Source organism: Sander lucioperca, chromosome 6 (assembly GCF_008315115.2).
Source record: "Sander lucioperca isolate FBNREF2018 chromosome 6, SLUC_FBN_1.2, whole genome shotgun sequence".
Classification (NCBI taxonomy): Eukaryota; Metazoa; Chordata; class Actinopteri; order Perciformes; family Percidae; genus Sander; species Sander lucioperca.
Window position 1 is genome coordinate 37489727 of NC_050178.1, and position 70000 is coordinate 37559726.

Consider the following 70000-nt stretch of genomic DNA (forward strand, 5'->3'; position numbering starts at 1 on the left):
TTGGAAACGACGACGCACGTCTGCGTTCACCTCCTGCATTGTGTCATTATACAGTTCTATCTGACCAATCACACGCACATGCCCAGTGTGTGTAAATGGTCATGTGATATGTGTTATCAGACGTGTTAATATGGACTGAGATTAGTTCTGCTACTGGAGCTAAAACTCGTGCGTGGACGGAGATCTTCTTGTCTCAAAATGCCACTTAAAAGCTGTGTGGATGTAGAATGAGTCCACTTTTCTAGTTCACACCGTTAGTGTTGTTTTCCAAACGTACAACTCCCATAATGCAAGGCAACTTGCAGACGTCATCAAAAGTCTGTTTACATCCATTATTTGGATTGACCCCATAGCAGCAGAACATTACAAACTGTACATTTAAGACAAATATTTTCTGCATTACAAGTTTTCTGAAATGTTAGCAATAAGGAAATACTCGTTATTTGAGCTAAGGGGAGCGTGACAAGATTTTTTTCAAAATTAGGCCCTATGTTCCCACATTTACTTTTTCATAAATTGGTATCAGATTCTATCCTCCTAACCCTATCCCTAAAAAATGTTATTGGAGGATAGGGCTTAAATTGAAGGGAAATGTAGGAACACAAGACCTAATTTTGAAAACGTCCTAGAAATGTGGGAACATAGGGCCGTATTTCAAGAAAAATTCTTAGAAATGTGGGAACATAGGGCTGTGGGACCATTGGGCTAACCTCTACCTAAGAATCATATTATCAGAAGTATCTGGACTTTGAATAGACATTGCTGTGAATTGGGCCGATTCAAAAGAAAACAACATACTGATTTAGATGATCTGAAAGGTTTTGTGCATAAGGAACTAAATTTATGACTTTCTCAAAAAGAATGTTTTTTTATTACAAGTTTTCTGAAATCTTATGTTTAAAGATGCAAACAAGGCATTATACAATGCTAACTTTTGATGATTTTAGGAGAAATCTACAGAAACAAACAGACAAAGTGTAGTAACATCAATGTTTTCTTTCCATTAGTCTGAAAAAAGACATCTGATGGAAGATTAATGAATTGTAAAATGATCTTTTTGCTGCAATGTCTCGCCTTAAAAGTGACGAAGAAAAACTGATTAATCTTCTCATTTCTCACTAAAACATCATTAACTGACTGTGTTCTGTGTCTGGTTATATAACACGTTATCAACAGTCATATTGTCACAACACAAAGGTATTTACATATCTCAGCTGTCATCGTTCCCTGGAAAACAACATCAGCAACAACATGCAAAAGATGGTCATGTGTCTTTTAAAAGTCATGACTGTGTTCTGTCTCTGGTTTTTAACATGTTATCAACATAATTTCCTGGAAAACATCAGCAACAACATACAAAAGATGAGAGCCATGGTCATTTTGAGTCCTTTAAGAGTCATTTTAAGTCTTTTATGGTCATGTTGTGTCTCTTTGCATATGTCGGGTATATACATTTTTGCAATGATGTTGTTTTACAGGAAAAGAGGCTTAAGGTATATGCAAATTGTAAACCCTGGATGAATGCTGAAATTAAAAGTTTAATTAACGACAAAAGGAAATCCTTTGCTAAGGGAGACAAGGATGCACTGAAATAGATCCATAAAGAACTTAAAGGGAAATAAATGAAGATAAATATCGGTATGAATGAGAAATATTTTATAAAAATTATTTAAAGAGATTGATATGAAGAAAGTCTGGGAAGGAATGCGGTTAATGAGTGGATATGCAGAGAAAGGGTAGGTAAACAGATCCCAGTTAAATGGCACAAGGGAATATGCTAATAACCTAAATCATTTCTATAATAGATTTGATAAAATAGACTTCTCTGATGGAAGACAAAGACTTAAGGAAATGATTGGGAGCACAGAGGATGATGAAGTTATGGCTTGTTCTGACCCAGAACGCAGAGATTACACACACAGACAGAGGGAGTGGTTTGTAAAGGTTTTAATGAACAAAAAATAATACTCAGTTGAAGAGTGAGGCTAGTGTCTGAGCGGGGCGACTCTAGGCTGTCCGAGTTCCAAAACGAGCTGAGGGAGGAGGATCCAAGTTGGCTGAGACTCGAGACGGACAGGCAGAGATGAGTCCGGGTAGTTTCCACAGGTGGAGAATAGGGCTGGGTGGTGAGACTGGAGGTTGAAGGCACAGCGGCGGTAGCAGCAGGTCAGTGCGGACACTACACAAAAACACATGGTAAGTAAAGCTACAGAGAATCAAGACAAAAACTAGAGAGCAAAAGTAACAAGGACACAACTGGAGATAGCGAGAAACTCAGAGCCAAGTTACCACTAGGGTGTAGATAACGAACTGGCGCCGAAGGGGTGATCAGCCTGGGTTTAAGTATTGCAGGATGATTCTTGTAGATGAGCTGCAGCTGTGGAGAAGACAGCTGTGCAGGTTGAATCAGCCACGCCCCTTGACCTACTTCTCCTGGGCACGCCTCCAGCCCTCCAGGTGGAAAAACACCGACACACATACATAGAGACACACAGACAAACAAGGAACAAAAACACCCAGAACAGAGCCACCCATAACAGATGAATATTAAAATGCGGATATGGCCGCATTTTTCTGTCCGATCCCGGCCCGCGTCCGACAGAGCAGTAACCGAACCCGACCCGAGCCCAACAGGAATTAAGATATTTACGTCCGAGCCCGACCCGAGCCCGACACAGTTAAAATCAAATTTTTTTCTCATACTAATGACACATGTACGTTTGTTTGTGTGGAAAGCTTTTATTAAGCAGCTGGAGGAAGGCATTCAGAAATGTCAACAGATTATGTTGGGGAAACTGCAGCTGACGTGGATAAACGTTACTAAACATACCGATATAAAACCTGAAAGGATTAACTTGTCCGTGAACAGATTTTAGTCGGCAATGGTGTTAAAGAATGAGCACTACAACTCCCATAATGCAATGCAACTTGCCGACGTCATCAAAAGTCTGTGTTTACATCCATTGTCTGGATTGACCTCTAACGGCAGAAAATTACAAACTGTATGTTTAAGACAAATATTTTCTGTATTACAAGTTTTCTGAAATGTTAGCAATAAGGATGTATTCCTAATTTTAACTAAGGGGAGGGTACCTATGTTCCCACATTTCCAAGATGTTTTTCCAAAATTAGGCCGTATGTTCCCACATTTCTTTTTTCATAAATTAGTATCAGATATTATCCCCCTAACCCTAAAAAATGTTGTCGGAGGATAGGGCTTAAATTGAAGGGAAATGTAGGAACACAAGACCTAATTTTGAAAATGTCCTATAAATGTGGGAACATAGGGCCTAATTTAAAAAAAAAATATTAGAAATGTGGGACCATTGGGCTGACCTCTAGCTAAGAATCATATTATCAGAAGTATCTGGACTTTGAAGAGACATTGCTGTGAATTGGGCTGATTCCAAAGAAAACAACATACTGATTTAGATGATTTGAAAGGTTTTGTACATAAGGAACTAAATTTATGACTTTCTCAAAAAGAATGTTTTTGTATTACAAGTTTTCTGATGTCTCTCCTTAAAAGTGACGAAGAAAAACTAATTAATCTTCTCATTTCACACTAAAACATCATTAACTGACTGTGTACTGTCTCTGGTTATATAACACGTTATCAACAGTCATATTCACGTTTTTTTGCATATCTCAGCTGTCATCATTCCCTGGAAAATAACATCAGCAACAACATGCAAAAGATGAGAGCCATGGTCATATTGAGTCTTTTAATGTCATTTTGTGTCTCTTTACATATGTCTTGTATATGTGTACACATATGTTGAGTACTGCTGTGAGGTCTTTACCTTCAGCCAGGTGTTTCAGTGATTTAATGTAATGTTTAATATAAATGGACACTGGTTGAGGTGTTTCCTGAGTTTAGATGAGGATATTTATTAATGAACTGTAACTTGTCTTCGGTTACACAACTCTATCCTGCTGGGAGACGTTATCAATAATCACGTTGTCACAACACACTAAAGTCTTTTGCATACGCCAAAATAAATACTTGTTAGTTCAGTCAGAAGGGAAGTGAAGTAGAAGTTTGCATTTGTATTTGCATTCCTGTTCTCCTTGTTTTTGTATCACTGTATTTACAGAAAACACAAGACTTTCACCCAGGAAACAGGTGTTCATGTCCTGAAGAAGTTGAGGAGAAATGACCCCCCTTTTACATGTCTGTGCCCAGGGGTCCATTGACTGATAATCCATCCATGGCACTCATCCAAAGATCGCTGCGCCTCACTTCATAACCATCGCCACGCCCTCTACCACGCCTCTCCTCCCACTGTGGTGCACGGCGAGACACTAAAGAAGAGGTGTAGATTATCATCCATGTCATCATACTGACTGGAGACTGCAGAGGACAGAACATCTGACAACTCTTTCAGCTCGGCTCACAGCTTTCAAAAGGTACACTTTAAAACATTACTCATTTTCTTATAAAGAGAGATTATTAAACAAGAATAAAAGAACTGTAAACAGACATAGAAATGAAAATGGAGATTGTAACAAGCAGACAACTTTGGACGGCAGCTGAACAGAATATTTTATTTGGGTGTTTTACTGAGAGAATTATAAATAAGTAAGAGTAAAAAAAAATAAAAGCAGTTTAAGAAAACAGCTAAAAATATAGAAGATGCCAAAAAGAATTTTTAATTAAATAAAATTGGGTAAAGGAAAAACATAATGACACAGAGATGCACAATTAATAAGAGCATCAATAAATAAGAAAGAAGCACTTTTTAGACATTTAAGAACTGATTTTCTTTTACAAATTATTCTTTTTATTTGTCGTGACAATTTGTTTGTTAATGACACGTTCAGGCTGTTCTTATTAACTATTCGTACATTCAGCTCTGAAAAGTTAAGCACTGTAGTTTGTGTGTATTCCATGTATTCATACTACGTTATACATGTACATAATATTCAGTGTTTTGCCCTTATTCCGAAAAAGACAATGTTCCAATTAAGCTGTTTACATGGCGAACGAAAGACAATATTCCACTAATATTCCCGTTTACCTGCAGCTGTGCAAAGTCAGCATTGCGTTGTTTCTGCATATCAAAAATACTGTTCAAAACTAGCTGTGTTTCTCCTTCTGTTCTTTTGGCCGTGCATCTCTACTGCAGCCTGAATAATACCTGAATATCACATAACATCATACATATATCTATGAAGAGTAAATCTCTTCATAAAATCTGTAATTGTTATTATATATTTAACCCTCCTGTTGTATTCGGTCAAATTTGACCCATTTTCAAAGTTTATATATCAAAATATGTTTATTTCAACAAAACTTCCCCAAAATAATGGATGGTTCCATACACCGCTTAACTAAAATTGTTGCACCATTGTCACATGACCCAATTCATGTTTCCATGACAACTATCCAAAATTCTGATACCATGGAACCAGCACTGGAATAGTTTTGTTTTGTTTTAAATGCAGACGAAGACTATAGAAAATGTGTATTTTATTCAGATATACAATTTGTTAATGAAAACAAGTGAAATTAATAATGAATGGGATGTTTTTTATTTAGCAGAATTACATCATGTTGTTTCTGTCATATCCAATAGTTCCGATATTTCTAAACAGATTTTTAATGCTGTATTCTGATAAAAAATACATGTGTGTGAATGTGTGTGTGTACGTGTGTGGGCGTGTGTGTGTGTTTGTGTGTGTGTGTGTGTGTGTGTGTGTGTGTGTGTGTGTGTGTGTGTGTGTGTGTGTGTGTGTGTGTGTGTGTGTGTGTGTGTGTGTGTGTGTGTGTGTGTGTGGCAATTTTTTTTTTCTTACTTTACAGTAAGTCTCCTCCCTGTTCTGACTCATCCAAATACTTTGGGTCATACCACTCATCTGTTCTCATCAATCTTCACTCATCAAAACTCACAAACTCATCAATTTTTTTCATTTTAATTTTATTTTTATAAACGGTAGTCATCTTGTTGTCTAAATTTAGCTGTCGTCGTTGCAGGACAGTCACCTTTTGTTGGCTAAATGTAACTGCAAAGACCACTAAACGGCAGTCGCTGTAATTTCGTAGTATATCATACAAACCTGTTTATGTGAATAAGTTGTCTCATGAACAGTTCCTAAGATATCCAACGATAACACGGTGAGGTTTGAGGTGACGGTCTGGACAGTTTAGGGTTAGCAGACAAAAGGTAACCGTCCTGTAGCGACAACAGTTAATGAAACAACTACAAAGACACGCAAAACAACCTTTAAAAAGACACAAAACTATCACACAAATGATGCAAAACAACTATAAAACTACAAATCTGCTCAAACAAAGGTCCCTGGAACATTTTCATGCTAGAATGTTGATTTATTCAAAGATTTTGAGATTCCAAATGTCCCTTTCTATAACCTGATCTCCTTATCTATAGGTTTCACTCTGAAAATGGACGTTAACTACGTTAACACTACACAGGACAACAACATCTTTACCAGCAAAACTTCACAGTACAACTTCACAACCAACAGCATTCCAGTTCTATGTCAATGTCAAACAGAGCACATTGGACCTACTTCACAGTACAACTTCACAAACAACAGCATTCCAAATCTATGTCAATGTCTAGTAGAGGCCATTGGACCTCTAGGGGACATTGGACCTCTAGGGGACATTGGACCTCTAGGGGACATTGGACCTGTAGCCAACACCCCAAGCTCTGATATCAGCACTGAATCTGTATTCATCACAAATGTGGTGATGTACATCATCATTTGCATCGGCCTTCCTTTGACCCTCATCGCCATCTACTCTCTCTACTCTCAGGTATGAACATTAGGAATGAGATTTATTGATTTACTGTATGTGTCTGTAAAGGATCTTCATCTGGGTTGGGCGCAAAGTTTCCAAGGTTTGTGTCCTCCTCTTGTCCAGGGGGTCACTTTAACGTACATTTTGTAACACCATCCAAAATCTTTTCCAACCCCAACTGTCCCGTTCTTGTCCTGTGTCACTTACTGTAAACGTCCATGATCTTTCCCTAACCCTAACTAAGTGGTTTTACTCTGCATGTTGAAAGATTAAACTTTATGGGGGCTGACCAAGTGTCAGTATTTGAGAAGTTGTGCATATGAGAATGTGTTTCTGACAGCACAAAAGAGTTTGATGAAAAATATGAAATTCAAAAAAGGCTTGCTGAGCAGAGAGTTCAGATTTACTCTGATTTACTTTCCTGCAGGTACGAAATGATCACGTTGCTCCCATCTACGTCATCAACCTTCTGATTTCTGACCTTATCCAGTTCTGCTGTATGATCTGGGATGCGGTACAACCTAACAGCCTGATAATATCCAATATCTACAATAGTATTTACAAGTACAGTCTGATGACCAGTGTTGGCTTCATGGTGTGCATCGCCCTGCAAAGGTATCTGTCTCGTATCATAGTGTAGCACTTACTACGAGTAGTAGATAAATTAGGACCAGGCTCTAGGTTTGGAGGAGCAGATTGTAGTTAAATAATAATAATACCCCAGACCAAAAAGTAAGTTTGAATGCCGGCTTGTTTATATAAAAGAGTAGAAAGAATTTAGAAGCAGGTAGAAATAGTAAATGGTACCAAATAACACAGTTTACATACACAATTCACATAACATAGACACAATCTTTGCATCTAAATGCGATCTATTCAAGTTTTAACCTTTTGTTGGAGTGAAAAGAAATGAAATACTATTTTTCTTATTTTCAGTTTGACTCAACCTATTTGGTTTCTAGAATAACTTTAAACAAGTTCAATTAAAGTATCTCTTTGATTTGCTATTTAGTTTCTATTATCTTGAGTTAACTCAGTTTTAAGTTCTATTTTTAATCTCAGTTAGTCATAAGTTCTAATTCCAATTTAGGTAGGGCTAAATTTGTTATTTTCCTATTAACATGCTACGCCAGTGAGCTTCTGAAGCTAAGCTTTTGCAATATCCCAGATAGCAAACAATATCCGCACGGCTTCTTTTTGCCGCTGGCCCTAAGCTGTCGGCTATAGGTGCGAGGTTTGCTGCTGAATACGTCACTCCCATTTCTTGCGAGATGCGAGGGCCATTTTCTCTAGCGGTTGCCTCCGTCTAATGCAGTGGTTTCCAACCTTTTTTCCTTGGCGTCCCCCCTACTTATGTCTAAGAAAAGCTGAGCCCCCCCTCCGAAACCGAAGTTGAGGTAACTCTCGAGATACAGCCTTACTTTCTTTTTTGATACAGAGGAGTTATCAGCACTTTTACGTTTCTCCGCCATGTTTCATTCATAAAATAGTGATGCCATGGCGGCAGGAAAAATGAGGATGATAGCAGATAGCAGCTAGCAGCTAGCAGCTGACCTGATGACAGCAGGGTCCCAGGTTAAGAGGTCCTGGAGGTTTGGCCTACTAAGTAGCCTGCCTACAATTTTAAAGCGAGAACAAAAATATATAGATTTCATACAGACTTTTGTATACATTATATATTGTAGTGTATTATCATAATTTGGTTAACATTTGCAAATATTTTTTTTTTACCTCAACCTCAAACCAGATAAAGACTTGTGCACCCCCTGTGATCTTTACCGCCCCCCTGAGGGGTCCCCGGACCCCAGGTTGGGAACCACTGGTCTAATGGACCATGATTATAAAATCATAATAGCCTATATGTGAATTATAACTAATAGTTTTTTTGCTCCGAAGCCATTAGGGTTTATAACAGATTCTTGACTCTTGATTCCATAAGGTAAGGTTTAGGAAATGACATTTAAATTACTTTGAAACTCTGAAGCGATTATACAGTAATATATGTAAAATATATCAAATTATTTTATGAAAATTGTTTACATTTCTTTGATCTATGCACAATTGATACACACACTAAAAACTCCTGGGTTATTTCTTCAACCCAGTTTCTGGGTTATTTGTGTTGGGTTAAAATGATGGGTTATTTTTTCAGAGAGTAACCATTTTCTGGGTTATAGGGCTAATATTTTGATCCAATTCCTGGGTTGTTTGGGTTTCTGGGTTATTTTTCAAAGAGTAACCCATGTTCTGGGATATAGGGTTGGCTTTCTCTCTCTCTCTCTCTCTCTCTCTAATGTATTTTTTGTTGGAGGAGTGTATTTTATGGAGTTATAATATTATCATGTCAACATAGTTTATAATATGAACAATCACATTTGTGTGTTGTGTACATTATGATAAAACAGTATCACCATTTGTAGGAGAAATAAAGTGACACACCCTCTAAACATGGATATATTAACTAATAAATAGAAGAAATAAGTTGATATATTACATCCTTGCCCCTATAACATACACATCAGTCTGCCAGAAATTCAGAAGAAGAGGAAGAAGAAACACCTCTTTCCCTCTCTACCCCCGTACAAGAAGAACGCCCCACCCCCGCAGTTATTCAGGAATTTTCTCACAACACTGGTTTGAAATAACCGTCGCTTCGCGCTCAATCCGTTTTGGCCTGTGCTTCTTCGGTGCAACTTCATCGTGTATTCAAGGTAAGCGAGTATTTTCACTGTTGATGTACGTAAACTTTTCTGTGTCCATGTCCACGTTGCTAGTTTAGCACCATTTGCTAAAAAAATGACCATGGCTTAGCTAGTTGCTACGTTGAGACTAGCGTTAGCCGTGATAATTCTGTGGTTGGCATGTAGCCGCGGCTATCGCGAGGCAACACAATAGTTGAGTTATGTTTACCAGCTGCGCCGTGCTTATCATATTATACAGTGCTCTATTGGTTGAAGTAGTGAGAGTTAAAGAAGCGGGTCAAGTCTTCGAATTGTTGCTAAGCTCTATATTGCTATGTTTTCTCCAGGTCATTTTGAATGGACAGCTTTGTCACTGATAAGCTAACTGAGTGGCGGCTGTCTGATAGAGAATTTTAGAGGTGAACATTTTACTCTTACTGCCCTGACATCATCTCTCTATACCTAAACATTTGTCTTTAATAGGGCTTAAATGTGTCGGTGCAAGATTTTGTGAAAGTCACAACTTATTCAACAGTGGGGTATGCATATCTATATAACCCTTATAGTTAAAAGATACTTGTGCCTTCAAATTCAATGTCTCTGATATTTTCAGATTATCTTAACTTCTGGAAATATTTAAATATCTGGAAATTTAAATGTATAGGCTGTACATTTGTGTGTCACTTGTTTGTTTATTTACTGAAAGTGTTTTTTTTACATTTACAGGCCATCCACAAACGTAAAAGAGGCCCTGGCACTATCATTGGTGCAGACATTCCCGGCCCTGAATGATGGATCAGACAGCGGCTATGTGAGTTTAATTATCTTGGTTCCTATGGAAATTGCTGCTGATTTAAAACTTTAAAACTTTTTTTTTTTTTTTTTTAACAAAGATGTGAATGCACTTAAGAAGCAATGGTGTCTAATGAGATGAAGGGGTCATACAAGACATAATATATTGTATGTGCACATGTATAATTTTCTTTAAATTTGCTTTTAACCCTTGTTTCTCTTAATTGTTCCTTATCTGTACCTGATGTGTGTTATCTCTACCGCTAAACTTTGTAAAATATTAAAAATGCCCCTCTTGGATAAGGAAAGTTCTATCTTTTTTTCTTCCAGGAAATATGGTATTTATTTATTTTTTATGTAGATTTCCAGAGACTCCAGAATGAAAACCAAGCTCTGAGGGAGGAGAACCAAGCCCTGAGGGAAAGCAATGCACGAGCAGGTGAGAACATGCACTCTTTCTTAAATTTTACTTTTTTGTGTGTAATATAGTAGGTTCAAAATATCCATATGCCTTTCATTTTGTAGCTTCGGATGACAGCGGCTCACTTCAAGAGCAGGTAAAGCAAATTGGGACAATGTTGAAGATGTTTGCTCGCACTGGGCAAACAGGTACAACTTGCAAACAACACCTGTGGTTGTTGGTTTAATTCCCACTGGGGCCACCTGTACATGTAGTAGACCTAGATATAAATGTCATATCAGTGTTTAGTAGTTGAGGGACCAGGACTGACTACTTTATTCTTTTATTCTGGGAACCCCTGTAGGTGCAGATCAGACCCTACTGCTGCGATGTCTTGGAGAGTTTGGCGATATTGTGCGCAGCATGGACAACAAAATGGACACTATGCTGCAACATTTCAGTGCCAATGTGTCTGTTGGAGAGTTTTCCCTGCCAGGGGATCTGTTACTCCCCCTAGACACCCAGCAAGATTTGGCGTTGCTTGACAACAGTTTGAGGCAGGATAAAGAGCTCCAGGAACGATTTGTAAGTGTGCTGCTTTTGTTTATAAAAGTCAAATTAAGATTGTACACTGCATATTCTACAGTCTGAATCCACAGCCTGTCACATTTTATATTTATGTATGAGAATCTTCAGAGAAATGTAATTTGTAACACTTTTTTGGATTTTCAGCTTCGGTTTTTGGCTATCAAATGTGGGAGGGACCTAAAGACAACAGTGTGGCGAATGCTTCATGGAGTATCTTCTCTAATCACCTTTCCATTAATACAACCTGGACTGCTGGTGTAGGGGATAAAGCATGTTTTAGAGACCTGTTCCTGAAGACCATTGTTCAAAGTAAGTTGGATATTTTTTTAAATAGATGTGTATGGCCTTATGCCATTCAAATGGAATGACAGATCTGTATTTTCTACAGGGGCCATCCGGAAGAACCAGGCAACCCAGGATGCCACTGATGAAGCGGTCCAGGTTAAGGTTACGCGTTACCTGAAAGGAGCATCTGACCGTGAAGGCGTAAAAAGGCGCCACACAGCTGAGAGGGACCCACAGCCGACCCCTTAAACCTAGGCTAACTACTGACACCCCAGCATCACTGACAACTGGAACACTTTCTTTATCCTGCAGTCAGTAACATCAAGAAGCCAGAAGTACCAGACTACACTCACCCAATCCACACTGTTTTTTTTTTTCCCCTGACCCTGCCTTGAGGGCAGCTCCTTGGATGGATATGGGATGGTGAGGTTGTTTGTCCTTTATACAGGCGCAGTAGTCAGGCTTGAAACACTGATTATCATTACTTAGACTGTCCTGCAATTCTTTGCCCACTACGCCACGCAGACCCCAACCACTCCAGACATTCTGATTGGCTGTGTTCTCTACAGCCAGATTTCCTGCTGTTAATGGTATTTGTTCCCACTTGTTGTCATGTGTACATATTTATGGAGCTAAAAGAGTCTCAATAAAGATAAATGCACACACTACATTCACATATGCACACACAGGATTCATAAATACACACACAGGATACACAAATGCGCACAAAATTCACAAATACACACACAAAATTTAAAAAGCACAGAAGATTCACAAATGCATTCAAGATTCAGAAATGCACAGGACAAGATTCAGAAATGTTTTTCTGATGCACACACAAATATATCTTGATTTACAAACTGCTTGTGGTCTGTGAACTTCACTGCATTTGTGTGTGAATTTTCCTTCTAGCGTTCAACTCTCGCACTGACTGCAACAGGAAGAGCTACAGCCATTCTGATTGGCTGATACAACAGCAGTATCTTAAAGTACCAGGATACTTTTTAACATGACAAACTAATAGGATGCATTACTACTAAAACTTGGATATTCATTTTAATCTTAATTAACCTGATTGAATCATGAACTTTATACCTAATATTATGAAATGTGTTTTCATAATATATAAAAACTTTAAACTTTGTTTAGGCTCTTCTAAACAAAGAACATTTTAAAGACCATCACCGCATGGAGATATGTCTTGTTTTTGACTCACTGAAGATCTCTGCTGTTCTGCTTTCAGAACTCTGGGCTGTAAACTTGATGCTCTGATTTCTTGTACAGTATTTTGTGAAATGTAATTTAAATGTTTTCGTTTGATTTGTGAAGCTCTCTGCCTACTTTTCAGTAGCTTATAATTCAACTGAACTTTTTTGTTCTGTGTTGCTACTGAAAATGTGTCATTGTGTTCTCATTAAAGAGTAGTATCACCAGACTGTCAGGTTTAATTTATTGTTCAAATCACTAAAAATGATAGATGGATCTGACATGACGGTGGTCACCGATCACGTTTGTATTTGTCCCTGAGTGTGAAATGTATCAATGATAATGTTGTGACAATAAGCAAAGGTTGAAATTTGTATTCATTGTTCTATAATTCCACCCCAAACTATAGAAAATGGCCTTTTATTCAGAAAAATAAAATTAGAAATAAAATTTTTGCAAAGAACTTTAGAAAAAATGGGCTTTTATCTTGAAGGCGAAGAAAACAAGGGGCATGGTGTGAGCGGCTACAGGCCGCAGCTGGACCTTATAGAGAGCCGAAGTCCCGCCCCTTCCGGTGGACCTCATGGGACCTTAACTCGGAAAAAATATGAACGGTAGTGAACGGGGAGAGGCAAATTATTTTTTGAGCCCATTTGAATTGAGCCATGGATTACAAATATGATGTTCGTCAATTTAAAAGATAACTTTTCAACCGAAGAAAGTCTCAGTTAGCCATAGGTTTGTCATATGACCACTTAGTTTTGTGTGAAACCGCTCAGTGAATCTCTCGTCTCACATATTTTACGTCACCTAGCTTGATGCTCAACTTGCTTGCTAGCTAGCTAGCTAGCTTAGCTCTGTTCCACAACACATGTAGCGTTATCTTACCTGATGTGTTTTATCAAGTGGAGTGTTTTCAGCAGAGAAGCAAAAGAACAAGCGAGATCCTCTGCTCATTAGAGTAACTTTACATCCCCGGTACGATACACACAGACATTGTAGCTTCAGCGAGATGTCATCCATGCGACATTGAAGTGTGAAGTCTTTCTAATTACGTATTTTCACAGTCTTATACTTCAACAGTTTAACAATAAACGGAGACTTTCTTCGGTTGAAAAATAATGTTTTAAATTGACGAACATCATATGTAATCCATGGCTCAATTCAAACGGGATCAAAAAATAATTATTATCTCTTCATTGACTCTCTCGTGACTTCGGCTCTCTATAGACCTCAACAGACCATCTCTTGAAACAAAGTGAATGAATGTGACTCTACATGATAAAGGATCACTCTCTGACAAAGGTTGATCCAAAACGTCTCTGTCCTGCCACCTAGTGTCTGCTCTTATGAATGGACCAATCACAGCGTTCTGTCTGTGATGTTGGGTGACATCAGATCACTTGTGATTGGTCCCTGCAAAACAAAAAACTATAAAATCAATGTTTACTAAGCATACATGAACATGAGAGAGAGAGAGAGAGAGAGAGAGAGAGAGAGAGAGAGAGAGAGACCTTTATCTTGTTGCTAGGATACCACAACAATAATGATATTGAATTTAAAGTTAACAGTGAAAAAGAAGAAGAAACAAAGCTGTGCAGCTGGATTTATAATCTTTTTATTTCACTTCTGTTGTTTTGGAAAAGAAGAAATAATCTCCAAGCTGAAGAAGTTAATATCAGAAACACAGGTGTGTGTGTGTGTGTGTGTGTGTGTGTGTGTGTGTGTGTGTGTGTGTGTGTGTGTGTGTGTGTGTATGTGTGTGTGTGTGTGTGTGTGTGTGTGTGTGTGTGTGTGTGTGTGTATGTGTGTGTGTGTGTGTGTGTGTGTGTGTGTGTGTGTGTGTGGAGATCTTGCATATTTGACATCATATCAGTGCAAACTTGCATGTGTGCATGAACTGTTCGTGAGAGAATATAACAGAATATACTGTATACATGTGTGTGTGTGTGTGTGTGTGTGTGTGTGTGTATATATATATATATATATATATATATATTTATATATATATATATAGCCTAAGCCTATTTGAAAATGAATAATCTTTTTAATCTATTTTAATTGTGATATTTTGTGAGTAAAACCTGAATCTCCAACCTAACCAGTAACATTTCTCCGTCAGGTTAATGTTGTACAGTGTTTTCCATTGAAGTAAAAGTACAAAGTATGTCAATAGTACACAGTTAAGTTGCATATTAAGAAGTTATTTTGGGGTTCAATGGTTCTGGAGAAAGCTACAAGCAGCGATACAGTCGGTCCGTTCCAGACAGACTCGTCGTGAGCTTTAGTTACACACAGTGAGAGGGTTAACGTGTCAGGGAGGGTCAGAGGTTCCTCTTCTCTCGCTGCTCATTGGACAGGAAGAAACAGGAAGTGACTGCTGGTCAGGGAGGACGAGATTCTGAGAGAGACATGAACACAAAATGAAGGTTAATACATGTGTGGTTTTTATATTTAGTTACAAATTACTACTATATATTAAATTATTACTATATCGTATAGTTATTTAAGGAATTACTCATCACAGGTGTTTATTAACTTAACATTTTGCAAAAATCTCAAGTCCCCCCTGCAGTACTCCAAAATACCCCAAGACTGCTCTAGAGAAGTGATACCCAACCAGCAGGGGTGGTAGAAATATTCAGATATTCAACTAAAAAGTCGTAATATTACAGAAAAAAAATCATAATAATTCAGGAAAAAGTTGTGAAAAAAAGTCGTTAAATTTCAGGAAAAAAGTTGTGAAAAAAAGTCATTAAATTTCAGGAAAAAAGTTGTAATATTTCAGTAATTTAAATTACTCGGTGTGATTCCCCTTGGGGATCAATAAAGTATCTATCTATCTCTATCTACATAAAATAGGGCTTCCACCAGTACCCATTGGTAGGCTGCTGGGTATGAACATATAGTACTAATCAGGGCCTGAAATTAACACCCAGCCACACGCAAATGCGGGTGAATTTTGCCATTAAGGTGGGTGAAACTGTCAATCTACCTGCCACGTTGGCGGTAGCCGGTGAGAACTCGGGGCGCTTTCACTTGTATCGCTCGGTGGACTCGGTGCGATTCGGGAGGAAAGTTGCAGCATTGTTGCATTTTTCATTTGGCTCGGTTTGCGTTCACATTGCATTTTGTCAAACGCACCAAACACTGTCAAACACACATCACGCGGCCGAGACGGTTGCTTGTTTATTAGAATAACAATATCTGAAACTCGCCGACACTTCTGGTCTCAGAAATAATGGAGCAGCTCCACATTTATAACGTCTCGGGATTCCTGCTTCTGCTTCAGTGTTTCTAATATTTTTGAAGAAGCTGAACAATGAGCAGCTGACAGACATCGAGTGAAGGAGAGAGAGATGATATCACACAGACTGATGATGTCACACAGAGTGATGATGTCACTCAGACGACCAGCGATGTGTGGTCAGAACAGATTATCAAACTACTTATTTTTTCCTGAAATTTAACGACTTTTCTTCACAACTTTTTTCCTGAAATGTAACGACTTTTTTTTACTACTTTTTTCCTAAAATATTACGACTTTTTCACGACTTTTTCCTGAAATATTACAACTTTTTAGTTGAAGATCTGAATACTTCTACCACCCCTGCTGGTTGGGTATCACTTCTCTAGAGCAGTGTTTCTCAAATGGGGGTCCGTGTCCCCCTAGGGGTACTTTGGAGTACTGCAGGGGGGACTTGAGATTTTAAAAAACAGCTGTGATGCGTAATTCTTTAAATAACTATACGATGTGGTAATAATTTAATATACAGTAGTAATTTTGTGATTGTTACTATTTAAAATGTAGCTTTAAGTTTTTCAGTTACACTGATGGCTGTATTGTGCCTCTTTAAATAACTATTCTTTTTATTTTTCTATCAAAAATGCTTTGCTGTGGTCAGGGGGTACCTAGATGAAAACATATTTCAAAGGGGGTACCTAGACCTCCTACCTAGAAAGTTTCTGTTCCATGTTTTATTGTCGGTAGTTTTCTCACCTACTGTTCAGTCTGTTCTCCCGCTGCTTCTGTTTTCGGGAGGTCGGCCTGCAGGAGAGAAGGAGCAGAGAACATGATAACTCCACCCGCCACGTACTCATTCATATCACACACTGGAAAAATAAAGAACGAAGCCTCTGGGTCTGAAAAGTGTAGCTGAAGCTCCTTAAAGCTGCATTCTGTCTAACTTCCAGCAGGGGGCGACTGCACCCGGGTCTAAAAAGAAGCTCTGCTGCAGAAGATAGCGTTTTAATCTGCTCCTGTTTGGTAACATGTTGTTACAAATTAAAAGCCCTGAAGTGTTTCAGGGGACACTGAACAATGCTTTTATTGTGAAACATTTGCAGGAATGTGTTGTGGAAAACGTGCATGGTTCCTTTAATGCCAACACGTCGTCATACCTAAACAAGACACCGGGTCGATTGTCAATGATTCCCAAAACAACATACATCGTGATATGTTTTATATTACTGACCAATCATAGCAGATTTAGCTTGGTTTCGGCAGGGCGGCTTAAAGAAACGTGCTAAAACGGATTGTAAATTTAAAGCATTTAAACTTGTAAACGATGGAAATGTACATTAAGCTCAGTTGGTATACACAAAATCAACACATTCTCATGAACGGCTTTGTATGATATCGTACGAAAAGTTATGCACACTAAAACTAAAACTAAACTAGGAGGCTGCTGGCTGGTCACGTGACATTGGCTACAGAGCTGTTAAAGGGCTACAGAGCTTCCTGCCGCCGGCTACAGAGCTCCGTGCCGCCGGCTACAGACCTCCGTCACATCTCAGTCGTATCAGCAGCAGTTAGTAGATGTGTTTAGCAGCTACAGAGCTGTGACACTGGCTACGGTGCGCTGCATGGTGCTCTGCACGGTGCTCCATCAGGTCACAGAAGTTGGTGGTTAAGTTACCTGAGAATAGGTGACTGTGAGCCGGATACAGAGCACTGCCAGCTGCCGTTTGTTTCGGCAGAGATTGCAGTTATGTTTAGACAAGAAAAAGTGAGCGTTATGCGTCGACGAAAGTTGAGTTTTAAGCACCGAAACAACTAGTCAAGTTTAGGAAAAAGATGGTGGTTTGGATTAAAACACTCCCAAAGGACACACATTTCCTGGGTGAAAGGCTTTAGTTTTCCCCAGGAAGTGACCTCCGGTCCCTGGCTTGAAAGTCCTGTGTTGTAACACCCACCCATCACCCTGATGTCCTCCCTACACCGCCAGATGCGTTCTTATATAGTCAATGTGGTGCAAACAAAATGTGGAAATCATCCAAATTACAGTGCTTATCTTTTTGTAGCTTTTCGAACGTGTGGTTCATGAGAACAGGCTGACATAATATGAAAGCCAACAGGAGTTAATTTCTTGTTTTATTTCCCGGCCTTTACTCGTTTGTGTTTATTTAAACATAAAAACATCCGCGAAATTGCGTTCGCTAAACCCACCGGACTCCATGTAAATAAACAGTACTTTTATCATCGTAAAATACACTTCATTCAAAGTTGACAGAAACTAAATAAAACTATGAAAAGCCGTTTTGGGTCGCCTTTACACCTTACTAACCCACACAACTCTAGTTTTGGTTGAAATAAACACAGAGTTTATGATTTACATGTGCAAATATGTTGGCTCTATACACGCTAAAAGTATTGCTTTTTTAAATGGAGTCTGGTGGGTTTATGATGAAAGAACAAAGACCTTTGTTCCTAATTCAAAGGGTGTTGTCAACAAAGTGGTGGACTTAAGATAGTTTTTTGCGTAACAAACAATGTTTTATTTTCTGCCAGCGTTAAACCATGCATCCTGCTCCTTCATACTTTGTTAGTTTAATAAATGTGTTAGTAGAAACCTTCGTCACACATTGCTGTTAGCAGCTTTTCAGCCATGTTGTATCTCTGATTAAATATCTCTAAAGTTGTTAAAAATCCCTTCAGTGAGAGTGCAGGAAATGCTTTACTCAAGTAAAGTACAAGTACCTCAAAAGTCTACTAAAGTACAGTACTGGGGGAATTTACTTAATACATTTGTCACCACTGATTGTTGTCGAAATGTACAGTATTTTTAGACTTGATACTTAAAACTTTAAGGTTTTTTTGGCCTTTCCCTTGTTTCTCACAATATTGCGAATTATTTCTATAATATAAAAAAACTCAAAATATTTATTATTATTTATTTATTTTGTTTCTCCAAAAATTAAAAAAAATTCTAAAATATTTAATTTTTTTCTAAAATATTGCAACTTTTTTCTAAATTTTTTAAAAAAATTCTAAAAATATATTTTTTTAAAATCTAAAATATTTCCAATTCTAATTCAACTTTCCTTACTCAAAATATTACAAATTATTTCTAAAAGCCTTTAAAAAAACCCACCAAAAAACATCTCAAAAAGCTAAAAAAAAAAAAAAAAAAACTAAACAAATGTCAAAAAAAGTGACAAAAATGTAAAAAAAAAAAAAAAACTGGAAAAACGTTAACAAAAAGGTGATTGGTGAAGACAGATTGGTTTGGGCCAGCTCTGCACTCACGCAGTCTCAAACATTGAAAAAACATTAAATGATTTCTTGCAGACGATCTGTAACGAAGAAATGCAGATTAATGAAGCCGTTAGTTTAAAATCATTCATCAGGCAGCGAGCATCATAACATGCTGCATGACCAATCAGGCACCTCCTCAGCCACTGGTCCCGCCTCCTCCTGTTCCCGACCAATCACCAGAGAGTTGTGAAGACAGAAAATAAAAGTTATCAACACAACACAGATTACAATATTACGTATTATAATTACTGTATAGGACGATTAATCAATATTTTATCTTGAGGTTTTTGTTCATATTTCCTTTTTTTTTTCATTTACCTGTGAAACATTTTATCATTTGTGAAAAAAACATATTTATTTTTTGCAGAGAAAATAAGACTTTAAATTTTTGTTATACTTTTTAAACTACCTGCAACAACCGTCTCTAAAATAACCAAAAAATGTATGAACTAAAATAATCAGTATTTGCTGTGGCAATAAAATGGATTGATTGATTGACTATTGTTTTTGAGGGGTCATCTCTTACCGTGGTGACAAATCCGCTCGCCAATGCGGCGTTCTCCACCCCCTCCACCGCTGCCTGGGCCACCTCGTTGGCCCCGGCAACTGCAGTGTCGGCAACAACGTTGGCCTGTTCTGTCGACTTGTGGGCAACTGGAAACAGAAAGTCGTAGTATATATGTTGAAAAATTTTAAGAAAAGCCAAAAAAAAGTACATTGAAACAAGTCGTAAAAAGTCATAGTATAGTATGTCTAAAAAGTCATAGTATAGTATGCTGAAAAAGTCATAAAAAGTCAGAGTATAGTATGTCTAAAAAGTCATAAAAGTCATAGTATAGTATGTCGAAAAAGTCATAAAAGTCATAGTATATTATGTCGAAAAAGTCATGTAAAAGTCATAGTATAGTATGTCGAAAAAGTCATGTAAAAGTCATAGTATATTATGTCGAAAAAGTCAGAAAAGTCATAGTATAGTGTTTCGAAAAAACTCATAAAAAGTCATAGTATAGTATGACATAGTATAGTATGACAGAAGGAGAACATATATATATATTTTCTCATATTATATTTGCCATTTAAAAGTCATGAATCTGCCGTTATGTTGATGATGTGCTTCTTTCCCTCTGTAATAATGTCTGATGGGATAAAAGAAGAATGCCAAACTTTCCCTCTGTACGTTTCTGTTGTTGTTGTTTCCTGGTGCTGATGAGAGTTCAGCAGTTAGTTTACCTGTGTTAACGCCGGTCACCACTCCCTCCATCGTCTTGTTTCCTGGAAAAGAAGAAAAAAAAACGTGTTCTTATTAACGCGTTGGTACGATATAGTACGGAAGTTTATGCATACCAATACGTATCATATCCTCCACAACTAGGAGACTTCCGGCTACAGAGCTCCGTCGTACCGGCGGTAGTTGGTGGTTCAGGTACCTGATAAAAGGTGACTGTGAGCTGGGTACAGAGCACCACAAGCTGCCAGTCGCTTCAGCAAACATTACGGTTAAGTTCAGGTGACAAAAAGTAAGCGTATGCCACAAAGACGGTTAAGTTTAGGCACCAAAAAGAAGTAAAAAACCCCACTATGTTTCCTTTTATCTATTATCTTCTATCTATCTATCTATCTATCTATCTATCTATCTATCTATCTATCTATCTATCTATCTATCCATCCATCCATCCATCCATCCATCCATCCAGCCATCCAGCCATCTATCTATCTCTCCATCTCTCCATCTCTATATCTATCAGCTGTTTGTAGCAGTTCAGTTTTAGTCTGACCTGGTTTCCTCTGAGCTCAGCTGCTCTCTGAATTATTTAGTCCCCATTTTAAGATTACAGCAGCCGCCGTTTGTACCTTTACTATCCGTCTCTGATTTGGCCAAATGTGGCACAACAATGCCCTCCCTGTCTGTGGTTTTGTTTGGATCACTGGACTGGAGGAATGTAACTAACTACATTTACTCCAGTACTGTACTTCAGTCCAAATGTTGAGGTACTTGTACTTTGAGTCTTTTCTTTTCACAGTTTCTAAAATGGGAGGATTGTTCTTTACTTTTAATAGTTTGACTACATTTTCCTGATGATACTCACAGACTTTTACTGAAGTAACATTTTCACTGCAGGACTTTAACTGTAACAGAGTATTTTAACAGTGTGGTATTAGTACTTTTACTGAAGTAAAGGATCAGAATACTTCTCCCAGTGGGCGCCGTGCTGGCGGATCAGACTGAACAGACTCCGTTGTCTGAGGGAACACAGTGTGTGATTCACTGTCTGCTGCTCGCACAACAAACACGTTACAACACAGAAACCCAGAGAGGAAACACAGGGGCTGCAGCCGACCCCTGGAGCTTCTCTTCCTCTCCCTCTCTCGCTCTCTCTCTCTCTCTCTCTCTCTCTCTCTCTCCCTCTCCCTCCCTCCCTCCCCCTGGAGCTTCTGTTCCTGGAAGACAGCCGACCGTTTACAGACATCAGGCTGAAGCTTTTATCTCCTCTTAACACTCCTGTTGTTCTCGGGTCAAATATGACCCATTTTCAAAAAGTTTCTATATGAGTAATTTGTGTTTCTTTTTAATCAAATTGTCAAAAACAAATAAAGTGGAACGCTCTTTACAAGTAAAATAAATGATCAGTTCACTACTTTCATTGATTTTGGGTGTTTTGTTCAACTTTAAAGCATTTTATTGAAAAACTTTGATAAAAGAATGTTAAAAAAAAGTGACAAAAAAGTGACAAAAACGTTGGGGAAAAGTGTCAAAAAAGAAGACCAAAACTTCTTGACCCAGAAAAACTAAAAGTTGCATGGTCGGGAAGACAACACAAGGGTTAAAAGGAAAAGGCGTCGCGGCCGGGTTGGTTCAGTTGGTAGAGCGGGCGCACATATGTAGAGGTGTATTCCATGATGCAGAAGGTCCAGGGTTCGAGTCTGACCTGTGATGGTTTCCTGTATGTCTCTCCCCTTTCGTATCTCAGCTGTCCTATCCATTAAAGGCAGAAATGCCCAAAAAATAATCTTAAAAAAAGAAAGAAAAAGGTCTCAAAAACTATTGCTATAAACTAACTAACTAACTATTAATAAAGTATGCAAAAGCGTCAAAATGTATTTAATGTAACATTTCTGAGAAAACTTAAAAAAAAGGTTGAAAACAGCATCAAAAACGTCTGAAAAAATGTCTGTTTCCCGGCCAGCAGCCGACCCCTGAAGTCTCCCAGATTTCATACCTAAAGTAGCTAAAGTAGGTCTGCATCAGATAAAGGCTCCTATCTTGCACCAGGCGAAGCGCAAAGCCCAACACAAGTGTCTTTGCTAGTTTAAGACCGACCCAGTTGTCAGTTTCCCGTCCAGCGCCCACGTCGTTTAAATAACAAATGCATCTGACCCCATCTGTGGCCCATGGGCTGGTCTTACAGGGAGGTGTGTTCAGGTGCATTCTGGGCGTGCTGGTCTTACAGGGAGGTGTGTTCAGGTACATTCTGGGCATGCTGGTCTTACAGGGAGGTGTGTTCAGGTGCATTCTGGGCGTATTGCTATCTTGAGGCAGCAGGAAGTGATGGCAGCATTGACCAACAAAAACCTGGTCTAAAGTCAATAACGCAGCATTTCATTGTTATTTTAACAGAGCATTAGTAAAATGCTCCTAGGCTCGTGCACAGCGCATGCACACTATGCTTGTTACACACACAGGGACGCACAGCAGCACACACACATGCAGAAGATTACAAATAAAAATATTACGGTGCAAATCCTCCATCATAACAGCAATGCTCCAAGGTCCAAACGCACCTGGCTATAAAAGGGAACAGGAGATGATCTCTGATTGGTTGATTGCATGTTACGCCCAAAACACACCTCTGATTAATGAAGACACTAAGTACAACCCTTTAGAACCATGCACCCGGCGCACGGACCCTTTTTTACCGCCGTCAAACTAACAAAAGTGGATTTGGACACGCCCTAAACACACCTGCACCAGGCGCTTCACGCCGTGCACTCAGATCGTTAAAATAGGGCCCTGTATCTCCTTTTATTCTCTAGCTAGCTGCTAACAACTCTTAAAATGTTCTCCAGCTCAGTATCCCCTAAATATGACTCATTAAGAAGAGCTTTCAGAGGGTTTCATGTCCTCAGAACTTTATGTTTCCCTCGGCCAACGTGGTGAAATCCCCACGAGATTCTGATGTTCTACTCCGTGAAACCAGAGACAGTTTTCTTGACTTTAGATGTTGAAATCTCCACAGTGGCTCGACACATTTTTTTACCATTCAAGCTGCATTTGAAACGTCCGTTTCTCTTCGTTCTTTTGCATTCTGAAACTGGAAGATCGCCCTTACCGATCCTTGACAGTGTTAGTTTATATCAAGAGATACGTGAAAACTCAACACAAGGCTGGAAACAGAAGATGAGCAACGGGACCACTTTGAGAGAAAAACCATTGGAAAAAAACGGCAATAGCGCCAAAAAGCGCCAAAAACTTCAGAAAAAACGTAACAAAATGAATAAAATAAACTTCAAACACGTCAAAACCTTTGAGAAAAGCACCAAACAGGTCAGAAAAAGTGTGTCTGTCTGTCAGGCGTTTCCGTTGGCGTGCGGTCGGTTCCAGGAAGGCAGCCGAGCGTTTAACATCTGATGCATATTTGATGAAGCTGCAGCTCTTATCTCCTCTAACGGATGTTTTCATCCTTCCTGCTGCTGTAAGAAGAGCAGTTATAATCAATAAATAATTATATGTTTTAATGTTTTGTCAAATGTTCCCTCTCTCTCCCTCTCCCTCTCTCTCCCTCTCCCTCCATCCCTCCCTCTCTCTCTCTCACCCTCTCTCTCTCTCTCCCTCCCTCTCCCTCCATCCCTCCCTCTCTCTCTCTCTCACCCTCTCTCTCTCTCCCTCCCTCTCTCTCTCTCTCTCCCTCTCCCTCCATCCCTCCCTCTTTCTCTCTCTCTCACCCTCCCTCTCTCTCTTTCTCTCTCTCCCCCCCCCCTCCCTCTCTCTCTCTCTCTCTCTCCCCCCCTCCCTCTCTCCCTCTCTCTCTCTCTCCCTCTCCCTCCATCCCTCCATCCCTCCCTCTCTCTCGCTCTCTCTCTCTCTCTCTCTCCCTCCCTCTCTCCCTCCATCCCTCCCTCTCCCTCTCTCCCTCCCTCTCTCTCTCTCTCTCTCTCTCCCTCCCTCTCTCCCTCCATCCCTCCCTCTCCCTCTCCCTCTCCCTCTCTCCCTCCCTCTCTCTCTCTCTCTCTCCCTCTCCCTCCCTCTCTCCCTCCCTCAAATGTCCACATGCAACTCATTCTCGGTTTCGTACGGTATCGTACCTAACCTTTAGAGAACAGTCTTATCATTGTAGATGTTCAACAATATGAGATGCAGTCCTATCAGTGCAAAACAGGTGAATGAATGAATCTAAAAGAGCCTCTAAAAGTCACTATGAAAACATATAAGAAGAGACAGAAGTTTTATAAAAAAGGAAAGAAAGACACAAAAACAAAAACATACCACACATACATGATGTTCACTGCATGATCTATCCTCAATATGCAAAACATATACTGTATTATTCCCAACAATTGGTATGATATCCTATGACATTACAGCGACTGCTGGCCGGTTATACGCATTTGAGTTTAGCTGAGAAAAAGCGAGCGTCATGCAGCGACGATAGTTAAGTTTAGACACCAAAAGGTCTAGTTAAGATTAGGAAAAAGATTATAGTTTGAGTTACACTCCCTGGAAACAAACTCCTGTTTCCTGGGTGAAAGTCTTGTGTTTTCTCCAGGGGCGGAGCTAGACTCTCAGTACAGAGAGGGCGGAGCTAGACTCTCAGTACAGCAGGGGGCGGAGCTAGACTCTCAGTACAGAGGGGGCGGAGCTAGACTCTCAGTACAGAGGGGGCGGAGCTAGACTCTCAGTACAGAGGGGGCGGAGCTAGACTCTCAGTACAGAGGGGGCGGAGCTAGTCTCTCAGTACAGCAGGGGCAGAGCTAGACTCTCAGTACAGCAGGGGGCGGAGCTAGCCTCTCAGTACAGAGGGGGCGGAGCTAGACTCTCAGTACAGTGGGGGCGGAGCTAGACTCAGTACAGTGGGGGCGGAGCTAGACTCTCAGTACAGCAGGGGGCGTAGCTAGACTCTCAGTACAGGGAGGGCGGAGCTAGACTCTCAGTACAGAGGGGGCGGAGCTAGACTCTCAGTACAGAGAGGGCGGAGCTAGACTCTCAGTACAGTGGGGGCGGAGCTTCATTAAGAGGCCCTCTGCTACCAAGTCATTTTAAAATTTAAACCGTTAAAAAATACCGGTAAAATATCTGATGAATGCACGTTATAATGTGTCACTTGTTGAGCCAAGTAAGTCTATATGTCAAAGAAAACACAAAGAAAAGACACACGTTTGTATTGACGAACAAAGAAGTCAAATAAAAATGTTTCAGCACCACGGACAGAGACAGCTGATGGACAGAGACAGCTGATGGACAGAGACAGCTGATGGACAGAGACAGCTGATGGACAGAGACAGCTGATGGACAGAGACAGCTGATGGACAGAGATTGTGCTGAACAGGCCAAGAGCTCTCAATCAGTGCCACACTATATAACTGACATGGCTCTATTATCTGTATGTTTGATAAGAAGAGCTGGATTATCATAATGTGAGATCATATGTAGTAATTAGCTTCTTTCAGCTAATAATCTGCAATGTGTCACTTGGCGAGGGCCCCATTCTCGTCAAGTGACGCAAGATCAGCAGCGTTTGAGGGGCCCCTAATTGGCACGGGGCCCTGGGGCGGCTGCACCCACACACCCACGCTATCTCCGCTACTGGTTTTCTGAGCGCCATTTGCACAGCCGCTGCAAATTCTTTGCATTGATTTTGTATGTAATCGCAGCGGCGAATCCCGGGGAAAACGGCTCTAAATGAACAGCCCATAATACGACCCAGAGGAGCGTTTTCCGTCCTCCGGTTACGCTCGTGACGCAGAACGAGGCTTGCTCCGTTTGTACTGTGAAGTAAAACATTGCTGCTTGGACTAACGAGCTATGGGAGAGCAGACTCCTGGGTTCATGTCGTTAAAAACCTACTTGGCAATTTAACAAAAATGCTGTTTAGTCAGACATCAGACCTTTCTTCACTCTATTCCCTAAGTTATGATGCAACGGTCAACTTTAACCTAAACCACGTTATGTGTCAGAGAGATTTCAAACCTAAAGTCCCTCCCTCTTTCCCTCCATCTCTCTCTCCTTCCCTCCCTCCCTCTCTCTCTTTCCCCTCTCCCCCTCCCTCCCTTCCTCTCTTCCTCCCTCTCTCTCCCTCTCTCTCCCTCTCTCTCCCTCTCTCCCCTCCCTCCCTCCCTCTCTCCCTTCCTTTCTCCCTCCCTCTCTCCAGTTTGTTCTTGAATCTCATCCATCCTTTACACTGAAAAAACTCAGATTTCTGATAAATTAATGTGCACTTTGTCAAATTTAGATCATTTTCTCTCTTCTTTTCCTTCTCACTCTCTCATTATCTCTCCCTTTATCTTTCCATCCATCCATTCTTCCATCATTCCTGCTCCAAATAGAGAACATGTGGATCTGCAAATTTAATTCATGTCACGATGAATTGCACTTTTCTCTTTCTTTTATTTGAGATTAATGTTTTAAGATTCAGCTACTTGCTCTCCCTCTCTCTCTCTCTCTCTCTCTCTCTCTCTCTCTCTCTGTGTCTCTCTCCCTCTCCCTCTCTCTCTCTCTCTCTCTATCTCCCTCTCTCCCCCTCCCTCTCTCCCTCCCAGATTCAGCTTATTTTTCTCCCTCTCTCCCTTCCTCCTTCTCTACCAGTTTGTTACAGATTTGGTGTGCAATTTGTTTTGAAATTCACGTTTTCTTCTTGCAGTTTTTCTCTCTTTTATCCCTCCCTTCATCTCTCCATCTTACCCTCTTTCCTGTCTTCCCTCTTTTCTGCAAATGAACTTCAGCGTCTTACAATTTAATGCACAATCTCACGCTTTCTTTCATTTTAATTTTAATATTTTAAGATTCAGATTCTTGCCCTCCATCTATCCCAGTTCTACTCCTTTATTCCTCCATCCCTTCTTCTGGACTACTTCTCTGCATTAATCTGTCTCTCTCTCCTTTCTCTCCTTTCCTTTCAAACAGACGTTCCCTTCTTCAAATCTGATGCACTGTCACGATGAATTGCACTTCTTGTCCTCCTATATCTCACCCTTCCTTCATCCATCCCTCTTTCATTCAAGGACCATTCTTTCCATCAAAGACGTGATCATTTCATGTCAAATTGAACTTTTACTTTGCTCGTTTCTCTTTTTATTCTATCCCGTCTTTTACTTTTTCATCCATCAGTCTCACTTCTACACTTAAAAAACATGTACAGTTTGTTCCTTTAATCTCTCCATCCCTCCATCCCTCCCTCCCAGTTTGTTCTTGAATCTCATCCCCCCTTTTTCCCACCAAAAACCCCTTACATTTCTGATAATTTAATGTGTAATTCCATGTCAAATTTAACTCATTTTAGTTCCTTCTTTTCATCATCCCTTCTTCCTTCTTCCCTGCTCAAAATACCCTCTAATCAAACATTTATTGTGCAATTTGGTGTAGAAATGTACTTTCTACTTTGCCAGTTTCTTTGTTTTATCCCTCCATCCCTTCTTCTAGCCGTCTATACTTCTCTGCATCAATCTGTCTCTCTCCTTTCTCTCCTTTCTCTCCTCTCCTTTCAAACAGACTTCTGCATAATGTCACGATGAGTTGCACTTCTTGTCCTCCTCCTATAGCCCTCCCTCCCTTTATCCGTCCCTCTTTCAATTTTCATCAAAATGATCATTTCATGTCAAATTGAACTTTTACTTTGCTCGTTTTTCATTTTATTCTATCCCGTCTTTTACTTTTTCATCCATCAGTCTCACTTTCTACACATAAAAAACATGTACAGTTTGTTCCTTTCATCTCTCCATCCCTCCCTCCGCCCTCTCACCGACGTAGAAGACCCCCTCCTTGGTCTTGGCGGCGGCCTCGCCCACGCCGGCCTTCGTCTTCTCGGCGGCGGCTACCACTCCATCCTTCGCCATGGAGAATCCCTTCTTGAAAGCGTCCATGATGCTTTGCTTCTCTCTCTGTCCTATTCTCTCTTCTTATTCAGTGTTTTTCTCTCTTGTGTCTCCCTCTTTCTTCTGCTCCGTCTGCCTCAGCTGCCTCGTCTCTTCTCGTCTGTGCAGCGATCTGTTCTTCCTGCTAATGGACTGGAGAGAGAGGGAGGGAAGGGGTGGAGAGAGGGCACGTGAGACAGAGAGAGAGAGAGAGAGAGAGAGAGAGAGACAGAGACAGAGACACAGGGAGAGCAAGAGGCTGTGAAAGAAAGAAAGAAAGAAAGAGAGAGGGAGAGAGTGAAGAGGTGGAGGGAGGGCACGTGAGAGAGAGGAAGAGAAAGAGAGGCTGTGAAAGAGAGAAAGAGAGAGGGAGAGAAAAGAAGGGAGGGAGAGAGTGCTATGGAGATAGAAGTAACATGGGACTCTTGTTGTGTAGTGGAGAGAGAGAAAAATAGACTGCTGTTAAGAAGAACAGCGGTGCTTCTAGACCATTTATAATAATAATAATTTAAACTAGAGGGGCCCAGCTGGGGCCACATGTGATTTTAGGGGTACCAAACATATTAGGCACAAGGGTTACATACCACCAACCCTCCATAGGTTTAGTTCAACAAAAGACTTAACGATACACAGAACATCAAACACAAGAAGACTCATTCAGTGTTGACCTACATTTTATGTATGCACATGAAAAATATCCCCTCTTTGGGGATAAAGATGGGGTTAAAAATGTATGAGGGCATAGCAGGGAGTAGTAGGGCATAGCAGGGCGTTGCAGGGCATAGCAGGGCACAGCGGGCGTGGCAGGGTGTAGCTAGTAGGGTGTAGTAGGGCGTGGCAAGGCATAGTAGGGCGTGGCAAGGCATAGTAGGGCGTTGCAGGGCATAGCAGGGCATTGCAGGGCATAGCAGGGCGTAGTAGGTCATAGTAGGGCATGGTAGGGTATAGCAGGGCAAAGCAGGGCGTAGTAGGGCATAGGAGGAAATAGTAGGGCATAGCAGGGCGTAGTACGGCATAGGAGGAAATAGTAGGGCATAGTAGGGCGTAGCTAGCAGGGCATAGCAGGGTGTAGTAGGGCATAGGAGGAAATAGTAGGGCATAGCAGGGTGTAGTAGGGCATAGGAGGAAATAGTAGGGCATAGCAGGGCGTGGGAGGGCATAGCAGGGCACAGAAGGGCGTAGCTATCAGGGCGTAATATGGGCGTGGCAGGGCATAGCAGCGCGTTGCAGCAGGGCGTAGTAGGGCGTAGCAAAGCGTAGTAGGGTGTAGTATGGCACAGCAGGGAGCCGACACACACACACACACACACACACACACACAGACACACACAAACACACACACAGCAGTAACTCGATTAACTCTGAGTTAGAAGAACCAGACACACACAGAATGTGTTTGATGGATAAAGCTTTGAACTACAAATAGTCCATGAAGTAGGCTTTGTATTTCTCTCCTGCTGCCATTTTAAAGACTCTTTAAACACAGTCCATTGGCAGGCTGACTTCCTGTAATCTGTTTGAAGTGCAGCTACAAAGGGCGCATTTAATGTCCAACAAACGGCAGAAGAAACAGATTATGTAATGCATGTTGTACCGTTGATACCAAACACAGAACTATCAGCGTAGACTCCATGTAAATAATCAGGACTTTTAGCGTGTATAGAGCCAGCATATTTCCACCAGACTCCATGTAAATAATCAGGACTTTTAGCGTGTATAGAGCCAGCATATTTCCACCAGACTCCATGTAAATAATCAGGACTTTTAGCGTGTATAGAGCCAGCATATCTCCACCAGACTCCATGTAAATAATCAGTACTTTTAGCGTGTATAGAGCCAGCGTATTTCCACATGTAAATGGGTGAATTAAGGGTTTATTTCAACCAAACCAGATTAGAGATTGTTGCTCCCCTTCAGTTTGCAGAACACAAGGCATTCAACCACCTAGCATGCTAAAATAATCTCAGTACAACATCAGCAAGTTGGCTCTATGATGGCTGCTCAGGGTTTTCTGTTCTGACAGGAACCTGAATATGACTCAGCACAAAACACACACACAAACACACACACACACACACACACACACACACACACACACACCCTTTGCAACCTCACCCATCATTCCCTGATTGGCTACCAGCGGCGTTGGTCTATTTTTAGACCCCATTTCATTTTTTTCCGGGACGGAATGTCCACCTCGAACAGATCAATCCAGACCATCAGCCTACACGCACGCACGCACGCACGCACACACACAGTTATTCATGTTGCATCATTGATCAATGAAAGGAAATATAATCACTCTCTCCTTAAAGCGCACTACTTGCTTTTACACTTTTAGCAATTTTTTTCAGGGGAGGTCTTGAAACTTGAAACAAACTATATAACAGAAAATGAACAGCTGTCGTGTGTAGTACGGCGATAACTTCAGGAAACAACTGTCCAGTCAGAGCAGAGTACATAAACACCTTATTTTAAACACTTTTTGGGATTCTTTTTAAGTGTTTTAATGCTTTCTCTATACTATTTTGGATGCTTGGATGCTTTTTTGGTGCCTTGTTGATGCTCTATAAACACTTATAAATGCTTTTTTGGATATTTTTTGCCGCTTTTTGGATGTTTTTTGTCCCTTTTTGGACGCTTTTTCAGCCGTCCTGTCAGAGTGGAGTACATAAAGTCCCAGTCAGCTAAACACTGAAGTGTCTCCGAAGGAGGTCAACCTGTCAGAGCTGGGTGGAGTTGAGTTGTTGCTGGGTTTGCAGAAACATTTGTGTCACTACTGTCATAAAACAAAATGATTTCAGATACTGCCATGTGAGGAACTAACTAACCCCCAACTCGCATACACACACACAAACACACACACACACACACACACACACACACACACACACACACACACACACACACAACACTGCAGCTATCAATTAGCAGGCAGATGTGAGATTCCTCACACAGGTGATTTGGAACGATATGTAGCACTGAGATTTTCTGAGAGCTGGACAGGATGCTCGAAACCTTTCACATAAGTGACTCCACCGTGTGACTCTTTGTGACGTGTTGAACTTTACTTATATCTCACACATTTTACAGGACTGCACTCACATTTTATGTAAAGGTTGGGTACAGAATTCAACACTTTTTAGGCACCGACCGAATTGGGTTAGGGTTAAATAAATAAATAAATAAATAGCATAATCTTTATTATTAAAATTAAGAGTGTGCTCACATTAACAGATTCTCACTCCCATCTCGTAAAATACGGACGTTTGGTCAGGTGCCTATTGATGCTAAAAGTCTCCTTTAGCGTCCGCTGCACGGTGTGGGAGGATTCCCTGCCTCTCCCCGTTGTACGAGGCGCATTTCACAGGGAGAGCAGCGAAGGAAAAGCGCATTTCCTCCGCTGCACGGTGTGGGACGATCCCCTGCCTCTCCCTGTTGCTGGCAGCCCCTCGCCGGGCGCCGCGACCGGCTCTGGGTCGGCTTGGAAAGAACGGGATTGTTGGGTTCAGGAAAACAAAAACTAGGTTGGGTTCGGAAAGCGGGGATACCATCGGAGTTCACTAAAACGCAGTCTACAAAACCTTGGGAGCGTTACGCACGATCACACGCATGGTCAAAAGGTTGCGGAAAACTGGGCACATTTTTACGCATGGACATTTTTTATAAATCCCGACTTTTGCGAGGAATGTTACGACAGCAAATTTCACCCTGCTTCACGCAACTTTTTCTTGCTTAATAGGTTTTATAAACAAGGCCCCTGGTTTTGATTTAAAACTATTAAAAATGTGTTAAAACTCACATTTAAAGTCCTAGAAAAAATGAATGCCACATAAAGAACTTTTGAATATTCTAAAATAATATCATATCAATTAATAGCTGCTATTTGAAGCTCCAAATATCCTGCAGCTGTGGACGGATTACAGGTTTTGATTCTCTTTTGTGTCTCTTGGTGGCTGTTTTGAGTCTCTGTATGTTGAAAAAAGTCATAATAAAGCAATTGTATAGTATGTCGAAAAAAGTGATAAAAAAGTAATAATTCAGTAAGTCATAGTATAGTATGTCAATCCAATGTGTCCTTATAATTAACAGCCAAATTGTTAATACAAAACTTAAATAAACTCTATGTTAAAAAAACTAACTGCACCTCATAAGATTTGAGCCCACAACCAGAGTAGCCTTCAAACCAGCAGCCTATCACACTGAGCTATGTGCTCTGATACACTTTTGTGTTGTTTCCATATCCATTTGGCTTTTACATTTTCATTGTTAGACCTTAAAACCACAATCCTTTAAAACGGTTGAACCCTAAACCTCCAATCTTCATCAGATCTCCAGCAGCTTATCTTGCTGAGCTGTGTGTAAAGCTTGTAATGAAGTGGTTCAAAGTTGTATTTATGGTTCACATCATAATAATTAAATAAATTAATAATTAAAAACTCTCAAGATAGAAGTGGGGTTTGATCCTTTCACCTCAGATTATGAAACACCAGTTGAGACAGCTCCTCATCTTGGTGAGGTATTCCTGAACGTTCCAATGGTTGTTTTCATTCTATTATTTGTTGTTCACACCGGCATTAAGTCATAACAAAGTCATAGTATAGTATGTCGAAAAAAGTCATGAAAAAGTCATAGTGTAGTATGTCGAAAAAAGTCAAAAACTCATAGTATAGTTTGTCAAAAAAACAGTCATAAAAAGTCATAGTACAGTATGTCAAAAAAGTCAAAAACTCATAGTATAATATGTCGAAAAATAGTCATTTAATTAATACTCTTTATTGTTCCCCAATGGGGAAATTACACTCTGTTGTTATTACACATTCCGCACAGGCCTGAAATACACACACACAAACACACACACACACACACTACATGCCTTGGCAGTGCCCAGGAGGTGAACTGTCACCTCTCCAGCTACCAGTCCACCTATGTATTTCAGTCCGTACAGGGACTTGAACAAGCGACCCTCAGGTTCCCAACCCAACTCCCTACGGGCTGAGCTATTGCCACCCACATACCACTATACTATGAAAGAGTCATAGTATAGTATAGTATAGTATTGTATGTCGAAAAAAGTCATAATAAAGTCATAGTATAGTATGTCGAAAAAAGTCTTAATGAAGTCAAAGTATAGTATGTTGAAAAATAACAAAAAAAGTCATAGCATTGCAGTTCTTCCGGGGTGGGCTGCTGGACTTGTTCGACTCCTGCTGTTTCTACTCTCTGCCGTGAATAGGCTTCATTCCATTTCAGATTGCCGCCACCTGCCAGCCGACTGAGCAAACAGTACATGAGACAAACACATGAAACTGTATTTTATTATTATTGTTATCTTTATTGTTTAAATCCTCTAATACAATATTAGACAAAAACATCAATATTACGAATATTATGTATTTGTATCTTTCCTATCCGCGGAGCGGTAATTACTACGTCACTTCCGGAGTCTTCAGCTGATTTTTTTAAACGTTATTACGGTGCATAAGTTACTGGAACAAAGCTGAGCAACTTGTTGTGCTGGTGACAAAACCACTGATTATATATATGTAAACTGAAGCAATACTGTCGTTAAAAACCCGCTGATCGCTGCCCGATTCTCTGATATGAATGCCCGCATTGCATTGTGGGATATGGGCTTTACATGCGCCCAGCTCGGATCATATTGTGTTCTGTCTTACAGCATACTGTAATATTTCAACGGTAATAAGACCGAAATAATATCATTAAAATAAAGAAATACATATCATGATAACATCTAAATAAATGTTGATAGATGTAGCGTTATAGTTTTAAAAATATCAATGAACAACAAAGCAATCCAGCTTCCCTGGCCGAAATAGATCGAAATAATAACATTAAAAGAAATGCATATAAACCATGATAAGATCTGGTGAATAAATGTTGATTAAAACAGCGGTTATTGGGCTAAAAATACCAATAATAGCAAAGCTGTATACAGCTTCTCTTCTGCAGCCCGACATGCAAAAAGAATCGTGCTGTGATCACGAAAGATGCTTCCCATTAAAATACATTAGTTTAAAAAACTTAGAAAATCTTCAAAATATCCTGATGGTATCAAGATCTAATAGATTTCTTTTCGTGATGCCATCACAAACTGCCGTGAGACTGGGTTGAGTAGTACACAATCGTATGAGTATTGTTTTGATTACAATGTGCGGAATTACTTTACGTTGCCTATTTATGTCTATTTATTTCTATTTCTCACCGTTAATCACCGGCTTCTGTACAGCATCATCTGGGGTCGCCATTGTTGTTTATGTGTGTGTGACGTCAAAAACTGTAACTGGGAGTACAACGACCTGGTACGACTTCACAGGTAGTAAGTTACGGGTTTGACTGCCGTTCCAGGGCACTTTCACGGGAAGAAGGTTGTGAAAACACGAGTTACGGGTTTTTTTTGGAATGCACCCTTAGTCACAACCTTAGTGAGACCACAAAATTCTTGCCAAAAACACAGCAAATTCAGCAGAAACACACAGCAGAAGCAGAAGAAACAGGAGAGCCAACAGTAAAGGCAGAAAAGACAAGAAGCAAGTAACAAAAGCACTTTAACTTTACGGAACAAACAGAGCTACGTCACGTTCTGCGTCACGTGGTAACTTTCAGGAAGTAAAGTAACGTTTGATTTGAACCAAAACTACCATCATAGCATGATAGCATATGCTAGCATGGGTTAGCATTGATGAGCGTTTGGGTTGCCCAGTGTGTGAGAATGGTCACATGATATGTGTTGTCAGACGTGTTAATATGCATGGAGATTAGTTCTGCTACTGGATATAAAACTATCGTGTGCATGGAGATCGTTTTTGTCTCCAAAACCAAAACGTAGCAGTGTAAATGCAGCCTGATTCCACTTTTTTTTTGTTCTCACTGTTAGTGTTGTTTTCCAAACTGCTGATATCTTTGTCTTCTGTAAGGGATTTTTCGTAAAAAGTGGAAAGCCCAAAGGCCAGAGAAAATCTGACTCCATTAATCTCTCTAAATTCTAATCCCCAACGTATTCGTTGATGACCCAAAAGACCAGAAACCTTGAAGAATCACTGAGACGTTTAAATAAGGTTAACACTTCTTTAGTAACAGTATTTTAAAATATACAAATACACATGCAGGCCTATACATGCGGGCCATAACTGTGACTCCTCGTGTCCACCAAGTTATGAGCCATGTTTCACAAAAGTCCAAATCCTTTATTCTCTCTGGGGTGTGTCCTCCTCTTGTGTCATCAGGATGTGGGGGTTGCTCCATCGCCACCCCAGGATGGCAAGGCATCTGTTCATTTTCCAAATGGGTTGACTGAAACCCCTCACCTTCCTTCCTTCTCATCATCTTGTGACCTTTTGACCGAGGCCTAAATACACATTCCTACAGGCTATTTCCTGCCATTAATGTTGAAGCAAACCTCTCACACAGAAACACACAATCATCAAGGAGGCAAGATGGCCGCCAGGGTGCAGCCACAGTGTTTGGCAGGTCCTGTGTGTCTGCCACAAAAGTATATCAAAAACCCTTGGATTTTGCCATGCTTGTCTGGTCTTTTCCTGTCTTTCTACCTCCTCCTGAGTTTAACGTGTACAAGGAAAATGGATAACTCAACTCTCTATCCAGCAAAGAGGAGCCAACATCTTTTGTATGCAAGAATCCTGGATTGTGGATATGCTAGGCCGCCCCCAGGTAAACTTGATCAAACATCAAAGCATCTAGATCATTACTTGGGGTTGTGAATCTTTTGATGATAATACTTCTGGCTGGTGATGTTGAGCAAAACCCTGGACCTGTTTTAAGTCCTGTGCTACAGCTACAGCTGTTCCCTGGGCTAACACCATCTTTGCTAACTGGGCTACAGCAGTTCCCTGGGCTAATACCACCTCTGCTACCTGGGCTACAGCAGCCTCCTGGGCTAACTTTACCTCTGCTACCTGGGCTACAGCATTTCTCTGGGCTAATACCACCACTGCAACCTGGATTACAGCAGCTGCCTGGTCAAATATCATCACAGTTACCTGGGTTACAGCAGCTCCCTGGGTTAATACCATCTCTGCTATCTGGGCTGCAGCAGCTTCCTGGGATAATTCCACCTCTGCTCCCTGGGCTGGCACCGCCACTGCTGCCGGGGCTGCGGTGGCTCCCTGGGCTGCAGCGGCTTCCTGGGATGGTTCCACCTCTGCTACCTGGGCTACAGTGGCTCCCTGGGCTAGCACCACCACTGCTACTGGGGCTACAGCAGCTCCCTGGGCTAACACCACCATTAAAGGACCCTCTTACAACTAAGCCCAGTATATCACCACAACCAATCACACCCATGTGTACACAGAGGAACCCTGTATTTAAAAAACATCGATCATGTAAGTTATTTCAGACTCTTAATCAAGCCAGGACTATATGGGATCCACAGTGTAAAAACAAAGGGTTCCTAGGTGGCCATCTGAACATACGCAGTATGGCCCCTAAGAGGGAACAATTGGAGCATCTTCTCATTAACTCAAATGTAGATTTCATGGGACTTTCAGAAACTTGGCTTAAACCCACTTCTCCACAAGCAGTGGTATCATTACAAGGCTACAATGTCTTTAGAAAGGATAGGCATCAAGGAAAGGGGGGAGGGGTGTTACTGTATATGAATGATTCTTTAAAATGTACACAAATAATTTGGCCTAATGAAATCACAATTGAATGTTTTGGAGTTAAAGTGTCACTCTCAGCAGAAATGTCATTTACTATTTTATGTCTTTATCGACCACCTTCAGCAAAAGTAGATTTTTATGATCAATTTAAGACACTTCTGGGTTGTTGTGACTTTAATAATGAGGTTATTCTAATGGGAGACTTAAATGTAAATTGGGACAACAAAAGTGACAGAAAGAAACTGAAAGAAATTACAGATAATTTTGGATTAATACAAATGATCAGTGATCCCACTAGAATAACAAATCACTCTAAAACTCTAATAGACCTGGTGTTCTCTAACAAAATAGATAGAATGATAAAAACATACAATTTCCTGACTGGCTTGTCTGACCACAATGCCATATTCTTTTATAGAAAGCTGACTAAAAAACGATTGAGAAGTGTTAGTAAAAGCACTAATATAAAACAAACATTTATTCCAAAGAGCCAAGAACAATGTTTAACTGAGGTTTTAAATAGTCTTGATTGGTCTAGCATACTATCTTGTGATGACACTAATACATGTTGTGATCTACTATACTCCTCTATTAAAGGGGTTCTGTCTCAGTTTCAGAAAGTGGGTCATTTAAAGAAACAAGTTTATTCCTTGCCTTGGATCAATAGTGAGTGTAAACAGCTTATGACACTCAGAGACAAATTACTTAAAAAATCATTACAATCTGGATTAATTACTGATCGATTAAATTTTGTATCCGCGAGGAATAAAGTCACACAAACTTTGAAAGTGGCAAAATTGTAAGCTAATTTGGGAAAATATAAACAAACTTCTTGGTAAAAGTAAGCACAATGCTGATAAAGACCTTGAACTCAAATTTGCCAATGAATTGGTATCAGAGCCTCTCAGCCTAGCAACTAAATTGAATGAGTACTTTCAAAGTACCATTGATGAAATTGCACAACTGTTTTCTAATTCGTGTGATTCACAACTAAATAGTGGCAATATAGACCCCCATATAGATGCCTTACCTCAAAATTCAAAGTTTAACATTCAAATAATTACAGAAAATGAAGTAGAAAACATAATCTCAAAATTGAAAAGTTCTAAAGCAAGGGATGTGTTTGGATTTGATACTAATCTTCTGAAGCATTATAAATCCTGTATCTTGGTGCCTGTGACCCATCTTATTAATTTATCAATCGCGCAGGCAGTCGTCCCTTTGAGCTGGAAGGTGGCAAATGTCACACCAATATATAAATCGGGTGAAAAATTGGATCCTGCTAATTATCGACCTATTAGCATACTTCCTGTCTTCTCAAAAATAGCAGAAAAGTGGGTCGCTAACTCTATTATTGCACATCTTAATGATTCCATTCCGGGTTTGCATCCAATGCAATTTGGATTTCGTTGTCTTCACTCAACTGAAACGGCTGTCTGTGTTTTTGTTGAGAAGGTGAAGTCTTATTTAGACAAAAGCAGTTATGTCGCAGCTGTTTTTGTTGATTTTAAGCGTGCGTTTGATACTATGAATCACCTTAAGCTCTTGTCTAGACTGTTAACATTTAACTTTAGTAATCAAACTGTTAAATGAATAGTCTTATTTATCAGATAGAAAACAATGCGTGCAAATAAAGAATAGTAGGTCGCCCTATCTTCACTATACTCAAGGTGTCCCTCAAGGATCAATTTTAGGTCCATTGCTATTCTCACTCTATGTAAATAACTTGCCCAATGTGTGCAAAAATGTGGACACGATTATGTATGCAGATGATACGGTAATTTTTACACAGGCAAAAAGTGCCGGTGATGCAGCCCATCAGCTTTCATTAGCTTTAAATGACTTACAAACATGGCTGTATGATTCGTGCCTATGCCTTAATGTTAAAAAGACCGTATCAATGTTTTTTAGTAAACCTAAAACAACCGTGGCCGCAGTAAAAGTTCGCTTGGGTGGACATGAATTAGTTAATGTTGAGGAATTTAAATATTTGGGAGTGTTAATAGACTCGAAACTATCCTTTAAAAAACATGTTAAAAAAGTAGTGAAAACGGTAAATGTTAATATACGGAATTTTAGACGTATTCGTACATCATTAACGGATATAGCAGCAATTACATTCCTGCATTCTATGATACTACCTCATATTGAGTACTGAATCACAAGTTGGTCCTATACGAGTCATGCAGCTATTGGACCAATTGAAGTATGCTACAAAAGAGCATTGAAAATATTAGACAAGAAACCTTCGTCATATCACCATTGTCAAATTTTAGATAAATATAAGTTTTTAAAGTTTGTTAACTTCAAATTATTTAAATCAGCTTGCCTAATCTACAAGGTTATACATGGTCTGGCGCCTCCACCATTGAGCGATTTTATAAAACAAAAGTCTAGCAGTGTTGCTGGGTCTCGAGTGACTAGAGCCACTATGAGAGGTGATTGTGAATTGGCATTTAGGCGGACCGCCTTTTCACAGAACGTCCTGTCATATCAGGGAGTGAGTTTCTGGAATAGCATTCCACTGTCAGTAAGGGAAAGCACAAGTCTTTCTATCTTTAGGAGTCATTTAAAAGTATGGTTGAGGGACATACAAACATGTGATCATGTTTAGCTAATTATTATATATCAGACTTAAAACAGAGTTAGTGTATTATAAAAAGGGACACAATTATTAGTGTAATATGGGTTGTGCAATAAGTGTCAGTATAACATGGGTTGTGCTATAGGGGTCAGTGGAATGTGGCTCAGTGCAACATAGAATGGTGTAATATGGATCAATATAATACCAGGACAATTTGTGGTGTGTCCACTTCCTCAATGACTGCACACAGCTTCTTTTGCAACGAGCACATACACACAGAGGCACATGAGACATTTATACTATTACATGAATAATATGACACCTTTAGGTAAAATACATGTCTAAAATAATAGAAATATCTTTCACTTCCTTTCTGCAACAACGTAAGGAGGCCAAAATCTTGTCTAGGGCCCCTTTCTTCATGAAAATATACAGAACCAAGTCTGCAAGAGGATTCAAATTAAGAAACACAGTAGACAGGTAGAAGAGAGTATTAGTTTGTGATTGGTCTTTTGTGTATCTCACTACCATTATCAAAATGATGTTGGGAAAGAAAAGCAGCATGTAAATTAGCAGCATCAGGACCAAAGTTCCTACAATTCGTCGTTTTTCCTCAGGCAGGATCGAGACGGAGGCAGACAGGACTTTGAGAGTCGCACAGCAGAAGAATATGAGCAGTGGGAAGGGAAGGAACAGAAAGACAACGGCGATGATTTGTGGTACATTGAAATTACCACCAAAAAATATAGTGAAAAGGTAGAGAGCAGGAAGGGCCCAGGCCACGACACAGATCATCACAGTGGACTTGATGGTTCGTCTGCAGCGGTACCACAGTGGGAAGACGATCAGCAAATACCTGAAATACAAGATAAACAGCTTCAGATTTCAATAATACAACGTTCAGACACAGAAGGAGCTACACATGCTGGATCAATGTATTCTCATGAACGGGTTTGTATGATATTGTACAAAAATGCATGCACAACAATTCCTATGATATGAGACAGATACCTTTCCAGGGCGATGCACACCATGAAGCAAACACTGGTCATTAGACTGTAGCTGCAAATACATTTGTTGACAATGTATATTATCGTGTTCTTAGGTTGTGCCACCTCACAGATCATGCAGCAGAGCTGGATGATGTCAGAGATCAGAAGGTTGATGACGTAGATGGGAGCAACGTGATCATTTTGTACCTACAGGAAAGTAAATCAAAGTAAATCTGAACTCTCTGCTCAGCAGTTGCAGTCAGTCAGCCTTTTTTGAATTTCATATTTCTCATCAAAGTCTTTTGTGCTGTCAGAAACACATTGTCATGCACAACTCGTCAAATACTGACACTTGGTCAGCCCCCATAAAGTTTAATCTTTCAACATGCAGGGTAAAACCACTTAGTTAGAGTTAGGGAAAGATCAGGGATGGGGATACAAACTGGACGTTTACAGTAAGTGACACAGGACAAGAACGGGACAGTAGGGGTTAGGAAAAGATTGTTGGTTGGGTTAACAGATATACAGTGAATAAATAAATCTTATTCCTAATGTTCATACCAGAGAGTAGAGAGAGTAGATGGCGACGAAGGTCAAAGGAAGGCCGATGCAAATGATGATGTACATCACCACATCTGTGATGAATACAGCTTCAGTGTCATCGTGGTAGCTGAAGGTGCTGTTGGTGAGATTATGGGAGCCTGAGGTAAATATGCTGGTGTAAATATCAGAGCTTGGGAGGCTGATGTCTTGAGGTCTGTCTATTGACTCGCCCAGAAATATATCTAAAGGGATGCCTAAAGGGATGCTCTCTGGAAATGAAATGCTGTTGGTTGGAAAGTTGTCCTGTGAAGTGTTGTTATTGTCCATTTTTCAGAGGGAAACCTGTACATAAGGAGATCAGGTTATAGAAAGGAGTTCAAAGGTTTTGAATAAATCAACATTTTAGCATGTAAATGTTTCAGGAACGTTTGTTTGAGCAGATGTGTAGTTTTGTAGTTTTTGTGCATTGTTTGTGTGATAGTTTTCTGTCTTATTAAAGGTTGTTTTGTGTCTTTTTGTAGTTGTTTCGTTAACTGTTGTCGCTGCAGGATGGTTACCTTTTGTCTGCTAACCCTAAACTGTCCAGACTGTCACCTCAAACCTCATCGTGTTATCATTGGATATCATAGGAACTGTTCATGAGAAAACGTATTCGCATAAACAGGTTTGTATGATATCTTTCGAAATTACAGCGACCGCAAAAGACAACAAAATGACTACCATTAGTTAAGATTTTTAAAAAGAGGTGCAAAACTAGATGCACCTTGGGCACCAAATTGTTTAGGGCCGGCTCTGTTCTAAACGCATCGCGGCAAGAAGTCCAAGATACATGACATGAAATGTTTAAAGTGCTACACAAAACGTGCATGCAGTTTCTTTTTCATTGCCCTTCATTGCAATGGTAGCAGGTTTTTTTCTTTCAACTATCGGTCGAAATTGGTCCCAAAATAAATGCTCATCGTCCCCGTCCCTTTTTTTTCGGGATGACGGGAGGGCCTAAGCGCAAACCCTGCCTTGGGCACTACATTGTTTAGGGCCAGCTCTGTTTTAAACGCACCGCGGCTTTACAGAAGTCCAAGATAAAGACATGAAATGTCAAACATGTTACAGCCTTCCCCGGTTTCCCCTACTCACCGGCTTTTTTCCCGATCGCCGTGGCAAAGCCTTTGTATCCAGGTTTATTTAAGAATCCGTTGTCACTAGGAGACGCCTCGCTGACTGATCAGGTGTGTCTGCAGGAGAAGCCTCTCTGACTGATCAGGTGTGTCTGCAGAGCGGACCAATTTGGGGATTATTAAGTTCCTCTGACCACAGTTCTTGTAACTCTTTCACCTCCTACTTCAGGGCAGGGTCCCTTTTCCCTTTCCTGCATAGTGGTGGTTAGATGGCTGTGATTATAATAACAAAAGGCCAGTCCCTATGGCCACTTGGCCAGTGCGAATGCAAATGGAAAAAAACAGTTTTGGGGGAGAGTAGTTAGTAGAACAGTTTAGAAGTGGACTGTTCCTATAACTACGTTCCTGTAACTACTTGGTCGGAAAGAGGCTATTGTCTATAACCCCTTTAAATATGTCATGTGCTAGACAGGGAGGCTGTCCAGGCTGACAAACATGGAAGTGAAACAGTAGTAGGGCGAATCATCCGGATAGCAAAGTACGGGGTACGCCGCTGGCAAAACCAGCAATGCAGGTTTGGCAGGTAGCGCCCCGCCAAATCTCACAAGAATCACAAATTGCATTATGGCACGACATCAACAATAATAACAAACAGCCTCTATGGAAGACCCTAGCACGCATTTCAGACGTGAATCATGGCAGAGTCAATGAAGAAAACAAAGAAAGCGCGGTCTGAAGAGTCAAGGAAAAGAAAACGAGAAAATGACCGCGTGAGGAACTGGACAAGAGGCCCACTCGGTCAGGCTTTCACTCGTTGGCGAGAGCTAAAAAGCAGCAAAGGATGCAACAGCGATGCTGACCTGCCGTTCTTGTTGATGGACTAGTAAGTAAATCCCTTATTTGAAAACTCTTCTATGTTGTATGTTGTTGCACTTGCTTGTTGTATGTCAGTTTTTACGAGGGTTTTTCATTCATCCATTGTTGATAATAAGACCAGTCCACTAATTTCCACATATGTCTAGCTAGCTATCTATTATCTATACTATTATCTATTATATTACGTGTTTTTTCGTCAGGTCACATTCATGTTTATTTGGCTAGCTTGCCACACGAGAAAGTTTACCAGCTGAACTCAGGTCTTGTGAGGTGTATTTATCACGTAGTGCTTTGTGTGGTTCCGATTTCGTATGGCATGTGTAATGTGCATATGCAAACTTTAGCTGGCTAACAGTGAACTTCCCGACTGTACCTTTACTTGAAATTGTGCTTTTTACAAGTCAATTACACAATACGGAAACCAGGAATTCATACCTAGTTTCACCCTGATTACGCTTGTTCAGTACTACTTATGTTGTAGAGGATATACTGATCTTGCCCTTTTATTCTAGATACCAGCATCAGCAAGTTATGTCTACACCCAGCAAGGGTCACAAAAGACCACTAAAGTGTGTCCAGTATAACAGAGGAGTCAGACTGTGATCTGTATGTTTTTCTGCTCTAGCCTAATAATTCAGGCAGACATAGAACATTGTAAACTAACCATTCATCTTTTCAATTAGGGATGATTTCCCTGTACCTGATGCCCAGCCATTGGTCCCAAAGACAGAAGAGGTTTATGTTTTGGAATCCAGGTGAGATTGCTTTCCCTCTAAACCTATGATGTAGTGTATTTTCATTGGAACACAAACACATGTAAACATATATATATATATATATATATAATTACTTTGACTCTGATTGCAGCATGCATTCTCTGAGCATTGCGGAAGAACATGACTCTCCGGATGAAGGGGATCTCAATGACTTGAGGAACAGCTTGTAAGTAATGTGCTGTTCTGGTTAATTGCCTTCCACTGACATGTCCCTAAAATCTGATGTTCATCTGTGTTCCTCTTGTACAGCATTGAAATGCATGATTGTTGGGTGAATCCTTCACACAAGGACTGGAAGGATGGGGCAGCTCGGATGAGGATTTTGTTCCTTTTCTTCAGCTACGTTACATTTCACTTAGTAGTTACATTTTGGGTTCAACTAATGCTGGGTTCATTCTCACAACTTTACACTACTTTCAATGTCACTTGAATGCAACATTTTTGGAGTATATATGGTGTTCTAGTTTTTGTTGAGTAGGTAATCAATGTTCATATACTCTGCTTCTATACATAGTACTGGTCGTGTCAACACAAACGATCTTGCTGAAATAAGCTTAGATGAAGCTGTGCTTGATGTAGCTACACCCAATCCTCCTGACTTGGAATCACAAGAACAAGAATGAGTTCTCTGTGAGGAAGACCTGGTGGGGAAAAGTGCCAACATCACCTACAATAACAACCTCCATAGGCTCGCCATGTACTTGATGCTGCCACTACAGAAGTGCAACTACGTGGAAAGTATGTCAAAGATTATGATTTTGGAATGGGTAAGATTAGATGAGCTACTTCACTTCTCAATGTCAGTTGGACCCTACCCAAACATGCATGTACGGTAGGAGACTGAGTAAACTGGTTGTAACCGGTAGAGGTGTGAAAACATTTGCATACAAATAGCTCAGCTATTGGCAAGAGCTAATGACCTTTACAGTACTTATGCATTCGTGGGTTTTTGTGCTAAAGCTATTCTACAAGTTTGACATGACTGTGACCAAATATGTGCAAGTGTTTTGTGTTTAAAAATATATATTTTTTTTCTTTTTCTTTTTGTACTGTATATCTTGATGCAGTTATGCTCCTTTGGATACTCTGTGGAAATGGAACTCACAGCCAGTATTGAAGTACAGCATGCAGGGGGGTGACTTCATGCTGGCTACAGATACTCTACTTTCTGGTGTTAGAAAATATAAAAGCACACAACGTGATCGTTTGATTTCTGAGGAGGAAGGAGAAAGGCTTGGGTCCAATTGAAAGTTAAACAAAAAGATTTATTAAACAACATGGTGAAAATGACAAGACAAAATCAAATGTTGCACTGCAGCTGACAGCGGACTGAATGACATGCCTCCTCTTCAGGAATTACATCAGACCAGTCTTGTGACATGACAAAACAATACATCAATAAAACACTGCCAGCAGTGGACTGCAAAACATGCCTCCCCTTCGGGAGACACATTCAAACAGTCCTGAATCATTGTGACGTTTCCAAATTTATCCTAAAAAAGTTGAGGGTGGTTCCTCAAATGAAAACCTTCGTTATTGGTCAGATGTCTCTCAAGACAAAAGGTGTTACCTCTGAATTGTCAAGTTGCTCCAGGTCAAGACAAGGGTAATTTATCATGGTAGTGCCAATTCTACTCAAGTTTACAGAGATATGCATTTCCTTTGTTCTAATCAGTCTGGCCCAACAGGGAGTGGCTCCCCAAAAGGCCAAAGCAACAGTTACCTTTCCTGTGAGGACCATGAGTCTTTCTCCAGTATGCAAATTGACATTCATGACTTAATCAATCTTTAGAAGCTTGGGTTGGAATGAGGCATGTCAAATGTTGATTAAGGCTAGTCAGTTTGATTCAATCTGGCTGTAGGGAACATTATGTACATTTAAACCAAAAGGACATTGTGTTCATAACATTAAGCATGGTTTAAACTTTTTTTTTTTCAACACTGGCAACAACTACAGGAGGATTTCCCTCCTCTTCCAATTTATGAAAATGCCAATGGTCGCTGAGAGGACTTTCTCCCGAATAGCATTTATCCGGTCCAGGAATGTTGGGAAAAAAACAGGGCGGACATTCTACGCCGGTTGCGTCAGTGTCGTTGTCCTAGGTAAGGTGTTGCATATTTGTTAATCACCATTACATTTATATGCTTGTAGTTAGCTGTGATGGTGTATAACCTGTGATTCTAATTAATGTATTTTTGCTCTTTTCACTAAGTGATGGCAGAATGGACTGTCCAGGTACTGTGTGTGAGCAAATGATGCATACAGTCCACATGCTTGACAACTGAACTGTGAACTGAAAAAAAAAATTGTTCTTTTTGCTACAGGGCACTGTGCACAATACTGCACTTCACTTTGCGATGTCAAGAGACATCGTGGACATGGCCTCCTCCGCGGAGGTTTCTGCTTCTTTGATGTGGCCACAATCGCCTGAGAGATATCAGACGCGGTGATGCTGACGTTGATGTTGATTCCTTTGATTATCATGAGAACAGTTGTCAATATCTCACATAATTATCAGGACATAAATAAGCCTACACATTGTAAATAGTGTAAACGAGTGCAATTTGCAAACTATTAGGATAAATTGCAATAATGTCTAATGAGATCATAACGGCCAATATTATGAAATAATGAGACGTACATGTAACTTTATTGGTGTCATCTGGCATTTTGTAATGTTTACATTACACTCAAGAAACACAAATGAAATTATACAGTAGGCCTATAGGCTATTTACTTGTAATTTAGCTTCAATCATGTAAAAACATTGTAAGCCATCAAACGCGGTAGGATACTTTATTATTATAAAGTAGGCTAACGCTTGACACAAAGTTATTATTATCCCATTACCATCACCAGTAGTTCATCTTCGATAGCACAACATATACAATTATGCAGTAGCCTAACATTTTTTATGAAATCGTGAAACATTATTGGTCATTATCTTCGTAGTCTATCTTTGCCTGTTCGATGTCCAACGCTTCCATGCTAATGAACAGGTACCGGTATACAGGGGGGAGGGGATCAGGCCGTGAGTGCAGAGACAGCTCAGTGTGAGTGGTATTTACGATAGTAACGTTAAATACAGGTACTCCACAACGAATCTAGGGGTCGCTGTTTGACAAAAACAGAAACTGCATAGTATGCCTTTAATGCCCTGATGCATAGTAACTTCAGGGTGACTCTCCAAAAACTGCACAGACTCATGGTAACTGGCAGGATCTCTCTGAGTGACAACTGTGAGAGGGTTTGACTGAAATGTATGTTTTGTGACATGTCAGTATCTGCAGAAAGACTCAGCAAAGCTGAAAATTTCTGTAAACCCTCCAGTCATGTGGGAGCCCAGGTTATCTCCCATTATGCATGCTACAGTACCTCTATATGTCTTATCCTCAAAGGATATGCCTTTTCCCTCCAGCTCACACAAGTCAGACACAAGTTCACTGAAAACTTTGTCTACTCCAAAATATTTAGTCTTTCTCTATACAGAGCAGGGCCAACTGTATTTGATCAACAGTTGATCATTGGTGTGGATGGAAATTTCCCAGAGTGAAGTAAACAGCTAAAACTTTTGCTTAACAGATCTAAGAGGATTAGCTACATTAAAAGCATCTTGAAAAAGCATCACTTTTAAAGAATCTGGGTCTGAAGAAAACAGCATTAGATTGAAAGACGTGCCTGTCACGGAGTGTGCCATCTTCAACCAGAGGTGGGTTAAAACTCTGCTGGGCTGCACTTTCATCTTTTAGCATTGCTTTGAGGCTTTGCAGTATTGGGATATAATGAAAGTGCCTTTTCTGCACTCTATCATTGTACCCAAGTGAGATTTCAACAGGCTGAACATATTTAAAGTGTGTTCGATGGTGCGTAGTTAAAGGACCTATTGCATTCAAGGCCTCGTACATTGGGCTCTGCTCGTATGCACTGTTTCCAAGACATGTTAATGTCCATCCATTGTGTATTCATGTTGAATAGTTCTGAAGTTTTCATTTCATTTGCTATCTCTGTAATTGTGGAGGCTGGGACTAAATACTTTGCCTGCAAACCTAAGTAAAACAAAGCTAGCTTTTGTGGAGAACCGTCTGGAAATGAACCTACCAAAATTTGGTGTCAATTGAAACAAAAATTGTTGGAGGAATAGGGTTTTAGATGTTTTGCAGTTTTGCAAAAAGTAGAGTGATGGACTTCAAAATTGCCACTGGGTAAAATCTATAGTTTAGTTCCTGCTCTATTAGGGCTACTGTGTGACTTACGTTGTGATGTTGTAGCATGTACGGTTGATTTGTTATGCGTTTTTAAAGTTCAGGATTTTAGATGTAGCATCAGGACAATTAGCACACAAATCACACTGATTATGTTTGGCATATGACTGGACTTGTGTGCAACGTTTGGTGAGTTTTCATGCATGGGAACATGGATTTCTTAGGAAGATGATGAATAATAATTATACCGGGAATAACAATAGGGTCCTCGGGAGCTTCTCTTGCCTAATAAGAGAATTTTTCCATATATGGCATCCTGAATGAGGCCCGTTGTGTATTTTAAAGCTGTATTCAGTGCAGTGTGCAGTGCAGGCCATATAAGTCAAAGAGTAATGCCGTCCAATTAGGATTAAAGAAGGAACAGGTGTACTGTTAAAGCGATGAGTTTTCACTCTTATATTTAACTCCCCTAATGTCTAACATCATCTTTATCATATTGTTTTCATCATCAGTTTGAATTCCTCACCTTTGATTAACAGAGTGGCGTCCATCTTTGAAGTTATAAGGATAACCCATAGACTGGTAACTCTTTATGGACACACAGCTAGGTCCAGGTCCATGTCCAGGTCCATGTCCAGGTCCATGTCCAGGTCCATGTCCAGGTCCAGGTTCAGGAGAGTCTGGTGTCTGATGGCACCTGATAGACAGAAATTAATTAAAGCTCCCATATTTAGAAACATTCCCAGTGAATCAAAACAAAACTTGCCCGGATAATAAAAACATTTCTGTTTTGGAATGTCTGTTCTATGTATCTGTGTGTACCTTTGTATATGAAATTTTCTTAAAGAATTGAAAAAAGAAAAAAAGATAACACGTTTCCTCAAAGTGCTCGTGCATCATGATGCGCACACCTCCACGTATAAAGGGGATACAAATCCGGAACGTGATTGGTTATGATCGCCACAGCCTCTATGATGTAGCTTTCTTACGCCATCCCTTGCATGGTGCACAAATGTGCCAGAGCTGCCCAAATGCACCACAGCTGCCCAAAAGAGCCACTCTAAATAAATGACCCAAAGTGTTTGGCGCGCTCCTGACGCACGCCAGGAAGTGCCCACCAGCTGATTATTCTGTTGGCTAAGACCCCAGCTGCTGAAAAGACGTTCCTAAGTGAAGAGTTTTAAAGTCCCGACACAAACTTCAGACATACACACTTCATGCTCTGGTTAATTTTAAGATTTTGATCTCTTTATCTTCCATGTCTTCTTTCAGACTGGTGGAAAGAAAACCTTTATTTTGCCACACTACGCATCTATTTGTGGCTGTAGATTTCTACTAAAATCACCAAAGTTAACATTAGATAATGTCTCGTTAGTATATGTAATGTAAAAGAATTCTTCGGTTTAAAAAGTTTGTTGTTCTTTAGATGATTAACAGGGCCGTGTTAACTGTCCTCCGAATATAAACTATTTAAACATGAACTTAACTCCACTTTAACAGGTTTCTACTTAAACTAAACTGGCAAAGAGCCATTTAAGAGTCACAGTATAAAGCTAACAATCCTTTAGATGGGAGAAAAGAAGCTGCAACTCAACGAGGAGCAGAAAAGTGAAACTAAGTGTTGAACAGGTACGGAGCGGCCCCGGGAACAGTTTCCTAATAATGTGGGAGGTCTCATAATGAAGGTAGGGCAATAAGGTCCAGCTGCGGCTTGTAGCCGCTCACGCAACGCCCCTTGTTTTCTTCGCCTTCAAAATAAAAGCCTGTTTTCTAAAGTTCTTTGCGTGAGCGGCTACAGGCCACAGCTGGACCCTTCTCAGGTAGGGAGTGACTCCACTGCTCTCAGATCAGTCTTCACAGCCACACAGGTTACTGCAGGGGGCGCCACAGGCCCAAATATAAGATACAGCAGCTCCAATATGAACAGACAGCATCTTAATGTGTAAAGTAACTAGTAATTAAAGCTGTCAGATGAATGTAGCGGAGTAAAAAGTACAATATTTCTTGCTGAAATGTAGCGGAGTAGAAGTAGAAAGTATCATGAAAAGAAAAGACTCAAGTAAAGTACAAGTACCTCAACATTTGCACTTTGGTACAGTACTTGAGTACATAGTAACTTAGTTACATTCCACAGCTGCAAAATAGCTTACTGTCAATATTTTAGAGACCCCTCAAAATTTCACAAATCAAATGTTTTCATGGGAGCTTGTGACGTATTAAAGAAGACCTATTAATATTTACTGTTTTCTGGTTCATAATGTATTTTGTGTTGCTACAAGAACATGTTTACATGCTTTTATGCGTTTTTACTGTGATTTGAACAACAAACATATAAAAGCTTTTACGTTATGAAGCACATCATACCTGCTTCCCACTAAAACACCCAAATTATTCCTATCAAAGAAAGACAAACAGTTTGTAGTTTAGTTTATTATCTGTGCAAAAATAACAACAAACAAACAACCGTTTTGAATATACATACATGAGTTATAACTGGGAGAAAGTAAACGACTAAATTAAAATGCTTCAGGAAGTGAAGTAATGTCTGATTTGAACCCAAAACCTCCATCTTTTTATCAACTTAACGGAGTAGTTTTGGTGTCTAAATCTAACCAATCTAGGACCGTTTCACAATGTTAACCACATGTTTAAAACCGCGACTGTGACTTCCTCTGGTTTAAATATGAGGAAGTATTTCCTGCTGCCACCAGGGGCGCTAGTTTATGAAACGCTCCTGTGGGTCTCTTTTGGGTCTCTTTGACGGTAGAAATAAATGACAGATGTCATTGTCTGGTTGATATTTATAGAGCACATCCCAAACATGGAGGCAGTTAAAGTCAAAGAAAACATTAAAACATTTTAAACAATACGCAACAAAACCAGAATGAAATCAAATAAGATCAAGACAAAATTCAAGCATATGTCAATATATTCTATCATGGGTTAACATGTTAACATATGTTAGCATGTGTTATAAGATAAGATAAGATAAGATATACTTTATTGTCCCCAAAGGGAAATTAGTTTGGACTCGTTCCACAGCTTTAAAGAAAAAACCAAAATACAGAAAATAAGCATCTCTCAACACATACTCTCATACAACACAAACATGCTTCCATATACATAGAGTAAGCACGTTAAATACTCTTTTCATTGGCATTTTTTAATTGAACAACCCTGTCGGCTACATTCTCCGCAATAAGTGTAGCACAGCCCTTTCACAATAAGATATAACACAACTAACATATTGCCCAACCCCAATAGCCTACATATTGCTCAAATGACACAATTTACACAATGTACTGACATAATGCACAACCCAAATAGCCCACATATTGCACAACTAACATATTGCACAACCCCAATAGCCTACGTATCGCACAAATGACATAATGCACAACCCAAATAGCCTACGCATTGCACAAATGACATAATGCACAACCCAAATAGCCTACGTATTGAACAAATGACATAATGCACAACCCAAATAGCCTACGTATTGCACAAATGACATAATGCACAACCCAAATAGCCCACATATTGCACAACTAACATATTGCACAACCCCAATAGCCTACGTATCGCACAAATGACATAATGCACAACCCAAATAGCCTACGTATTGCACAAATGACATAATGCACAACCGAAATAGCCTACGTATTGAACAAATGACATAATGCACAACCCAAATAGCCTACGTATTGCACAAATGACATAATGCACAACCCAAATAGCCCACATATTGCACAACTAACATATTGCACAACCCCAATAGCCTACTTATCGCACAAATGACATAATGCACAACCCAAATAGCCTACGTATTGCACAAATGACATAATGCACAACCCAAATAGCCTACGTATTGAACAAATGACATAATGCACAACCCAAATAGCCTACGTATTGCACAAATGACATAATGCACAACCCAAATAGCCCACATATTGCACAACTAACATATTGCACAACCCCAATAGCCTACGTATTGCACAAATGACATAATGCACAACCCAAATAGCCTACGTATTGCACAAATGACATAATGCACAACCGAAATAGCCTACGTATTGAACAAATGACATAATGCACAACCCAAATAGCCTACGTATTGCACAAATGACATAATGCACAACCCAAATAGCCCACATATTGCACAACTAACATATTGCACAACCCCAATAGCCTACGTATCGCACAAATGACATAATGCACAACCCAAATAGCCTACATATTGCACAAATGACACATTTCCACATAGCCTATGCAGTACATAATGACATATTGAACAATCCATAAGCCCATGTATTGCACCACTGACATATTGCATAACCCCAATAACCTACTTATTGCGCGATGACATAGTGCACAACCCAGCCAGCCTACATATTAGTGTTGATAAGCTAAATGGACATAGGCACAAATGAGGCACATAATCTTCATAGCTGTCTATACCTGACGGGCGATCTGTGATTTGGACTGTACTGTCAGGTTACCATACCAGACTGTGATACCGTATTTTAGAATACTCTCTAGTATTGCAAGTGTTAGTATGTTAACACATGCTAGTATGTTGGCATATGATAGCTAGCTCTCTACTAACACAGATAACCTTTTTTACTGACACAGAAAACCCAGTAGAACCATCACATCAGCATATGCTAGCTTGTTGGCATATGTAAAAATATGTTAGCATGTTAGCATATGCTATAATGGGTTAGCATTGATGAATATTTACTACACATGCCCCGTGTGTGTGAATGGTCATGTGATATGTGTTGTCAAACGTGTAAATATGCACGAAGATTAGTTCTGCTACTGGATATAAAACTATTATGTGCATAGAGATCGTTTTTGTCTCCAAATGCTGCTTAAAAATCCAAATGTAGCAGTGTGGATGTAGCCTGAGTCCAGTTTTCTAGTTCTCTCTGTTAGTATTGTTTTCCAGACTGCTGACATCTTTGTTTTCCACTCTGCAACAACACACAGAGGCAAAGATCTTGTCTAGGGCCCCTTTCCTCATGAAAATATACAGAACCAAGTCTGCAAGAGGATTCAAATTAAGAAACACAGTAGACAGGTAGAAGAGAGTATTAGTTAGTGATTTGTCATTTGTGTATCTCACTACCATTATCAAAATGATGTTGGGAAAGAAAAGCAGCGTGTAAATTAGCAGCACCAGGACCAAAGTTCCTACAATTCGTCGTCTTTCGTCAGGCAGGATCGAGACAGAGGCAGACAGGACTTTGAGAGTTGCACAGCAGAAGAATATGAGCAGTGGGAGGGGAAGGAGCAGAAAGACAACGGCGATGATTTGTGGGATGTTAAAATTACCACCGAAAAATATAGTGAAAAGGTAGAGAGCAGGAAGGGCCCAGGCCACGACGCAGATCACCACAGTGGACTTGATGGTTCGTCTGCAGTGGTACCACAGTGGGAAGACAATCAGCAAATACCTGAAATACAAGATAAACAGCTTCAGATTTCAATAATACAACGGTCAGACACAGAAGGAGCTACACATGCTGGATCAACGTATTCTCATGAATGGGTTTGTATGACTTTGGACTTTAGGAGAAGTCCCCCCACAAACACACACTCCCCCCCCTCACCATCCAGAACGACACAGTGTCCACTGTGGATTCCTTTAGGTTCCTGGGATCAACCATTTCACAGGACCTAAAATGGTCGCCCCACATTGACTCTGTCCAGAAAAAGGCCCAGCAGAGGTTATACTTCCTGCAACAGCTAAGGAAGTTTAATCTGCCTAAGGAGCTGTTGACCACTTTCTACTCAGACATCATTCAGTCTGTCATCTGCACCTCCATCACTGTCTGGTTTGGGTCAGCCATCAAACAGGACAGGGCCAGACTGCAAAGGGACAATTAGGGCTGCAGAGAGGATCATTAGAGCTGACCTTCCTTCCATCCAGGACTAGTACCAGTCCAGGGTTAGGAAAAGGGCAGCAAAAATCTCTGGAGACCCCACACATCCTGGTCACAAACTGTTCAACCTCCTTCCCTCTGGTAGGAGATACAGGGCACGTTTCACCAAAACCAGCCGACACAACGACAGTTTCTTTCCCCAAGCAGTCACTCTGTTGAACGCTCAGAAATAGCCCCCACCCTTACACTGAACAAAGTCAATCAACACTGTTCTGCTCATCTACCTCATGTATATTTTAATCTTACAATTACAACATTGTTATTAATATATTATCATTGCACTGAACCGCCTTGCACTATATTTATATTTAAATCTTAAATCTGGACTACACTGATATTGCACTATTCCTTCCCTCTCTTCAATCGTTATTGTATATTTTTTGTAAATTTGTAAATTCTATTGTATTGTTATAATGCATACTTAACAGTATTTTTTTATATTTCTTACTGTCCTTTCTGTTTTTATTCTTTATATGTTAAGTGAGTGTTGTACTTTGAGAGCAAAGATTAACCAGAGTAAAATTCCTTGTTTGTTTACGCAAATCTGGCCAATAAAGCTGATTCTGATGATATTGTATGAAAATGCATGCACAACAATTCCTATTATATGAGACAGATACCTTTCCATGGCTATGAACACCATGAAGCCAACACTGGTCATCAGACTGTAGTTGTAAATACTATTGTAGATAATGTACATTATCGTGCTCTTAGGGTGTGCCACCTCACAGATCATGCAGCAGAGCTGGATGAGGTCAGAAATCAGAAGGTTGATGACGTAGATGGGAGCAACGTGATCATTTCGTACCTGCAGGAAAGAAAATCAAAGTAAATCTGAACTCTCTGCTCAGCAGTTGCAGTCAGTCAGCCTTTTTTGAATTTCATATTTTTATTCAAACTCTTTTGTACTGTCAGAAACACATTCTCATGCGCACAACTCCTCAAATACTGACACTTGGTCAGGCGCCATAAAGTTTAATCTTTCAGCATGCAGGGTAAAACCACTTAGTTAGGGTTAGGGAAATATCAGGGATGGGGCTATAAACTGGACGTTTAAGTGACACACAGGACAAGAACGGGACAGTTGGGGTTAGGAAAAGATTGTGGGTTGGGTTACAAAATTTAAGTTTAGGTAAGACAAGGGACAGTTACGGTTAGGAAACGATCATGGATGGGGTTACAAAATGTACGTTTAAGTGACCCCCCTGGACAAGAAGAGGACACAATCTTGGAATCTTGGCGCCCGACCCAGATCCTATACACACATACAGTAAAGAAATTAATCTCATTCCTAATTTTCATACCAGAGAGTAGAGAGCGTAGATGGCGATGAGGGTCAAAGGAATGCCAATGCAAATGATGATGTACGTCACCACATATGTGATGAATCCAGCTTCAGTGTCACTGAGGTAGCCAAAGGTGCTGTTGGTGTAATTACTGGAGCCTGAGATAAATATGTTGGTGTAAATATCAGAGCTTTGAGTGCTGATGTCTAAAGGGATGCCTAAAGGGTCACTGCCCTCTAATTCCAATGGAGTTGGAATGCTGTTGGTTGTGAAGTTGTACTTTGAAGTGGTGCTGGTAAAGATGCTGTTGTCCTTTGAAGTGTTGTTAACGTCCATTTTCAGAGTGAAACCTGTAGGTAATGACATCAGGTTATAGAAAGGGACATTTGGAATTTCAAAATCTTTGGATAAATCAACGTTTTAGCATGAAAATGTTCCAGGGACCTTTGTTTGAGCAGAATTGTAGTTTTATACTTGTTTTGCATCATTTGTGTGATAGTTTTGAGTCTTTTTTAAAGGTTGTTTTGCATGTCTTTGTAGTTGTTTCGTTAACAGTTGTCGCTGCAGGACGGTTACCTTTTGTCTGCTAACCCTAAACTGTCCAAACCGTCACCTCAAACCTCACCGTGTTTTCGTTGGATATCATAAGAACTGTTCATGAGAGAACTTATTCGCATAAACAGGTTTGTATGATATCTTTCAAAATTACAGCGACCGCCGTCGGTCACGTGGCAGTTAAGTTTAGCGGTCTTTGCAGTTACATTTAGCTGACAAAAGGTGACTGATCTGCAACGACAACAGCTAAGTTTTGACAACAAAATGACTACTGTTAGTTAAGATCACAAAAAAGTGAAAGGGGAGATAGGATAGATAGATGGGAGATCTTCTGCACAACATCGGCCATCAAACATAAGATCAACGAAGCATCTTAGAACATGAAGGATGGACACATGACTGTACAGACAATTTGACATCTTAAAAAGTGACTGAAAATTAAAAGAATTTTGTGAAAAATAAGAATTAAAGAAGAAAATGACATAAGAATGTCAATAAATAAGAAAGTAGTTTTGTTTACACTGTAAACCTGAATAAGTAAGCACTACTCAGTAATCAGTTGCCACACATTTGAGTTTATAACTCAAAAGTCTGAGGTTGTTAGATCTTAAATATTTGTAGAAACGCAAACTTGCATTTTCTTGGTTTACCGTTAAATTAAACTGCTAATTAAACCAACTCAAATATTATCAGTAGCCTATAAGCAACTCAAAAATATAAAATTAACATAACTAAATAATTTTAAGTATAAAAACTCAGTATTTCATATGCACTAAACTTCATATGAATCAAAAAATAAGAGTTAACTAAACTCAAAAGATATTATATGTAACTGGCACTCAACAGTTTTAAGTAAGTGGAACTTCTGAACTTATTCCAATGAATTAATTTGAGCATTTGAGTTTACAGTGCAGGGATTTCCATTTTAAAGTTTAGGTGCAGCACCTTGAGCCGAATGAATGTAACAAAATTACTTTTTTATTAGATCTAATGACTCTAGTTCTTTATCAATTATCTTCTCTCTTTCCAACATTTTAGACACAAATATGGTGATGGCAATGGTCAAAAACTATGTGAAAAATAGATGTAAAACCAGATGCCTAGGGCACCAAATTGTTTAGGGCCAGCTCTGTTCTGAACGCACCGCGGCTTTAAAGAAGTCCAAGATACATGACAGAAAGGTCAAACATGTAGCTTTAAAGAACTGTACCTGCTACACAAAACGTGCAGTCAGTTTCTTTTCATTGCTCTTCATTGCAATGGTAGCAGAGTTTTTTCTTTCAACTATCGTTCAAAATTGTTCCCAAAATTAAATTTTTATCGTCCCAGTCCCTTTTTTTCGGCTCGGGACAACGGGAGGGCCCTAAGCTCAAACCCTGAGATGCAAAACTAGATGCACCTTGGGCACTAAATTGTTTAGGTCCAGCTCTGTTCTAAACGCACTGCGGCTTTAAAGAAGTCCAAGATAAAGACAGGAAATGTCAAACACGTTACAGCTGTCCCCGGTCACCCCTACTCACTGGCATTTTTCCCGATTACCGTGGCAAAGCCTTTGTTTCCAGCTTTATTTAAGAATCCGTTGTCTGTCACTAGGAGACCTCTCTCTGACTGATCAGCTGTGTCTGCAGGAAAAGTCTCTCTAATTGATCAGGAATGTCTGCAGTACAGACCTGTCCCGCCGGTTGGACACGTCCCGCAGCCAGAACACTTCATATTTCACACGTCCGCACTCAAAAGGGAGTCTGCAGCTTGTTATCTAGGTCACTGTTTCTCAAATGGGGGTAGGCATACCCCTTGGGTACTTTAGAGTAATGCAGGAGGTATGTGAGATTTTTGCAAAAAGCTATTTTAAAAATATGCCATGCATAATTCATAAAATAATTGCACTATAATTATCAATGAATTAAGTGAAATATTCTTGACATTTGAAATGTAGCATTTAAATGTTTTTCAGTTACAAGGTTGTTGTTAAGTAAATCAATCGTTGCCAGCGCTGTATTTAAATAAAATTATAGAGTATTGTTCCTCTTAATAGACTCTTTTCTACCAAAAATGTTTCATGCTGCTCAGGGGGTACTTGGCTTAAAAACACAATTCAAAGGGGGAACATTATTGAAAAAGTTTGAGAACCACTGCTCTAGATCAAACCAGGCCATTAGAAGAATTGGAAAGTTTTAAATAGTAGGAAAGTCTAGGGCACTGTTTGGCTAAAAGTTAAAACACCTTTATTCAGATGGAAGGCTTTTTAACTTTTCCTCCTTCTCCTTTTTTCCTTCTTTTATTTTTAAGACTGGCGTAAAGACGGGGAGAGGAGGAGGAAGTGTTGGGTGTTTATCTACTTTCCCTTGTTTATTCTATAACCAGATTTATTGTCATGATGTCATCATGGCAGCCCGTGCTTCTTTTTTGGTTCTGTGTGTTTTTGTTTGTTTTCCCTCATGTTCCTCCCTCCTGTGCCGATGACTGTGAGCTGTGGGCGTGGCTTAGCTGGCAGTTGGCACCAGGTGAAGCTCATTCCCTAATCACCCTCCTGCAGTATTTAAGGCTGGCTCTGTGATCCACTCGTCGCCAGATCGTACAGTCTACCAGTGTGCCTGCCTTGCTTGCTCGTGCGCCTGCCTGCCTGCCCGCCCGCCCGCCCCTCTCTCTCTCTCTCTCTCTCTGTAAGGATTGGATTCAAACTCAATTTTTTGTTGGACTCTGGAGGAGGCCCTACCACATGGTCAACGCCACCACTACACTGGGCACGCTCTGGAGAGCGCACAGCACCCACCACTCACCACTGGATTCCCTCGACACAACCCTCCTTTTTGCCACCAGCACAATTATTGTATGTATTTCACTCATTAAAACACTTAATCTTAATTATTGTGTTTTCGTCTGCTTTTGGGTTCCACCTCCTGTGCCGTTCCGTAACATTTATTTCTCAATGTGAGTTTTTGTTGATACTCAAAATGAGTTAAGAAAAGACGTTAAATAAAAAACAAACAAACTGAGGAACAGATGAGTTGTTGTTAAGATATGACTCAAAGTATTTCGATGAGTCAGAACATTTCACCTGATGAGGGATGTCCCTGAGCAGTGGGGACTTACTGTAGAGTAAAAAGAAAAATTCTCCGCCTCCTAAAAGTAGATATAAACCAGCCACAAGCGGGTTTCCTCCTGGTGAAATGGCAGCAGTAATCCGACACGAGCTGAAGAGATTTTTGCCACAAGGATCACACTTTTTCAGTTGAGTGAACACAAAATCATTAAACGTTACAGATTAAGCAGCCAATATTGCAATATTACAGTTACTTATTTTTGAAGTGGTCTTTCTTCCGGTGTTCCTGCTTTGATCCCGTCAAAACTACTACTGCCACTAGAGGGCGTCGCCACTAGAAACCCAGAAATAGGTCAGAATTGATGCTGGAACAAACAACAAACTGTATGTGGGAGTTTTTTAAGAGAGTAGCCTACAGTGTAACATGGTTTGCATTATTGCTCTGTTGAACTGCCAATGCCCTCTCCACATGAAGTACATAGAGCAACGAGACAAATGAAAGAACCTTATTTACCCATGTAGAAACACTGGGAGGATGGTGAACAACCAAATGTGAAACCCATGGGCAATGCATCCATCATATTTAAAGTAGGAAGATGTGATGGGGGGAGCAGGGGGGAGATCTGTCCCCCAGGATGTCTTATCAAGCCAGAAACTCAGATCCTGTAGCAGATCGCCCTTTCAATTCATGAGACTAAAAGACATGTTATCAGCGTTCTCTTTGAGTCGTGCTCCTAAATCTTTGTTTAAAACATAAAACTTTTGCTAATAACTACATAGAGTGCAGGCATTCTATGATCTATATATGAAATATTAATTAGGGGGCAATTAATTAAATACCCATATACTCACATATTGGGGCCCCATGTGAGGCCTCATCACAAGCTGTTGTACTCCATTCACACAAAACGATTAAGTGTTCAGAGTGATTTCAGGGACTTTCTTGTGCATTTGAACTGGTGGATTTTTGTGGGCTGAGCTGTTTCCATAGGAACCAACCAAAGCTTTAACCCAGGGGTGAAATCAGCTGAGAGCGAAAGACCAAAGTGAAGGATGTCAAAGGCTACGTTTACATGTGGCCGGCTATTTTCATAAACGGACATTTCAACCACTCCGTTTTCAAAAATAACATCATCACCTGTCAGTTTTCAGAAAAGTGTTTGTTTAGAGTAGACGAACCTGTGTATATATGCCGCCTAACGCGATATATACACGGGTTAATGTAAGAGAGTGCCAAACCTGTAGGTGGCAGTGTAACAAGAAGCTCAAGCCCATGTTAGCCAATCAGAATTCCGAAAAAAGCAACAACAGCAACGAATCACTTCCTCTCTCTTCTCTTCCTCACTTTCTCGGCTGCCTAAACCTCTGTTTTTCTCAGTTTACATGCAAACGTGCAAACAAAGTTTTCCAAAATCTCCACTCTGGCCGGAATTTTTAGAAAGAATCGTTTTCAGAAGCAAATTCTCCGTTTGCGTGTTAACGAAGGGCACAAACGAAGGCAAATGTCTCCGTCTTTCAAAATAACCATGTACTTGTAAACTGGGAAAAAGACAGTTCCCCCATAGATTTCTGTTTCCTGCAAATAGAGATCTAATTGGAGACAAACAGCCAATCAGAAATTACCTTTAATTCTCAGTTTGGTTGATTTTGTGGCACACTTGTAATGCTGTGAAAATGTGAGCGAGTGTGTCAGAGTTGAGCGTGCACAGAGTGCAGAGGTTGAGAGAGGGAGACATGACCAGAGCGCAGCAGCGTCTGACTACACGCAGAGCAAGAGTTTTTGAGAGGGCACATAATTAAACTGCATGAGAGGGGTTATTATTGCATGATAATATAGATAATAGCAAACATGCAAATACATTTATTGAGCACGAGATAGGTTTTTGCTCAAATGAAATTATTTTTTGCGAGAATGTTATGTGCTTGCAAAATATAGTTGTCTGTGCTCCAAAACATTTAATTATTCGCTCAGGAATGAGGTACATAAACAGTGTAACGCCATTAGGAACAGTTTCAGGTAAAGTACAAGTAGCTCAAGATTTGGACTTAAGTACAGTACTGGAGTAAATGTAGTTGGTTACATCCACCACTGCAAAATATCTTATTGTCAATGTTATAGAGACTCAGGGGAGCTTGTGACGTATTGAAGGAGACCTATTAATATTTACTGTTGTCAGGTTCATACTTGTGTTTTTTGTTTTTTGTGTTCCTATAATATTTTATGCTTTTTACTGGGATTAGATTTTATCCATAATGACAACCATATAAAAGCTTTTACGTTATGAATCACATCATACCTGCCTCGGTCAGGGTACTAAAGTATAATCCGTTTTTTGTTTTAAACCAAAAATGAAAAAACGGAAAAACGGGTCGAAGAAAAACAAAACTATGAGCTCCGTTTTCTCGTTTTTCCAATGTCCATAGAAATTAAAAATTAACTGGAAAACTGCTCGTTTTTCAACTGTTGTTTTTTGTTATTCATGTTTCTGTTTTAACCCAAGAGTGAGAATACGGGCTCATTTTTATAATGTGCATAATCATTGGAAATCTGATGGAACACAGGTCTCGTTTATAATGTTATTTTGGTCTTACATATTAAGATCAAAGTTGACTAAAACCAATAAGCTCTGGACAGGAAGTAACATTAACGTGTCAAAATAAAAGTATGAGAGCTGTAATAACTGCCAGAAGAACAATGTACTTTAGCTTTTGCCTGTAGCTTGTCAGATTAAGCTACAGTTAATTATTTAGGGTTATATAAAGTATTTAATTGAGCAACATTCATTAATAGCCACAAAGGGAGTAAGAATGGATATTGTTTTAAAATAGAAATAGGATTATAATAATTTTAAAATCACATTTTAAATAAAATCTGCATTCCCCTAGCATTATGTGTGGCGTTATTGACTACCTTTACTCTAATCTTACACCAGCCAGTAAAAAAAGGCAAAAAATATAAGGGCTTTTTTAAATTGCTCTACAGAATATTGTATGTGACATGGTTGACCACATTAGCTGCCAATGAACATGTCAATGTGATGAAGAACATACATTAACAACTTAAAGTCTACTGGAGACTCTCTCATTCTGGTCTGGTCTCCTCAGGCCCTGCAGACTGGACCAGAGTTCATGGTGAGCATGGTAGACCTCCTCACTGCTGGGCCTGTGCCTGGATCACCCAGCTCGTTAGATGTTCACTGATCATACTAAGCCCTTGAAACAGTAGTTGGCCAATATTGGATAATAAAATATAATACATGATAGGTATTGTTTGGTTGAATTACAATAAGGAATGGTCAATGGTAAGCACTGTGGCCTCACAGCAAGAAGGTACTGGGTTGGAACCCTGGTGGCCCGGGGCCTTTCTGCTTGGAGTTTGCATGTTCTTCCCGTGTCTGCATGGGGTTTTCTCCAGGTGCTCCGGTTTCCCTCTCCACTAAAAAAAAAACATGTTCCCCTCCCTTTCACTTAATCGTAAATCGCTTTGGATAAAAGCGGCAGCTAAATGACATGTCATTTAATGTAATGGAATGGAATGAACAAGTGAACTAAAGCACATAAGGCTTAGAACATAACACCGTAACAACATAAAACTCAAAGAACTATGTGCTGCTGTGTGCTTGTGTGCATGTGTGTGTTGTAAATTAAATCATTGGTACCAGTCCTGACTTTGCAATGCATTATTTTTCTGATCAAGATAACTGACATCTCCTGGTAAGCAATATAAATATTTACTGCCATTGTATTGTTGGCGCAGCAGCAGATTGCACAGAATCATGCAAACGTTTAATGTTACAACCAAGATCTCTCTCTCTCTCTCTCTCTCTCTCTCTCTCTCTCTCTCTCTCTCTGAACATACACTTTCACAAAGGCTGGTGCATGTTTATCATATATTGTATGGTGCTGTGGACTCAAGTGGCAAATGTGAATCAGCAAAGTGGCCTACTGTAATATTCTAGCAGTAAACCACAAGTGTGGTCCAGTCTGCAGAGCCTGAAGAGACCAGGATGAGAGAAGCAACATGGCAGCTTCCTCACTAATATGATGAGAGGTTTGCAATGTGGCCCAGTTGTATCTGCAGGAGTTCTTCATCACACTCAAATGAATGGCAGTTAAGTTGGTCAACCATGTCACATGAATATTCTGCAGAGTTGCAATAAAAAGAAGCCTTTTCATTTAAGTGGTCAAGTGGTTTAGCCTTTGTGTTGTCTTATAAATGTTACTGGCATAACAAAATTGACCATTTCATAAAGCATGAAGTAATTTATCACTCAATTCTGGGTTACCCCTTTTATCCTGTAGTCCTATATTACTTCATTTCACTCATTAGTTTTACACTTATTTTTTGCATTCATGGTCAACAGACCTCATTTACATGAATTATACCTAATTTCTAAGTAAAATGAGGATATATGATTAGTTGTTTTGGATTATAACAGACTGGTATATTCAAGTCAATTTTATTTATAGTATCAAATCATAACAGGAGTTATCTCAGGACACTTTACAGATAGAGTAGGTCTAGACCACACTCTATAATTTACAAAGACCCAACAATTCCAGTGATTCCCCCCAAGAGCATGCATAAATGCGTAAATGTGACAGTGGTGAGGAAAAACTCCCTTTTTAGGAAGAAACCTTGGACAGACCCAGGCTCTTGGTAGGCGTGTGTGTGTGTGTGTGTGTGTGTGTGTGTGTGTGTGTGTGTGTGTGTGCATGCACATACTTGTAAATATGCACGTGTGTCCTGTGTGTTTATCTTCTGTAAAGCTCAATAGTGCCCTATTGCACTACCAGGTCAAAATTCGCCCAGAAAGACCATAACTGCTATAAAATTGAATAAAACACCCAAACTTTTATGAAAGTTGTGAATATTAATTTACTTGCGAAGAGCATGGAAGGGAACAATGCATGTTATTTTTGGTTGATTTGGTTGAAAGAAACCAATCTTTTGGACGCCTGGTTAGCTCACCTGGTAGAGCGGGCACCCATGTATAGAGGTTTACTCCTCAACGCAGCGGCTGCGGGTTCGACTCCTACATGCGGCCCTTTGCTGCATGTCAGTCCCCCCCTCTCTCTCTCCCCTTTCAAATCTAAGCTGTCCTATACAAATAAAGACCTAAAATGACCCAAAAAAATCTTGCAACACATATTTCTTATAAGAAACTTTGAAAACACGACACATTTAACACGAAGACAACACAAGTGTTGGATGCCTTTTTACTGGCTGGTGTAAGATTAGAGTAACTAGTCAATAACTGCCATTACACATAGGCTAATAATAGATAATATAACCCTAAATAGCTAACTTTAGCCTAAACTGACAAGCTACAGGCAAACAATGTATTCATAAAGTGCCTCGTTCTTCTGGTAGTTATTACAGCTCTTATACTTTTATTTTGACACGTTAATGTTACTTCCTGTCCAGAGCTTATTGGTTTTAGTCAACCTTGATCTTAACATGTCAGACCAAAATAACATTATAAACAGGACCTGTGTTCCATCAGATTTCCAATGATTATGCACATTATAAAAATGAGCCCGTATTCTTGCTCTTGGGTTAAAACGGAAACATGAATAACAAAAAACAACAGTTGAAAAACGAGCAGTTTTCCAGTTAATTTTTAATTTCTATGGACGTTGGAAAAATGAGAAAACGGAGCTCATAGTTTTGTTTCAACATTTGAAACATCGACCCATTTTTCCATTTTTTTCATTTTTGGTTTAAAACGAAAAACGGATTATACTTTAGTACCCTGACCTGCCTCCCATCAAAACACCCAAATTATTTCTATCAAAGAAAGACAAACAAACAGTTTGTAGTTTAGTTTATTATCTGTACAAAGATAACAACAAAGCAAAACAAACCCAGTTTTCAGATATACATACATTAGTTATAACTGGGAGAAAGTAAACAACTAAATTAAAATGTGTATAAGCCCATTAAAAAGGAAAAACATTTGTTAGAAAACACTTTGAACATCTCAATGAATTAAAATATACCTGCTCTACTTCTGTGACTAGATGATAAAAACGAGACATAAACTTACAGCTAACTACCTAATAAAAACATTAATAATAGTAATTAAAAGTAATTAATATCTGTTGAAACCGTCACAGTGAACCAGAGAAGATGACCAAAACATTTCCCCGCAGTGGAACACAAAAGATTTAACAGTCTGTATTTATGTTTGTAGTGGCGGCGCCCTCTAGTGGCCGTCGTAGTTCTGACGGGAGCAAAGCAGGAAGTAAGTTGAGGAAGTTTAAGAGCGCCAAATGTCCTAGTAAGGAGATAGGTTTGGGGGAGGGGATTCATGATGGTCATGATCAAATGGGGTTCATGTCCCATTTGGAAAGAAAAGGAAACAGAGGTTTTTTTTACTTTACAGAAGAAATGGAGCTACGTCTCGTTCTGCGTCACGTGGTAACTTTCAGGAAGTAAAGTAACGTCTGATTTGAGCCCAAACCTCCATCTTTTTATCAACTTAACTCAGTAGTTTTGGTGTCTAAACCTAACCAAACTGGGACCGTTTCACAACATTAACAATGTGTTTAAAACTGTGACTGTTACCTTCTCTGGTTTAAATATGAGGACGTACTTCCTGCCGCCACCAGGGGTGCTAGTTTATGAAACTCCTGTGGGTCTCTTTGACGGTAGAAATAAATGACAGATGTCATTGTCTGGTTGATATTTATTCAGCACATCTCAAACATGGAGGCAGTTAAAGGCAAAGAAAACATTAAAACATTTTAAACAATACGCAACATAACCAGAATGAAATCAATTAAGATCAAGACAAAATTCAAGCATATGATGACATATTAGCATATGTTAGCATGTGTTAGTATGTTAACATATGCTAGTATGTTGGCATATGATAGCTACCTTTCTATTAACACAGATAACCTTTTTTACTGACACAGAAAACCCAGTAGAACGTCACATCAGCATATGCTAGCTTGTTGGCATATGTAAAAATATGTTAGCATGTTAGCATATGCTATAATGGGTTAGCATAATGGGTGAATATTTACTACACATGCCCAGTTTGCGTGTGAATGGTCATGTGATATGTGTTGTCAAATGTGTAACCGGCAATTTCTACTGGATGCGGAACGTCTGCGTGCTCCGCCGTCCGTCAATACCCACCAGGTCCGGATTTGTTGCGGCACGGCTGCGGCCATGACTGACAGCTGTAGTCACGAGGACCCACAATGCCTCGCAAATTCACGTAGAATAGAACCACAAAACCACCACCAGTTAGTTTCCATCCAGAGGAGTAGAGGGGAAACTACTCTGAGCTGTGTTTTCAAGGTGTAGTGCAGGAAATATGATCCGCCGTGAGCACGCTGGATTTTACTTTGAAAATTAACCAGATTTTTATTTAGTTTCTGTGCTTGACTTCCTGTCCCGCACAATCTGAATTGTGCTGAATTGCTGCGGAGCTCTCCGGCGTCCGGCAAAAATAGAAGCTCTGCATATCTGCTCCGCAGGGCTGGGACCGCCGGAGCTGGGACGGAGTCGGGACGCAGATGTTCCGCAGTCAGTGGAAATACACACATTGACTTTAATGGAAACCTAATGACTCCATTGACGTTCCGGAGACGTTCCGCAGACGTTCCACATCCAGTGGAAATTGCCGGTAAATATGGACTCGTGTGGACAGAGATAGTTTTTGTCTCAAAAAGCCGATGACAAACCAAAATGTAGTAGTGTGGATGTTGTGACCTGAGTGCACTTTTCTAGGTTACACTGTTAGTGGACGCACGTCAGTCACTTCTATCTGACCATTCACACGCACATGCCCAGTGTGTGCGAATGGTCATGTGATACGTGGTATCAGATGTGTTAATATGAACGGAGATGGAGCTAAAACTCGTGTGTGGACGGAGATCTTATCTTAAAAATGCCGCTTAAAAGCAGTGTGGATGTAGCCTGAGTCCACTTTTCTAGTTCTCACCATTAGTGTTGTTTTCCAGACTGCTGACATCTTCAACTCTGCAACAACACACAGAGACCAAAATCTTGTCTAGGGCCCCTTTCTTCATGAAAATATACAGAACCAAGTCTGCAAGAGGATTCAGCTTAAGAAACACAGAAGACAGGGAGAAGAGAGCATTAGTTTGTGATTGGTCTTTTATGTATCTCACTACCATTATCAAAATGATGTCAGGCAGGAAAAGCAGCATGTAAATTAGCAGCACCAGGACCAAAGTTCCTACAATTCGTCGTTTTTCCTCAGGCAGGATCGAGACGGAGGCAGACAGGGCTTTGAGAGTCGCACAGCAGAAGAATATGAGCAGTGGGAAGGGAAGGAACAGAAAGACAACGGCGATGATTTGTGGTACATTAAAATTACCACCAAAGAATACAGTGAAAACGTAGAGAGCAGGAAGGGCCCAGGCCACGACACAGATCACCACAGTGGACTTGATGGTTCGTCTGCAGTGGTACCACAGTGGGAAGACGATCAGCAAATACCTGAAATACAAGATAAACAGCTTCAGATTTCAATAATACAACGGTCAGACACAGAAGGAGCTACACATGCTGGATCAACGTATTCTCATGAATGGGTTTGTAAGATTGTACGATAATGTACAACAACTCCTATGATAGGAGTCAGATACCTTTCCATGGCGATGCACACCATGAAGCCAACACTGGTCATCAGACTGTAGTTGTAAATACTATAGTAGATAATGAATATTATCGGGCTGTCAGGTTGTACCACGTCACAGATCATGCAGCAGAGCTGGATGAGGTCAGAAATCAGAAGGTTGATGATGTAGATGGGAACAACGTGGTCATTTCGTACCTGCAGGAAAGAAAATCAGAGTAAATCTGAACTCTCTGCTCAGCAGTTGCAGTCAGTCAGCCTTTTTTGAATTTCATATTTTTCATCAAACTCTTCTGTGCAGTCAGAAACACATTCTCATACACACAACTCATCAAAAACTGACACTTGGTCAGCACCCACAGAGTTTAATCTTTCAATGTGGAGGGTAAAACCACTTAATTTCCCCTTGGGGATCAATAAAGTATCTATCTAGTTAGAGTTAGGGAAAGATCGTGGATGGGGTTACACACTAGACGTTTAAGTGACACACAGGACAAGAACGGGACAGTTGGGGTTAGGAAAAGATTGTGGGTTGGGTTACAAAATTTACGTTTAGGTAAGACAAGGGACAGTTAGGGTTAGGAAACGATCATGGATGGGGTTACAACATGTACGTTAAAGTGACCCCTTGGACAAGAGGACAGAAACCTTGCAAACTTGGCACCCAACCCAGATCCTTTACAGACATATACAGGAAATAAATAAATCTCATTCCTAATGTTCATACCAGAGAGTAGAGAGAGTAGATGGCGACGAAGGTCAATGGAAGGCCGATGCAAATGATGATGCACGTCACCACATCTGTGATGAATAAAGCTTTAGTGTCATCGTGGTAGCTGAAGGTGCTGTTGGTGTAATTACTGGAGCCAAAGGTGCTGTTGGTGAGATTATGGGAACCTGAGATAAATATGCTGTTGTAAATATCAGAGCTTGGGTTGCCTTGAGGTCTGTCTATTGATTGAGGCTGGGGGTTAAAGGGTATAGCGATGCCAAACGGTGGAATGTTGGTTTCTGCGGGGTATGTTGAAGTTGGAATGGGGATGGTTGTCAAATCGTCCTCTGAAATGGTGCTGGTAAAGATGTTGTTGTCCTGTGTAGTGTTGTTAACGTCCATTTTTCAGAGGGTAACCTGTAGGTAAGGAGATCAGGTTATAGAAAGGGACATTTGGACTTTCAATTTATTTTAATAAATCAACATTTTAGCATGAAAATGTTCCAGGGACTTTTGTTTGAGCAGATATGTATTTTTATAGTTGTTTTGCATCTTTTGGGTGATAGTTTTGAGCCTTTTATTAATGGTTGTTTTTGTAGTTGTTTCGTAGTTGTCTCTCTGTTTTACCTTGTCTTTTGTCGGATCATTGTTCCTGTTAGTGTGTGTCTGTTTCATGGAGATCTGTCGTGTCGTGCTTTGCTGTCTGATATGTGTTTGTTATTAAATCCTTGAACTTGACCCGTTTTTAAAGTTTCTGTAGCAGAAATTTGAATTTCTTTCAACCAAACAGATGGTTCCATGAAACTCTCTTCACAAGTCAAATGAAGGATCAGTTCACTACTATCATTGACTTTTGGGTGTTTTATTCAATTTTAAAGCATTATTCTGACTAAAAGTTGACAGTCTGTGATTATCCATCAACATCCTCTGATCTTAAATATTAGTCAAAATAATTCATATATAGTTGTAATAAGTTGTTAGTGTGCACTGGTGGTAATGGGGGGGGGGGGGAAGCACAGAAAACATCGAACAGTGCTACAAAAACGTTGAAAAAAACGTTGAAAAGAGACAAAAACGTAAAAAGAAAACAGCAAAATAAGTGACAAAAACGTCAAAGATGTCAAAAAAAGTGTTTGTTTTCAATTTTGACCCGGAAGGACAACACAAGGGTTAATAATCTCTCTTTATAAGAAAAGTATTTAAAGTGTACCTTTTGAAAGCTGTGAGCCGAGCTGAAAGAGTTGTCAGATGTTCTGTCCTCTGCAGTCTCCAGTCAGTATGATGACATGGATGATAATCTACACCTCTTCTTTGGTGTCTCGCCGTGCGCCACAGTGGGAGGAGAGGCGTGGTAGAGGGCGTGGCGATGGCGATCTAGCAGCAACCTTTGTGCAAAGGATGAGAGCCATGGTCATTATGTGTCTTTTAATGGTCATTTTGACTCTTTTAAGAGTAATTTTGTGTCTTTTTACGGTCATTATGTGTTTTTTTATTTTCGTTTTGAGTCTTTTTGCATATGTCTTGTATATGTGTACACATATCTTGAGTACTGCTGTGAGGTCTGTACCTTCAGCCAGGTGTTTCAGTGATTTAATGTAATGTTTAATATAAATGGTGCTGCAGATTGGTTGGGTAAGGGAAGTCCCGCCCAATTCCTGGGGTTTCCTGAGATGGTGATGCTGATTGGTGCGACATGCGACCACTGCTCCAATCGAGGAGCTCCGGTGAAGTCCACCTCCGGCTTAAATAGTCTGCTTGACTGGTAGTTCAGGGCAGCTGTCA

General features: G+C 40.0%; 4 protein-coding genes across 5 annotated transcripts; all 4 read right to left on the reverse strand.

The window, feature by feature from the left end:
- Window positions 1-14717: 14717 nt before the first annotated feature.
- LOC116052831 (synuclein-like) lies at window positions 14718-28485 on the reverse strand. Of its 2 annotated transcripts, XM_031303669.2 has the most exons (6): window positions 28211-28485; window positions 20490-20531; window positions 19786-19913; window positions 19392-19418; window positions 16722-16769; window positions 14718-15122 (listed from the first exon to the last, which is right to left on the reverse strand). In XM_031303669.2, exons 1-5 carry the CDS (start codon window positions 28329-28331, stop codon window positions 16722-16724), a joined length of 366 nt encoding a protein of 121 aa, XP_031159529.1. In that variant the 5' UTR covers window positions 28332-28485; the 3' UTR covers window positions 14718-15122. The 2 variants fall into 2 exon arrangements, with proteins under 2 accessions (XP_031159529.1, XP_031159530.1); XM_031303670.2 differs by lacking the exon at window positions 19392-19418 and having other exon boundaries at window positions 28211-28483.
- An 11387-nt stretch (window positions 28486-39872) lies between these two features.
- Window positions 39873-41410, reverse strand: LOC118495357 (mas-related G-protein coupled receptor member A4-like). The gene is made up of 3 exons (XM_036002577.1): window positions 41102-41410; window positions 40560-40747; window positions 39873-40404 (listed from the first exon to the last, which is right to left on the reverse strand). The coding sequence occupies exons 1-3, from the start codon at window positions 41408-41410 to the stop codon at window positions 39873-39875; spliced, it is 1029 nt and encodes a 342-aa protein (XP_035858470.1).
- Window positions 41411-48643: 7233 nt separating this feature from the next.
- LOC118495358 (mas-related G-protein coupled receptor member A4-like) lies at window positions 48644-55623 on the reverse strand. The gene is made up of 4 exons (XM_036002578.1): window positions 55306-55623; window positions 54622-54809; window positions 53391-53512; window positions 48644-48750 (listed from the first exon to the last, which is right to left on the reverse strand). The coding sequence occupies exons 1-4, from the start codon at window positions 55621-55623 to the stop codon at window positions 48644-48646; spliced, it is 735 nt and encodes a 244-aa protein (XP_035858471.1).
- An 11212-nt stretch (window positions 55624-66835) lies between these two features.
- On the reverse strand, window positions 66836-68620 carry LOC118495359 (mas-related G-protein coupled receptor member A4-like). Its single transcript, XM_036002579.1, has 3 exons — window positions 68234-68620; window positions 67517-67704; window positions 66836-67367 (listed from the first exon to the last, which is right to left on the reverse strand). Exons 1-3 carry the CDS (start codon window positions 68618-68620, stop codon window positions 66836-66838), a joined length of 1107 nt encoding a protein of 368 aa, XP_035858472.1.
- Between the last annotated feature and the right edge of the window lie 1380 nt (window positions 68621-70000).

What these genes read in the sequence shown, in the direction of transcription:
- LOC118495357 (XM_036002577.1), bottom strand. Translation starts at nt 41,410, where the DNA reads ATGGACAATAACAACACTTCACAGGACAACTTTCCAACCAACAGCATT. An exon ending in TCTACTCTCTCTACTCTCTG is followed by an intron (nt 40,748 to 41,101) that starts GTATGAACATTA and finishes ACTTTCCTGTAG; the next exon opens with GTACAAAATGATCACGTTGC. An exon ending in GTGTGCATCGCCCTGGAAAG is followed by an intron (nt 40,405 to 40,559) that starts GTATCTGTCTCA and finishes CTTGTATTTCAG; the next exon opens with GTATTTGCTGATCGTCTTCC.
- LOC118495358 (XM_036002578.1), bottom strand. Translation starts at nt 55,623, where the DNA reads ATGGACGTTAACAACACTTCAAAGGACAACAGCATCTTTACCAGCACC. An exon ending in TCTACGCTCTCTACTCTCTG is followed by an intron (nt 54,810 to 55,305) that starts GTATGAAAATTA and finishes TCTTTCCTGCAG; the next exon opens with GTACGAAATGATCACGTTGC. An exon ending in TTTCACTATATTTTTCGGTG is followed by an intron (nt 48,751 to 53,390) that starts GTAATTTTAACA and finishes TCTGTCTATCAG; the next exon opens with GTGCCATCAGACACCAGACT.
- LOC116052831 (XM_031303669.2), bottom strand. Translation starts at nt 28,331, where the DNA reads ATGGACGCTTTCAAGAAGGGATTCTCCATGGCGAAGGATGGAGTGGTA. An exon ending in GGAGGGGGTCTTCTACGTCG is followed by an intron (nt 20,532 to 28,210) that starts GTGAGAGGGCGG and finishes CTTCTTTTCCAG; the next exon opens with GAAACAAGACGATGGAGGGA. An exon ending in CGAGCGGATTTGTCACCACG is followed by an intron (nt 19,419 to 19,785) that starts GTAAGAGATGAC and finishes GGTCGGGAACAG; the next exon opens with GAGGAGGCGGGACCAGTGGC.
- LOC118495359 (XM_036002579.1), bottom strand. Translation starts at nt 68,620, where the DNA reads ATGGACGTTAACAACACTACACAGGACAACAACATCTTTACCAGCACC. An exon ending in TCTACTCTCTCTACTCTCTG is followed by an intron (nt 67,705 to 68,233) that starts GTATGAACATTA and finishes TCTTTCCTGCAG; the next exon opens with GTACGAAATGACCACGTTGT. An exon ending in GTGTGCATCGCCATGGAAAG is followed by an intron (nt 67,368 to 67,516) that starts GTATCTGACTCC and finishes CTTGTATTTCAG; the next exon opens with GTATTTGCTGATCGTCTTCC.